Genomic DNA, 65,560 nt, shown 5'->3' with positions numbered 1-65,560 from the left:
TTTTTTTTTTTTTATTTTTTATTTTATAATATTTTTCCAAAGTTTTTTTTTTTTTTTTTTTTTTTAAATAACTATTTCTCATTACTTCAATGAATAAATATAATGGATATGTGATAGCAATTTATAATTGTTACTTTTTTATGATGAACTCATTACTAATAAAGTTTTATAACAATTATGCTATAATATATATATATATATAACATTCTCCAAAACCATCTTACAGAAAATATTACAATATTATCTGTGCATCGCACGAGTAACTTACTAGTTGTGCTAATAAGGAACTCTCTCTTCTTTAATATATAACTACTTGTTCTTGCTTTATTATTATGTCTTTTTTTGTCATCTTAAAAATAATGAATTTAGAAAAATAATTAATTTGTGGTGAAAATGACTTAAATTATAAACTTTTTCACTATTGGAATGGTTATATGATAAAATTAAGAAATTGACAGGAAAAAATCTTTAAAAAAAACGATGGAGAAAACTTGAAAAATATTAATTGATTATGCCATTTCCTGTTATTGAACCTGGACATGGATTTGGGTATGACTTATGAGTCCAATTAGGGGGCATCCATGGGTCGAGTGACGACGTCGATTTTAGAGTTAACTAGTCGCTAAGCCGTGCGATGCACAGAATAGTTTAACAAAATTAAATTATATAAAAACTATTTTAAAATTGTAGGAAAAATACAAAAAATAGAATGGAGATGATATGGCTGCTGATGTGGCTCAACGTGAGCGTAGCAACATTAAATGCTACGCTTCAGCTTTTAATATTGTATAGATTTGTTGAAACTTCCTCTAATATACAAATGCTAATAAGCAAATATATTAGAAAAGAGTACATGGTACTCATATTCTGCATGAGGAAAATAAAATTAAAAAAATAAAAGCTAAAGGGAAAAATATCAAGAGAATACAATTTAACTGAAGAGCAATAGAAGTAACTCATACTAAATATTAATTATCAAAAAATTCTTGTATGTAAATATCTTACATATTATAACAATGACAACAGTTTAAATCAACCACATATAAGTGGAAAGTCTTATGCCACTAAATTCGAAGCTCATAAACATGAACAATCTCCATCATCAGGTTTTATATGTATTGGGGCATTCAAGGCTTTGGCAATATCAATGCAACATTGTGAAGAACTCCCCGCACTTGAATTGTGCTCCATAAGCCTATTAAAAATTACCTCTCAATGCCGCTAGTTGTATTGCATCGGTTTGGGGATTTCAAGCTTAAACCTTCAAAAAAATAAGAAAGAATAACATCTATCCGAATATAAAACTAAGTCAAAACAAATATAATATAAGCCATGAAGTCAGGAAAAATAAAATTTTAGAACAAAATTTTCAAGCTCAAAAATAAATGTGATTGTCCTTTTTATCCAACTTAATTTTGTCATAAAATATCTCTCTTCAAAAAGGACAATATTTAATTTTTTCCACTATTCAAATTTGTGTAGTTTGACTAATTAAATATCCTAGTGCTATATCCGACTGAGAACCATAAATAAACCAAGAACTATAAAGAAAGGTAGAGGGAGGAAGGCTAATTTAAACGCAGAAAAATGAAGGCCCCTCGAAGAATTCAAACTCGTATCAATAGCAAGCATCACCTCCAACTTAAACATTACAGCCCTTATGTTTGGGATTTGGACAATTTATAGGATTGAAACAATCAAATATTTATCAATGTAGTTCTCTCAATTACAATGATTAAATTATCATGTATGAATGTGTTTATGGAGTGGTTTCACACCTTTGGCCCAAATGATATGCATTTGGCTGTAGTTTTTATTGAGGTCTTTGGGGTTTACTTTAGGTTCACAGTCATGAGGTCTCTCCTAAATTTTCAATAAAACCCAAAAACCAATGCACATTTGTGGGCTTTCAAGTGTGAAATCTTAGTTTCAGCTATAATACTTAAGCTTATAACTTATATATAAGTGCAGAATCATTACTTTTTTTTTTTGGTAGTTGCAGAATCATTACTTATCTTTTGCATAATTGGATGCCAAAATGCATGATGAAGTAAAAATTGTCAGTTCTTGTAAGTGCATCTAGATGGAGCTGAATCCTCATCGGTGTTCCTACAAATATGGAAAGATGGCTTCCTCAAAGTGGTCATCGATGTGGTGCCTGCCACGTCTCTGATGCCAAAGTCAGTACAAGGAAGCCTTTAGAATAACTATGAGTAATTTTAGGAGTGTTTATGTACCTTCTGTTGGTGCTGTGAGGTCTATATATATGTTTCCACAGCCCCTAGCCATTGTGGTTGTTATTGTGATTTTAATGCCTCTATTGGTAATGCCTCATGTTTAGTAATGTGGGCTTTGATGGGCTTCCAACGGTCTGTACAGCTAGTTTTGTAATTGTCTGAGTTATCATTGACTGCATTGAATAGCTTTCCTACCTTCATCAGTGACGTGGATTTATTGACGCTGATATTTGGTTATCTTGTCTATGAGAGATCGTCGATCCTGTCAGCTGCCCTCCAGGCTCTATAGTCATCCATGTAGTAACGATCACTAAGAGGCGAAAGGCTTTTTTTTTTTTTTTTGTCTCTTGGGATTTCCCTTCGTATTCAATGCATAGTGGTAGTGCTGGGTATGTTGTGGCCACATGGCATGGCTTGAGGGGTGAATTTAATGCTCCACTCCATGTAACTCTCAGTTTTCCTGCTGTTTTTCAGTTCTCTGTGCCTAGATTTTTAAACTTCTTTTCTTTTCATTTTCCCTTTCACTCTCTCCAACTCCCAATCATTGCTCTGAGCTTCTTCCTATCCAACTTTCCTCTATGATTTTCTCCAACCCGGTGCATTCAGTGGTTGAGTTCTCTGCATTTTCTTTCTGAGGTATGCCTTTCTTCCCTCCTCTATTTTTCTTTTACAACATAGACACAGATTATGACAAATTTTTATTTTTCCTTCTTTTTTCTGTGTTTCGGTTTTTGCGTTTCTAGGATTCATCTTTTTCTCTCAGTTTTCTAGTTTTCCATGGTTAGCAGCTCTAAGGTTAGGATAGCCTTTCCTTCAATTTCCTTCCTTTTTACGCGTTTGGGGGATTTTAGGTGCTTTCCCGCACCTTGAGAACTTTGTCTTTGAGGGTAGTAGTTTGAGTGTTGCATTGGTTGACTTGCTACCTTTGCTTCGTCAATCGATTGATTAGTTTGGTGAGGGAGTGAGGGATAATGTCTGAGGTGAGGTCAAGTGAGTTAGGGATTGGGTTATCGTCTAGTGACAAACCCATGGAAGGGGATACTGCCGTCTCTATCCCTTGAGAGGTTAGGGCTTTCCATGCTCTTGAGGAGGTGTGGTTTGGACGGCGATACACTTTCTAGGTTTAAGGACATATTTCAATTTTTGGATAGGATTTAGGGTTCGTCTACCCCGTGAGGAGGAAAGGGCTTGCCACTTCTTCCCTAGGAAGGTGTGCTTCTATAAGGCTGCCTTCCTGTGTAGGCTTAGATTCCCCATCCACCCTTTTATTATGGAGTTGTTAGGCCACTTTGGCATTGCTCTCGAGCAACTTATGTCTAATTCGTGGAGAATAGTGGTCAGCTGTATGGGGATATGGTTGGCTGCTACGGACAGAGACATGATTAGAGTGGATGAGCGTGTCTATCTGTACCATTTAAAGGTGTCGAAGGAGCTTAGGTATTATGAGCTAATGCCATGGGAGAGGAGGAATAGGATAGTCCGAGATCTGCCTTCGTCCATCAGATACTGGAAGTCCTGATTCTTTTTTTGTGTCCAGGGACGATTGAGAGACTCCCTCTGACAAAGTTTGGGGTGATCTCCCAAGGCTGCTTCGTCAGAGAAGTACCCCAAACATAAGTGCATCATTATTCCTTCTAGTCCATTAATTTTCATTGTGTTTATTTATCGTCACTAACTCCTTTGCCCATTGTCTTATGCAGTTAAGAGATGGCCCAAGCTTAAGAGCAGGTATACGGGACGCGTTGAGAAGGCAATTGAGTACGCGAGGACGATTGAGGACTTCGACGATCTAATGGATTCATGAACTCTTGCCTTCTATTGCCTTGGTTTAGAATCGTCTGCCTACGTCCTATGAAATATAGATATTGAGGAGAAAAAAGAGTAAGTGTTAGACTCATCCACGTTGATTCTGTTGCCCTCTCTTTCCTTTCTTTTTTTTTTTTTTTTTTTACAAGTGTTTTCCTCTTGTAGGAATCTCGACCAAATTTAACCAGGGAATGTAAGCCCGGATGAGGGCTAAGAAGAATGAGCCCCTATCCAATCTTAGGACCAGGGGTGTACGAGTGATGGAGAAGGGGACTCCCTTCACTATAGCAACTTTGTCTACTCCTGGCGACGAGTTCGTGAGGATTTCTTCCCCGGCCACCTCAGTTGAGGAGATTCCTCCTTAACAGAATAAAAGGCAGTGAACCGGGGATAAGCAGAAAGAAGAAGCTGACTCCGGACCTTCCAACGTCTGGGATGATGCGGGGGTTGCGCTGGCTCGGGCGCAAGATACCTTTACTGCAAAGGATATGAAAGTGTTCTCGAGGGTGTCTACCAATGAGGTTGTGGGTCATCACCTCCACAAGCTTGTCCAGGTGTTGTACTTGTGTGATTTTATCTTTTTCTTTTTCTTTCCTTTTGTGTCGTCCTTAATGTTGGGTTCACTCTTTAGGTGCTGAGGGAGAGTCTTCACATCACTTTTGAGTACCTTACTCTGGAAGCAAAGATTACTTTGGCTGTGTCCAAGGTGGAGGTTTGGAGGTAGAAAATTCCAAGCTGAAGAAGGATTTTTAGAGAGAGATTCTCTGTTTTTTTTTTTTTTAACCTAAATCGTTCATAGCTAAACCTGCAAATTTCATAAGATTTGTTTTTTTAGTTGCATTCTATTCATTGTGGTGGTTTCATCATCAAAGAATTGGTTAGGACTTATTAGATCCTATAAGCTAAAAGCAGACCTACTTACAGGGCTTAACTAGACTAGGCTTTCGCTCTAACGGCACCAATCAGTCCTTTATTTCTGAGGATTCTTCTGAGAGGGGCATTCCATTAGCTATGTCAAAGGCTATTTTATGGTCTCATGTTAGCACATTCACATAAGTGTCGGGAAGCAATAATAGCTCATTCACTATCTGCAAGAAATAACATGTCACAACTGCTGCATTTTAATTGACTTAATGTTTTTGTAAATTGGGATTGGACTCTCTTCAATAGCACATTGCTATTATATTATCATTTGGGATTCCAAAATATATGCACCAAGTGTTTGATAAAATGTGTGTAAGTATCCTCTCTTGGAGTTGGTCTATGTGGGTAACTTTTTTACTCTTTTTCTTTTATGTTTTTAGGTTGTAGTTGAATTGCAGTGGTAAATTCGAATTTTGATAGCTTAGTTACATACATACATACATACATATATATATTTATATATATATAGTTTAGTTATTATTCTCAACTTTATTTCCATCATCTACAAGGGTCTTTGGTTTGAATTTGTTTGTATTTGTTGTTGATTCATGCCCTATATGTAAATCAAAATAAAATAATCTTTTTGGTTGAATTTTTTTTTTCCTAAATTATGCCAAAATCACCTTCTCAATTTTTTTTGCTTTACTATTTTGTTGTGGATGTAACTAACAAATATTTTTGTTACATGCACACAAATTGTTTGATAAAATACATAAGTGTATTGTCCTTACCACAATTTGATTTTGTACAATGTCCTTTTTTCAGGTTTAATAAGTGGACATATACACTCAATGTTTACTCAAACTTGCCTATGCCTTGCATAAAAAAGGTATAATACTCCATTTTTTAATATTTTTTTTTCTTTTTATGCACCGTCTCTACAAGACTATGGTTTCTCCCAATGACTACTCTATTTTATGAAATTCGAATAAAAAACAGAAAAATAAATTACATAATCATAGAAAATAATTAAAGAAATGAAGTTGTTGAATAGCATATTGAACTCAAGCTCTCACTTGAAGGATGATATGATATTATTTTTCTTTTACTTTGATAGTAGTTTGCCCTTTCATCATATCTTGAATCTCTAGAATGATATATCTCTTTCTAATTTACAATAGAGTATAATATGCAAGGTTTAGAGAATGTATAACAACTTCTTTGTTGTAGCTTGTGAATTTATAGGAGAAAGATGGCTTTCGATTGGCCATGAACTGGAGGAATTATACTACTCACCAGTGGCATGGAATCTCTTACTTTGTTATGTTTATTCTGTTGATTCTTTTTGTAACAAAAAGGAATATCATTTCAAGCCAACTTTAGCTTACAATTTATATATATAACAATATAACCTTAGTGCACAAAGTTCAAGGCCCTAAAGGTATGAAGTTAGAGGTTGATTTTAACTTTGTACTTGGGTTGAACAAAGCACCCTAATTTCTCATATTGGTGTGATGTTTAAAGAGATTTGAACTTTTTATAGGAATTTGAACTTCTATAAATACTCCTATATTATTTAACATTCTTCAAGAAAACAAAAAAAGGAAACACAATATATCTGTAGATTTTATTTTTAGTAGTTTTTCCGTGCATTGCACTGGTTTGCGACTAGTTTCTTTTAAATACGTTCTCTCTACAAATAAAATTGAAATGGTGTTTTCTCATATATATGTATACTACAATTACTATTATTAAAGGGTTATGTTAATGGATTCCCTTAGGGCAATTGTTAATAAACCATAATAGAAAATTTTTGACATCACTCTCTTGGGAAATGTACAAAAAGTTGTCAACAACATTTATTATTTTATTATTCTTCTAATAAAATATTTATAAAAATAGCTACTTAACATTTTCGTACATTGTATGTTACTAAAACTTTTCCTCATCCAATTCTAGGAAAACTAATTGAAATAAACTAGTTCAATTTAGAATTAGTTAACCTTTTGGTTTAGCTTGCATTAGATCTAATCCAGTTCTATGGTCTGCTTTACATAATTACTTAGGAGCCTAATAAAATCATAATTTTGCTCACAAAATGAAGATCTTTTTTTAAAAAGAAAAATAAGAAGATAATGAAAGGCAAAACTTCAATTATACATGTTTTTTTTTTTTTTTTTTTTTTTTTTTTTTGGGTTTGAACATATTTTGCCTACTTGATAATAATTGCTCATTTTTATCAAACCAAAACAATAACAAGGTTCCTTTTGGTGGAAATGTAACATTTGTACTAGATTACATAAAAACTTTTTTCTCCTCTCCCTAGGAGACTTTCTTTCTCACCTAGTGTGAGGCATTTTTTCCCTACCCTACTGTCGGCCCAAGCATATTTTGCCTTGTCGACCCTTGGTGTAGGGTGTTACTCATCCTAGAATACTGTTTTCTCAAATAAACTTGCTTTTTTTCCCCACCAGCATGGACTCGAATTTCATAGAACGGCTTTAGAGGGTTAGTTTGACGGAGGAGGAAGAGGAGGTGATCATGGTTTGCTCGGAGCATCGTGCGAAGAATCTGGAGGACTGTTCCCTCAACTTGCTAGGAAGGTTTCACACAACAAAACCAATAAATTTCTCAGCCATTAAGAATCTGTTACACTCTACTTGGAAGATAGGAAATGATATGAAAATCACGGATGTTGGGGATAGGCTATTCCAATTCAAATTCAAAATGGAAAGCCAACTCAACTGGGTGATTAACAATGGACCTTGGAGTTTTGATAATCACATACTACTACTACTAATGTGGGAGAAGGGAATGATCGCTTTCTCATTAAAGTTTCAAACTGTTCCAATTTGGGTACAAGTGTAGGGGTTACCTTTCGACCTGATAACTGAGGAAGCAGGCAGAGATATCGAACTAGGGATTGGCAGAGTCATAGAGGTGGACACCAAAGCTATTGCATTTGATCAGGCATGGTTTCTTCGGGTCTAAGTCGAGATGCTGCTGGACAAACCAATTCGTCGAGGGGCTCCTGTGCTCAGTCTGAAAGGTGACAAGGTTTGGGTGGCCTTACAGTACGAACATCTACTAGGGTTATGTTTCCATTGTGGACAACTCATTCATAAAGCCAAATCTTGTACCGACTCAATTGTGAGGGCAAGGGAGGAGAGATTGTATAGAGAATGGTTGAGAGTAGGCTTCCAGAAGTCAAAAGATTAGTTAGGGAGGAAGCCACCTAGTCCAATACGGCGACAAGTGGTAGAGAGAGAGAGGAAAGGTCACAGACCAATGACGCTAAGATGGCAAATCCCCCCTTACCTGCGAATCCCGTATTAATGGCATTAATGGTGGAGAAATGGATACACATCAACAGATTATTTCGGGTAATAGAATTTCTTTTCCTTCAATATCTGAAACTGATGTGATTAATGAGGGAAACCCGGATATTATGGAGGGCATGCAACATTTAGAACTTAATGAGATGGAGTACAATCAGGAAGTAAATGCTGGAAAATTTATTAACGTGCCAATTGAATATACGCAAAATGTGGGAATTAGTTTGAAACCTACTGAAAGTGAAATACCAAGATGGCGGACTTTTGGTATTTCACTTTCTTGGTATTTCACTTTCAGTCCTAAAACATCGCATGGAGGACTTTTGAAGTGCATTGTTACATTGTGGGTGTATCAAATTTGGATTCAATGGAAATATTTTCACTTGGAGGAACAGCTGGCCTGGGAAAGAGTTTGTTCAGGAGCGGTTGGATTTGGCCTGTGCAACCATTGAATGGTGAGACATGTTTCCTCATAGCAAGGTATACTACCTTCAAGCCACATACTCTGGTCATGATCCTATTTTAATTACCACTCAGGCAGGTTCACAGGTTGGTAGACAAAATAGGAAGCCAATCCCTTTTAAGGAAAAGTGGGCATTACATCCAGATTGTGAAAATGTCATATGTGAGGCATGGAATGATGTGGTTCCTAGGGGTTGCCGAATGTACCAAATTTTTGATAAAATAAGGAGATGCCGTGGGCCTTGGTGGGGGTGGAGCAAAACTTTGGGCAATTCAAAGACCAAAATTGCAAAGAAGTATCAAGCACTGGAAGCTCTGACTTCTATAAATAAGGCCGAAAACTTGGAGGAAATACAGAAGGTGAGGGATGAAATAAATTCATTACTATTCCAGGATGTTTTGGAGACAAAGATCCAGGTCTATTTGGCTCCCTGCAGGGGATAAAAACACCAAATACTTCCATCAAAGAGCAAGCCAAAAGTGTCGGAAAAATCTTATCCATGGTTTTTTGGATGAGAATGGGAGGTGGTGCACATTTGAATCTGACAATGCTAGGGTGGCTGAATCCTACTTTCAGAACTTATTCACCACATCACATCCAAAAAATATGGAAACAGTGCTGGAATGGTGGACAAGGTGGTAACCCCAGCTATGAACCAATCACTTCTCCAACCCTACACACCAGAGGAGGTTAAAGGGCATTGTTTAGCATGCACCCTTCCAAATCTCCTAGACCTGATGGTATGTCCCCTTTCTTTTTCCAGAAATACTAGCATATAGTAGGAAATGATGTTACTAGTGCAGTTCTATCTGTGTTGCATTTTGGTCATCTCTTGCATAAGATGAAATATACTCACATCATTCTAATACCAAAGATAAATGAACCTAAATATGTCTCTGACTATTGGCCCATTAGTCTTGGGAATGTTATATCTAGAATTGTGTTTAAAGTTTTAGCCAATCGGTTGAAACTCATACTGCCATGTGTGATATCGGATTCACAAAGTGCTTTTGTTCCTAATCATTTGATTACTAACAATACAACTGTAGCTTTTAACAAGGGTGGTGGCACGTGAAGGTCAGGGTGGTAGGAAGTGATGTTACTAGTGCAGTTCTATTTGTGTTGCATTTTGGTCATCTCTTGCATAAGATGAACTATACTCACATCATCCTAATACCAAAGATAAATTAACCTAAATTTGTCTCTGACTATTGACCCATTAGTCTTGGGAATGTTATATCTAGAATTGTGTTTAAAGTTTTAGCCAATCGGTTGAAACTCATACTGCCATGTGTGATGTCAGATTCACAAAGTGCTTTTGTTCCTAATCGTTTGATTACTAAAAATACAATTGTAGCTTTTGACAGGGGCGGCGACACGTGAAGACCAGGACCACCCTGACTTGAAAAAAAAAGATATATATATATATATATATAATAATTTAAAATTTTATATTTGTCTACCCTTCAAAAAAATTTTGGGAACACCCTTAGTTTTTTTATGCAATAAAATTAAAATTTTCTCCATAATTTGTTTTACTTAACAATATATTAGGGCTTTCAAGCAAAAAGAAAAATCCAAAAAAAAAATTTTGAATTAAGATCTAAAAAACAAATTATAACATAGCAAGCTCGAATGCCCAATAGACCCCAAGAAAAAATCCCAAGATCAATCTCACTCACTACTCAGACAGAATTTTAAATCAACAAAAATAATAATAATAATTAAATTTTAATAAACTAAATACCGAATACGCCACCAAAAAAAAAAAAAAAAACAATACCTCACCACTTGCCCTCAGGGAAATTGAGATCCTAAATACCCAATACCCAATAAAGAAAAATTGAGATCCTAACCTTAAATAAATAAATAAATAAAGAAATAAAAATAAAAAAACCTTATCCTTAGCCTAGTATCTCAGGTTTTCAGCAAGTAGCGCCTCCATGGCTCCGCCTCAGACTCAGCAACAACAATTAGAGCAACTCGGCAACGACAAGACCTCACCCTTGGTCCTAAAGCACATCAGCTGATTGGCGACAGCAAGATTGGATCAGACTTCGAAGATTTCCTTAGACTTAAGTCCTCGACGTGCTACCGCCGCCCCTGCCCCTCAGGGTATTTTAGTTCTCTCTCTTTTTCTCTATCTCATCTCTGTTGTGCTCTGAGAGTGAAAGCAGAGCTCTCTTTCTCTCTCTCTCTCTCTCTCTCTCTCTCTCTCTGAACTGAAAAATGAGATTTTCTGTCTTTGGAATTGAATAGCTTTACCTAATGTCTAATTGCCTTTATTTGACATTTTGATTTTATCGGTTTGTGAGATTTTCATTTTGTGTATTATGAATTTTGTGTATTGTGAATGTTTTATATTCTTTAATGTTTTGTGTAATGTTGATTGGCTCTTGTCTGTTGAGTGGAGGGTGGATAGGGGTCATAGGGGCAGTAGGGTTAGATATTTGGATTTGGGAAGTGGACAGACAGAGGTAGTAAAGGCATTAAAAAATTGAACAAGACATTATAAAAGACAAACAAATTAAATTATTTTTGGTTGTGGTTTGAGTCAGATGGATAATGCACAGTGGGGTGTGTACTAGACTGCTAGTAGTCAATAAAGAAAAATAACGAAACAACTAAACAACAATAATTAATAATTTTATTAATGTTTCAAATGTGAACTTATAGTTTATTTTTTATTCTTTTACTAGAATTATGGACAAATATTTGATAAGAAAATCACGTATCTAAGATTCATCTTGTGCAAGATTCATTTCCTTTGCAAGATTCATCTTCATCTTCTAAGTGAATTTGTGTGGACTTTAACTTAGAAAATCTTCATTCAGATTCTGGACTACGAGAAAAGATATCATCTTATTATCCTAATAATCATGATGAAATAAGAAGATTTTATTTACAAAAATACCCTTGTCAACCTGTTCTCCATGATTACCCTTCAACAGATTTTTTGGAAAGCCCCATCGATTTAGATTCGATTGGTATGTAAATAGAAACTGGTTGGAATATATTATAAACAAGGATGTAGTATTTTGTTTATATTGCTACCTATTTGGGCAAGATGTTGGTAAGCAAGGAGGAGGAGAGACTTTTGTAACGAATGGATTCAAACTTTGAAATCAAAAAGAGAAGTTATCATCTCATGTTGGAGGAGTTAATAGTGCTCATAACCAAGCTGTCAAGAAGAGTGAAGATCTAATGAAGGAAAAGCAACACATTTAAAGTGTTTTGATTAAGAAATCAAATCAAGATAAAATTGAATATCGGGTTCAATTAAATGCAATAGTTGATTGTAAAAGATTCCTTTTATGCCGGGGGTTAGCTTTTTGTAGTCGCAATGAATCTCAAGGTTCAAGTGATAAAAGAAATTTCCTTGAGCTTTTACAATTTTTGGCGGATCATGAATCTAACAATGAAGTGTTGCAAAAAACTCCAAAAAATTGCAAGCTTACCCACTATGAAATTCAAAAAGACATTGTGAATGCAATTACACATGAAACATCCAAAGCCATCATCAAGGATCTTGACAATGGGTTCTTTTCAATATTAGTTGATGAGTCACGTGTTATCTCAATGAAAGAGAAAATGGCCCTCATTCTTCATTATGTGAATAAAAAAGGAATTATTATAGAGCGGTTCCTTGGTATTGTATATGTTGCAAGTACCACTGCTTTGTCACTAAAATATGTTGTTGAATGTTTACTTCGTGAACATAATTTGAGTTTATCAAAACTACGTAGGCAAAGTTATGACGGGGCTAGTAGTATGCAAGGTGATATCAATGGTCTCAAAACTTTAATTTTGAAAGAGAATAAGTCAGCTTCAATTTTGATATCAATGTCCATTGTTTTGCTCATCAACTTCAATTGACTCTTATTGCCGTTGCTAAAAATCACATTAACATTGCTGAATTTTTTTATGTGGTTAGTAATTTAGTAACTATTGTTGAAGGCTCTTGTAAGAGATGAGATGCTCTTCGAGATGCACAATTTGCCAAAATTAAAGAAGAATTAGAGAAGGGTGTATGTAGAAGTGGGCAAGGTTTGAATCAAGAGACAAATCTTAAAACATCTTGGTAATATACATTGGGGATCATATTAGGGGACTATTCTCAACTTGATTTTAATGTTATCTGCTGTTGTTGATGTATGTTAGGACATATGTGATTCATTGTTAGGAACCTATGTCAATATAGAATTGGCTAATTCTTTGACAAAACGCACTTTACTTGTAATTGGGTAGATCTAGGACGTGTTTAATACTTCAAGGAACAAGGTTTCAAGTTAAAGTGTTAAAACCATGCAAGTTTATCTAAGAAACAAGTGAAGAAGTGCTAGGTTTTAAATCTTGATAGTTAGTATCTATTGAGGTTTAAAAGTCTACCGAAGCTCGATGCTCAACAGCTTCTCAACAGATAAGCTATCTATCAAGGTTTATGAAATTCAGTTTTTCAGAGCTGATTTTACTCCAATTTGTGAATAGATGTTTAGGCTTTCTTTTCTCACAATCCTAAACATATATAAGGATTGTTTTAAGGATCATCACAGGTGATGCAACTCAATGCAAAGGTTTTTCATAAGCATATTGTGAACTAGAGACATATGCCCTAGTTCATCTTTTTCTATTCAAGAAGCTGCTGTGTTTGTACACTATAGGATTTTGTAACCAAGGAGTTTCGTGATCTTCATCGTGTTGATGAACTGAAGAACTTTACAGCCAAACATCTTTCTCAAGTTGGCAAGTAAGTCGTATACTGGGATCCATGCATCGAGTTGGTTAGTCACCTACTGGGAGCCATGCACTAAAAGGAGAGATTATCATTACAGAACAAGTCCAATTAGGTATTGGGGTAAAGGTTCAACTGTAAGTTAGTATAAGGTATTGGGATTCCTTTACTTGTAACCGCTTGTTGTGATAATAGTGAATTTTCAAGAGTGGTGACTTTAAAATCACCTGGTGGAGTTTTTTCCGTATAGGTTTTTCCCATTCGTAAACAAATTACCGTGTCAATTTATTTTCCATTGTATTTTTACTTAGTTGGTGATTTGTTTGTGCTACCACGCTTATTGCATGCAAATTGAATTAATTAATTAACTTGACTAATTAATTGGTTAATTCATCACAAGGGGTTAATACATTCTTGGCCTATCAAGTGGTATTAAAGCAGGCAGACTCTGATTAGGTTTTAATCTTTGCTGTGTGATCCATTGACCCCTAGTTGTAATGAATAGAGGACAGTATCTTATTATACCTCTTTTATTTGATAGCACTAACTATGCATACTTGAAAGTACGCATGAGAGCTTTCTTGCAATCATTAGATAAAAAGGTGTGGCAAGCTACGGAGATAGGCTAGACCAAGCCAAAAGAAGCACCGGCTGATTGGGATGATGCTAAGATCAAGGCGGCTAACTTCAATAGCAGAGCATTGAATGCTTTATTCAATGTGGTCATGAATGGGGAGTTCAAGATGATATCCTCTACTAAAACTGCAAAGGAAGCATGGACCATCCTCCAGACAACCTATGAGGGAACTAAGGCTGTCAAGGATTCAAAACTTTAGAGGCTTACCACGAGCTTTGAAGAGATTAAGATAGAGGAGGATGAGTCATTTGATGAGTTCTATGCCAAGCATAGTGAACTTAGCCTTTAATCTTGGGGAAATCATTCCCGAACCCAAGATTGTCAGAAAGGTGCCTAGTTCTCTACCCTAGAGATTTCATGCCGAGATCACCTCAATTGAGAAATCAAAGAATATTGACAAAATTCCTTTGATAGAGTTGGTTGGAATTCTATAGGCCTATGAGTTGGGTTTGACAAGGTAGGGAAATCTAGTAAGGGATAGAGCATGGCATTGAAGGCAAAGAGCAGTGACACAAATGAGTCTTCAAATAATGAAGATTCTAAGATGAAATCCTATATTACAAGGCAGTTTGAAAAATTTATGAAGAATACCAATGATAAAGGATTTGATAAAGACTGCAAGCAGTCTAGCTTGTCTCAATTCAAGAACTAGGACAATAGAAAGAAGGATGCTAGGGATGACAGTCAATACACTGTTCCCTCAGGACAAAATGCTTTGGATGTCAAGGCTTAAGACACATGAAACAAAAGTGCCCTACATATCTCAAAACCATTGGGAAGAGCAAGGCACTTGCTGTTACTTTGAACAACACTAAGCCTAAAGATGACTCCAACAATGAGGATGATGGAATCTTAAATGCCTTCACTGCCACTATAAATCCTACTGAAGGGATTGTTGAAAATGTGGATGAAGAAGAGGACTTGGTGGAGTCTAAATTTGAGGAGATGGATGAACAAGATGACATCCACATAGCCTATACAAAATTTGATGAAGCAAATCAAGAAGCTCAGTGAAGTGGAGCTTGAACGAGAAAAATTTTTCACAAAGTTTGATGAAGCCAATCAGACCATTGGAGTATTGAGATTTGAGAATAATTTCATGGCTGAGAAGACCAAGAATCTTAAGGTAGAATTATTCCAAGTCAAAACTCAGTTGGAAAGGACTTCAAGTGCAAAGCTTGATGAGATGCTTAGTCTTCAAAATCTGCTTTCGATCGAACCATTTTAGGGTATGATTTCTCTTTTCCTAGTATTACTTCTGTTAGTACTACTGTTTTTGTTCCTCCTAATAATAATGTTGAATCTAAAAACAATGATGTGCAAAATATGTTAGCTAGTGAGAACATAGACAAGGGTAAATCTATCTTAGGAGCACCCCCTAAGCAGGATAAGAAAGAGATCAAAAACCCTAAGGCTAAGAAGGGAAACACTCAAAAGCTTAAACAGAAGAAGTAGCATCTCTGTCATCACTGTGGAACAGCTGGACATACTCAACTTAATTGCTACAAGTGGTTAGCCACTCAACAAAGTAATAGTATGATCTCATCAGAAAACCAGAATCAGTTTCCATCCTCCTTTGCTCCTCTTGGAGATCTTCTCAAAGCCCTTATGTTCCTTTCGAACTTGAACAGTTTCAATTCTTCCCCCTTGCCGTCGGATCAAGGGTTTGCTAAATGGAAATGTTCTTCCAAGGTGTGGAAGGAAAAAGGCTCCAAGTGATTTAGTCATTTTTCTCTCTCTCCCCCTTCTTGTTTTTGTTTTTTCATTACTTGTGTGTTTTGCTTTTTTGTTTTAAGTCAGTCTAGTTTTATGCATTGCTTTGTCTAACATGTTTTTGTTTGTTTATTTTCAGTTTTGATTTATTTTGTTTTTCATAAAAATTTAAAAAAAAATTGAAAAATTAGAAAGATACAAAAACAATGTGTGTTTATGTACATTGGTACTTGTGTACCTTGGATGGTCATTGAAATGAAATTTTCTAAATTTTGTATCTTTTGTAGCTTAGATAAGCATCTCTATGCACAACTAAGCAAGTTAGCTTTGTGGCTCATGTTGGTGATAAGTAAGATTAAGTAATCTTTTGTACTTAACACTTGTATCACTCTTTTTGTAAGGAAGAACTAGAAAATCTTAAGAGAAAGGTATAAATAATCATTTCACCACTATTGCCCACCAATCATGAAATGACATTTGCATGAGTTATGATTAAGTACACCGTAGGATTTTGTAACCAAGAAGCTTCATGATCTTCATCGTGTTGATGAACTGAAGAACTTTGCAGCCAACATCTTTCTCATGTTGATGAGTAAGCCGTGTATTGGGATCCGTGCATCGAATTGGTTAGTCTCGTACTGTGAGCCGTGCATTAAATAGAGAGATTGTCACTACAGAACAAGTTCAATTAGGTATTGGGATAAGGGTTCAACTGTAAGTTGGTATAAAGTACTGAGATTCCTTTACTTGTAATCACTTATTATGATAATAGTGAATTCTTGGGAGTGGTGACTTTAAAATTACTCAGTGGGATTTTTGCTGTGTAGGTTTTCCCCATTTGTAAACAAATTACCGTGTCAATTTATTTTCCGATGCATTTTTACTTAGTTGGTGATTTATTTGTGCTACCACGCTTATTGCATGCAAATTGAATTAATTAATTAACTTAGCTAATTAATTGGTTAACTCATCACAAGAGGTTAATACATTCTTAGCCTATCAATGTACTTGAGATTATTAAAGAAGATTGTCTCTCCGACCAAAAAATTGAAGCTCGATCTATTATGAGGTCAATTTTATTTGTTGAATTTTTCTTTGCTCGTCACTTAATGAAAAACATTTTAGGGATCACAAATGAGTTGTCAATAGCATTGCAAAAAAAAAGATATAGTAAATGCTATGGATCTTGTTAAAGTATCTAAGCAACGATTGCAAGTGATGAGAGATAATGAATGGGAATCTTTATTGGTTGAAGTGTCTTCATTTTATACTGCACATGATATTCCTATCTTAAACATGGATAAAATATTTGTAGTTAGGGGGAGGCCATGACGCAACACCCAACAAAATACAAATTTATTTCATCATTATCGCTTTAAGCTATTCTACATAGTCATAGATTTGCAATTTCAAGAGCTTAACAACTGTTTTTCAAAGGCGAATACCAATTTGCTACTTTGTATGGCTTTATTGAATCCAAGTAATTCATTTGTGACTTTTAATAAGAAAAAGTTGATACGTCTAGCAAAGTTCTATCCATCTGATTTTTCTAAAAATTCATAGAAGAAAATTGTAAACTTTATGTATTTGCGTGTTTTTTTTATTGTTGTTGTTGTCGTCAATATATGAATTTCTCTTTTTATTAGATTGTGTAATTTATGCTTCTTAAGGAACACCTTGAAAAAAATTCCTAGGGTCGCCATTGGCTTTTGAGGTGTTGCATAGGATGCAAAATAAATGAAAAAAAAGGAAAAAAAAAGGGGCAAATGGCAATTAAACTGGATATCAGTAAGGCATATGACCGAGCAGAGTGGTATTTTCTTCGAAAAATCATGCTCAATTTGGGATTTGATGATAGATGGATTCACTTAGCCATGGAAACAATTCATACGGCAACATACTCAATCCTCATTAATGGGAAACTGACTTCCCATGGCATTAAACAAGGTGACTCCCTCTTCCCATACCTCTTCCTATTGTGTGCAGAAGACCTTTCTTCCTTTATCAAAAAGGCAATGGAGAGACAAAATTTTCATGGCATCCCATCATGTACAAATGAAGTGTGTATCTCTCATCTATTATTTGTAGATGACAGTTTTATCTTCTGCCAAACCACGATGAATGAAGGGAAGCAACTGTTAGAAATCCTTGAAATATATGAGGCGACTTCGGGGCAAGCAATTAATAGACAAAAAACAACCATCTTTTTTAGCTGGAACACAGGGCCATCAGTTAAAGAGGACATACAAGCACTTTTTGGAGCTAGAGCCATGGAGAATTGTGAAATTTATCTCGACTTGCCTATGGTTGGGGGAAAATCAAAGGTTAATACGTTTAAAGGCCTACAGGAGAAAATAACAAAGAGAGTGATGGGTTGGAAGGAAAAATTTATCTCAAAAGTAGGAAGGGAGATACTTATTAAAACGGTTACCCAAGCAATACCTACCTACACCTTGGCAATATTCAAGATCCCAAAAGCCTTTAATGTGACACGATAAACTCCACATTCACCAAATATTGGTGGGGCTAGACAAAAGATGAGAAGAAAATGCATTGGATCAATTGGAAGAAGTTATGCAATCCAAAAGGAAAAGGGGGGATGGGCTTTAGAAATGTTCAAGCCTTCAACCTAGCATTGTTGGCTAAGCAAGCTAGGAGATTTATTCACAATACCCACTCACTGTTTTGCAGGGTGTATAAATCAAGGTATTTTCCTGACTGTTCTTTTATGGATGCTGAATTGGATAGCAACCCTTCCTATATTTGGAGGAGCTTGTTGGCAGCTAGGGATTTTATCATTGAAGGCTCCAAGTGGAAAGTAGGTGATGGCAGGTTTATTGGAGTTGTCACACACAAATGGCTCTCCCACAAACCGATCTTCTTGGGGAACAGCAACCTGGCTTAATGGTGAAGGATTTAATTGATAGTAACACGATGCAGTAGGATAGAGAGAAAATATTTGATCTCTTTGCACACAGGACACGCATGAAAATTTTGTCCATTCCATTGCAGCAAAACACAGCAGCACGGGATGTCTTAATATGGAAGGAGAACAAGTCCCAATCCTTCTCGGTTAAATCTGCCTATCAGGTAGTGATGAGGATGAAGGAGCCGACTCTGATCGAACATTCCACAGCAACCACTGAGAAGCCACTATGGAGGAAGCTTTGGAAGATAAATGTGCCCCCAAAAGTCAGAATGTTCCTCTGGCGTGTGTGTTCCAACATTCTGCCAACCAGAGAAAACCTTCATAGACGAAGATTACAGGTGGACCCGCGGTGCGAAATATGCTGCCAACAACCCGAGACAGTAGGGCACCTGCTGTGGGAGTGTCCATTAGCAAGAAATGTGTGGGCACAATGTAGGGGTGGAATCCAAAAATGCCAAAATGATTTGTGTGATTTTTTCCACCTCTTTTGGCTGTTGGGGAAAAACTATCACGATCGGACTTGGAGAAGTGAGCAGTGACGTCCTGGGCAATCTGGATTGCCATAAATAAGTTTTACTTTGAAAAGACACAATCTCATCCCACCAACATATTGAAGGGAGCTATCGGATACTTGCAGGAATACCAACAGCTATCGGTTGCACAGCAGAAATCCCGAGGCTCTCGGATTGGCTGGGCTTCATACACAAGCATCGGATGTCTTGTAGTTGTCCTTCGTAATAGTTGTTTTGCTTCCCCTGTTTTATGTACGTTGAAACAGTACAATACTTTGGACATTGTATACTGTTTGATATTATTAATTAATAAAATTACTATCTTTTATCTCAAAAAACAAAAGAAAGTATTATTTAAATCTATATATTTTTTATACAACAAAAAAAAAAAAAAATTGACTAATTAAATTAACTTGAACTCATAATCAGTCGTGGTTATTGAACTAAGACAGCTAACACATTAACATTACTGAAATCAATGATTGATCCATCACTTATAAATTTAATGGTTGATCCATCACTTCCTTCCAATAGCAGAGCTAGGATTTGAGTTGGGGGAAGGCAAAATTTATATACAATACATGCACTTCATATATTATGCAAATATATAATATTTGAGACCAATTTGAAAAATTAAAAGCTATTCATTTAAATACGAAGTGATATTTAATGTAATTAAAAAAATCTACAAAAAAGAAAAGGGTTTATTCATAATATTGTATTTATCTATTGAGATATTGCTCACATGAGTGATCTATTTTTTTAATTTTTTTTAGAGCCAAAACTCAAGTTATGAATGAAACTACTAGTAGTTAGATATATATTGACTGCAATATATGTGAATTTCTATTATTTTGATTAATATGGACTCATAAAAGGTTCAAATTATAATATGATATGAACAAACTACAAAATTCAGTGTAAGGCATGCTAGTGGACTTTAGGTTCCTCAATGGTTTATTTACAAATTGTGCTCTGTTTCAAGACCAAAGAAACATAATGGCATTTAATAAATTCAAAAACAAAAAGTAAACAAGAGTATTTAATAATAAATAAGAGTATTTTTTGGGCGGGCCAAGGGGGCAACTACCCCCCTGGCTCCACCCCTGCTCCCTTCCAATAAATTAAGAGGGAGGTGCATGACAGCATGAGAACATTCCATTACTAGATTAATAAATGTAGTTTTGCCAAGTATTTCATAATTGCTAAATTGATAAGTTATAAATGGTAAATCAAAAAGTGATATATGTGGTAAACCTAAATAAGAACTAATAAAAACATGTCAAATAAACCGTTGTAAGAAACATCGTGTGTAACATTATTTTTACCACCCATACTCTCCCTGTGTGCTAGTTTTATGAAATACCTCTTACAAGCATATAGATCCTAAGCAAAAGGCGTGCTATGTAAGACGGGCACATAAGTTTTGCTTACTACATAAGACGGGCACATAAGATAACTTGCAAGAGGCAAGTCCTATAAGATAGGCACATGAGATCTTTTTTTCTCCACTCATCCGGCTCTTAATAAAATATAATAAAAATAAACAATATACAAATTGGAAAGAAACAAGAAAGACCCTTTTCATTTGCGTCAACGTTTGAACAGCATTAAACAAAAGTTCATATTTCATGTTGGAAAATGTTAGTCATGATAACTAAATGCACTATTCGTGTTCATAAAAATTGATCAAACACCTACCAATTCAACTATTGCCATTAATTTGTCACTAGCTAAGGCCATGTAGACTCAAGAGTAGCCACAGGCGGGAAGCAGTAAGAGCTAGTAAAAACTAGTTATTGACCGAGCCTTCACCAAACCAACCTTACCAACCTCAAATCCCACACCATAATCATCATCATCATCATCATCATTACAGTTAAACTCATCCTCACCGCACAAACTAGTATCCAGTACCTTCTCGGCTTTACTACTTATCTGTGCAGCTTGTCTTTGCTTACAAACATGCCTCATGTTTCTCACTCTTTCTTGATTCAAGTGATACTCACATTGAGCATAACCCTCAAGAGCCGATTGCCAACATTTCCATTTCTTCCCATTTGACCTGCCGCACCTCTCCTCATCATTTGCAATTGCACCAGTACTAGTACTCTTCTTACCCATTTCTTCCTTCTCTTGCTTCCTTGTAGCTTCATTTTTTAACATTAATCTAATGAAGCTTGCTCTTCTTTTCTTCAACGGGAATGCTTTCTCTTCCTCACTCCAGCTTCCTGTCACTGTCATTGTTCATCAAATCCATATCAGAGACTGAAATAACAGTGTCAATAACCATCGATGCTACATACACAATAATTTTTTTTTTTTTTTTTTTAAATATCATAACATCGGAGGTGAAAAAAGTTATGTAATTTTTTCTATAATAAACTCGCCAACATACATACACATATATACAAAAAACATTCATATTAATGTTATTAGCTATTTTTGATGAAATGAAAAACTTTATCAATAAATAAGATTTATACATAGGGGGACCTGCAATTGCATTGCATCCAGCCCCCTAAGAACTTTAACAAGACTAGGATCTAGGGCAGCAACCCAAATCAAAAGATCCAAACAAAAGAGAACTTTGTAAGAAATGATGAGGCAATATTGGCTTCTCTAGGCAATAGGCACACAACAGAAGTATGGGCAATTTGTATATATGGTTATGAACTTAATTATGGGAACATTTGTATGTACGAATATAGAACTGATATATGTATACGTACCAAAATAAGATAAGGACGAAGAAATGGAACTTGTAGGTGATGTCTCTGTCTGTGTCTCTGCAGCACTTTTCTGCTTGTACCATCTGACACTGCAGACGCGCACACACACACAGAAGCTAGGCGCATTAATTACTACAGCTGGAAACTCTAAAGAATATTGGTGCTACGTACAATAGAGGGCAACGGAAAATTTATAATAAAAACAAACGAGTGGCAAAAAGTTAGCATGAACAATATGAAGTATGAACTGCACAATGCACATCCTATTGAAACACAAAGAATTTTCCTTTGAGATTATTACCTTTGCTTAGTTGCACTAAACTTGTTGTCCTTGGAAGTGCTTTCTTCTTCTTCTCTGGCATGGGTAGGTGGTTCCTACAAGGCAAGCCCAAAACAACACTGTTTAAACATTGATAAAAACCTTAATAAGCTGCATACAAAGAACATAGTGGAGAGAAGAACAAACATTAGACCTCTTATGTACCTCGTTGGAATAACTATCTGAGCTACACTCGTTTTTTGCCTTTGAATAGTTGTTATGGTTTGGGCAATCCCAGCCGCTGATATTGCTGACTTTGACTGGCTGAAGATGCTCCAGTAGCCGTAGATCATGGCCAGTGATAGATGGCTGTAATGGAGGTTGACTCACCTGAGGAGTTGAAGATAAAACATCTGGCGGTGAAACTAGAGGAGGAGGAGGGAGCCACCGCTTTCTGATCCTCATTGATGAACGGCAGTGAGATTGCAAAGATAACTGAGAATTTTGAGATTTTGGGGAAGAAGAAGAAGACTAAAAGAGCAGCAATACTATAGGAGTAATAAAGCCTCAAAGGTTTAAATCCCAATAATCACAAAAAGAGAGGCTTTTAGTTTTGGACATTTGGGTTTTGATCCATATATTGTTTGCGTGCGTTGTTGTGGCACAGAGCAGTGTCTGAGAAAAGACAAAGACATTGTTGTGTGTGTAAGAGAATTTCATTCTTGGACTTGTCCGTCCACGCTCCGTGGCCATGTGGGGCCGTGCCGACGTACGTACGCGCAAACGACATGACTACCCCAATCGCTACGCAGATTATGCTACTTTTTGAGACTATTTATTTGTCAAAGTTTGAACAAATTTAACTTGCTTATTTTTATATGTATACTAGTTGAACAATCTCTTTTCTTTTCTTTTCTTTCTTTTTTTTTTTTTTTTTTTTTTCTTTGAGAAACACTAGTTGAACAATCCATTTGCCATATTTGCTTTGAAAAAAACGCAGTAGATTCTAAGTAAATAACAATCTTCCAACATTAATAGCAACCGTATTTGACTATAGAGAATAAGAAGGATTTGACCATAGATAACAATACTCTTGGGGGTTCTTATTTTCCCATAGCTAAAGCAGCATAATTTATGTGCTCCTTGTCTTCTTCTTCTTCTTCTTTTTTCTCTTTTTTTTTTTCTTTTTTTTTTTTTGGTGAAAAGGAAAGTTTTATAAACTAAGAAACTTGTTAGGTTCTAAGTATTTAAGAACTAATGTATTAGAACTCTAATTAGTATTGTTGGCAAACCATGATCAAAACAAGTTTTTAATCTTGTGTTAGAGTTGCTCAAAGTATGTGTTTTATGTAAAGTTAGAATCGAGCTGCAGCAGAATTCATTGTGCAATTTGGTTTGGCTCGATCGATCGAGAATTAGACTCGACCGATCGAAAGTCAGGCAAAATGTTTTTTCTGCAAAATTTCCAACTCAGCCCTAAGCCCATATGTCGTGTAAGGTTTTATGTTTTGCCCTGGGTATAAAAGGAAAACCCTAGCCACGTTTTAGAGGTTGCTCTATTTGCTGTATGTGTGAATCTCTTGTGAGATCTGAGAGGTGGTTGCCTTATACATGCTTAGGATTATCAAGAAGGAGATTTCATTGAGAGCTTGATGATCATTCAGTTGCTGCACTAAAGAGCTTAAAGATACACAAGCGGAAGTGCTTGTACTTGCTAGAGAATCCAAGAAAGAAGGAGTTCGTGGTCTCGGAGCTTGCACGTGGTTAGGATTATCAAGAAGGAGATTTCATTGAGAGCTTGATTATCATTCAGTTGCTACACTAAAGAGCTTAAAGATACACAAGCGGAAGTGCTTGTACTTGCTAGAGAATCCAAGAAAGAAGGAGTTCGTGGTCTCGGAGCTTGCACGTGGTCGTGTTAGTAAGTTTTCTACATGAGGTAGTAATAGGATGTTAGTGGTCTAAGTCGCTATTGTAAAAATTCGATTCTTTCATAGTGGATTCAGTTTTACCTTGAAGATAGTTAGGTTAAATCCTCCCTAGGTTTTTTTACTAGTTTGGTTTTCCTTGGTGATCATATCTTTGTGTTCTTTGTATTTCGCACTTTACATTGATATGATATATGATTGTTGAAAACTAAAAAATGTGTTGAAAACACAAGAGCTGTTTAAACCCCCCCCCCCCAAAATTAAAAGATTATGGCTCGATTGATTTTACACTAACTTAAAACTAAGTGCTGAACAAGAGAAAATGAAGCGTAATCAACTGATACTACTCTAGTGCATAAACAAGAATAACAAACAATAAAAGTAAAGCACAAGAGTAAGCGAAGAGAGAATGCAAACACAAGATAACACACCGATGTGTTATCGAAGAGGAAACCGAAGAACTCGGCGAAAAACCTCTCCGCCGCCCTCCAAGTGGTAATCAATCCACTAGACGATCAGTTGGGATACATGAGTTAGCAAGAGACCCTTCAAGCCTAATCTACCTGATGTACGTAAGCCCTCTAAGCTCCTACTCCAACAAGGCTTCTCGGAACCGTGTCTTGTCTAACTTTTCAGATCCCGCAATACGCCCGATTGCATCCACCAAGCCTTACCGGCTTCTTTTGGCAAATCCCTAAAGCTCCCCAAGCTCCAAAACACTTTCTACACTCTGAATAAGTGTGGGTTGTGTTTGGGTACAAATATACTCTCAAAGTATGACAATGAGAGAGGGATAGAGAAGAGGCTACAATAATTTCTTACTAAGGATGAGTAGCTTTCTCTCAAAAAGATGGGTGTGTGTGTTGTAGAAAACCTATCTAGGGTTTTTTTTCTCTGAATAGCCTCCTTTACATTTGTTAGTAATGAGGGTATATATAGTATGGGTGAAGGAAAAAAAAGTCACTCTTAAAAATCCTCCAGATAGAATGTTTCGCGACTACCTCGCGGGAAGGCCTTACCCGTGAGACACTCATGAAAACGATAGCCTGGCACGACTCTTCAACTTCCAATCATGTGCTTTTCACATGGCTCCTTTGCGGGTTAGCTTCTCGCGAGCTTCTTGCAAAATCCACTAGTCTTTAATTAAGCTTGAGTCTTCACCAACTTAATACTAAACCCAATGCAATAAAATCCCACAAATTACAAGGAACAAAATTAAAGCAATTACAACACATTTTGTCATGGAATAAAATCAACATAAAACATAGTTGTAAATCACAACTTTACAATTGTGCTAACCTAGATCTGGAATTTGGACTAAGTAATAACTTGGCTTGTTAACTAGGTTAATTTGATTGTGTTTTTAAGAGATCTAAAAACAAACAAAACTGAAATAGGAGCAATAGTCCGCTCATTCAAAACCCCATCATTTTCTGAACTTAACAACAGAGCAATGTCTATTGGGGGGAATCAAAAACAAGAAAATCACAAGGAAGCAGCGCACCCCTCCTAGCTAGTGCATCCACACATTTGTTAGCCTCTCTATAACAGTGTCGAATTTGAACCCTTGGAATTCTGGCCTGCAATCAGCAACAAGATTGTTATTTCCATTTAGGTTGTGGTTTGTATTCCTTATCAGATCAATAACAAGCATAGCATCCAATTCAATTATCATCGCGGGTAGATTCAGCTCTAAACATAATTGAATTCCATCTCTTAATGCCCACAATTCAACAGCAACACTAGTCGTGTTTCCAAGAGCTCTCGCATACCCCTTAATCCACTTGCCCTCTACATTCTTGATGATGCCTCCTCCACCCGTGAGCCTTGGGTTGCCCATTGAAGACCCATCCGAATTTAGTTTGAACCACTGAGCTGGGCGCGATGTCCATCTAACTTGAATAATAGTTTTCACCCTAACATTCTTCCCATTCACACCCAAGAAAGCAAATTCTACTGCTTTAGTCATCACTTCGTAGTTGTTCAACTTTGGGGGGTTATTACCTTTAAAGACAACCTTATTTTTGTGTAACCAAATACTCCAAACACCAAAAGGAAAAATAATATTCCAAAAAATTCCCATATGAGAGCAAGCATTAGATTTGCAATTGGTACACAGCCAGTCCACCAAGGTTGAGCCATATAAAGTATTTATTACAGAAGAAGGAATAAGGAACTCCCAAACTTGACGGGCCAATGGACAATCTCTTAGCATGTGGATGATTGATTCAGCTTCATTATTGCAAAGGGAGTAGAGGTGGGAGTTGTTCATTCCTTTGGATGCAAGAGTTTTTCTGACAGGAATACTTAGGTGGCAGCATTGCCAAAGGAAGCACTTGATTTTTGGAAGTGTAGGAATCTTCCAAACCCAACTACTAGTGTCAAAATTAAAGGTATGGCTACCATCTTCGATAAATGCAAGCTTATAGGCATCTTTCAAAACAAATTCTCCACTTGGGGACAAAAACCAAGAGATACGATCTGTGCTAGTAGTCATAAGCGGCATAGGATTTGCTTTAATATCCTACAATAGAATCGGAGGAAAAGCAAAGGAGATGCACCCCAAGTCCTATCGCCCTTGTTTAAAGACATCTTTAAGCTGGAGATTTTCTTCCTCTCTATTAAAAGGGCCAACAATAAGCTCTCGCAGTGTCCCTTTATTGAGCCACTTGTCATACCAAAATGATAAATTGCTCTCTTGACCTGCAATCCACTTGGTGCCTTTCTTAAAAAGAGATTCCCCTTCCTTAATACCTTTCCACACAGTGGAGCAACCTTTAATTCTTCCCATATAGATCTGGTTCCCCACACTTCTCCTACGATTGATGTATTTATGACTCAACACCCGAGCCCACAGGGATTCTTTTTCACAGTGCATATGCCAATTCAGTTTTGCAAGCAAGGTAGTATTCTTTTCCTTGGCTGCCTGCAAACCAAGACCCCCGTCTTTCTTAGACTTCATCACCTTCTTCCGGCTCATCATATGGATTTTTTTTTTTAGTAGACCCCCATAAGAAATCCCGATTAAGCTTGTCCACACACTTGATAATTTTTGGGGGAAGGATTGAACACTGCATGGTATAACTAGGGATGGCCACAGTAACAACTTGTGTGAGCACAAGCCTTCATACAAAGGAAAGCAAATGGGATTTCCAACTAGCGAGCTAACTTTGGACCCATTCAATGACAAATCCAAAATCATGAGGATCTGAGGTATGCTTGATGGGAAATGCTAAATACTTCCCTAGAGTTGGTGTAGATCAGTACCCAAGTGTGTTGCATAATTCCTCACGAGCTTCTCTAGAGATATTCGGGGAACAGAAAACACGGGATTTTTCATCACTCACCTTCTGCCCAGAAAGCACACAGAATGTCCCAATGGCATCTTTGATGGCAATACAGTTTTTCTGATCAGCCTTAGCGAAAAGGACCAAATCATCAGTAAAGAATGGATGTAAGAATGCTATACCCCCCGATGCAACTCTAACAGGGTCCCAAAGCTTGGCTTCACACTTTTGAGTAATTAAAGCTCCTAGAACTTCCATACACAAAATAAAAAGGTATGGGGATAAGGGATCCCCTTGGTGAATTCCCTTAGAAGGATGAAAATAATCAAGACCTCCATCGTTAACTAGCACAGAAATGGAGGAAATGGACACACAACTCATAATTAGAGAGGTCAGATGATTAGGAAAGTTGAACAACTTCAACATATCTCGAATAAAGCTCCATTCAAGGTGATCATATTCCTTTTCTAAATTAATTTTTATAGCCATCAACCCTATCCTTCCTTTCCTCCTTGACATGGAATGCACTATCTCCTGGACTATTATTGCATTGTCCACCCTTTTTCTACCAGGCACAAATGCAATTTGAAGGGAAAAGACCAGTGAAGGCAGCAGGTGTCTTATACTGCCAACAATAATTTTTGTGACAAACTTGTAGACTGTATTGCAAAGACTAATAGGCCGGTAATTATTTAAAGACTCAAGACTTTTGCACTTAGGGATCAGCGTAATAAGATTTTTATTTAAATACTCCGGCATAACCCTAGTGGAGAATATAGATTTTACCACTGTTTTGACTAAATTCCCAACAATGAGCCAGAAACGTTGGAAGAATCCCACATAAAGCCCTTCCGGACCAGGTGTCTTATAAGGCTTAAGGGCCTTAAGAGCATCAAATATCTCATCATCTGTCACTGGAACTTCTAATCTACCTTTATCCTCATTACCCAATCTGCATTTCCAGCAAGGAGGTATCCAATCCTCAAAAGGCACACTAACTTGTGACGAGGAGAATAGGTCAATAAAACCCTGTCTTATGAACAGTAATTATAGAGTCTCCATTCAGCCAATTTCCCAATCGATCCTTAATGCAGGTAATCTTATTTCTTCTTCTATGGACAAGGGCCGACATGAGGAAAAAAGCCGTTTTTCTATCTCCTTCAATAATCCAGGTGATACGCGACTTCATACTCCAAAATTCTTCTTCAAGGTGAAGGACCTCCGAATATTCAACCCTTAAACCCCTCTCCAGGTCAATTAGAGAGCTACTAGGCCTATCCACAAGCACAAACTGAACACCCCTAAGCCTAGCACCAAGTCTTCGTTTCCTGTGGAAGATGTTACCAAATTGATTCTTATTCCACTCCTTCGCCTTAGCCGCAAAATTAGTCACTGCAGCAGCCAAGCTATTAGAAGCACTCCAAGTCACCCTTTCCACACTAGGAAATGAAGGATCAAACAACCAAATTGGCTTAAATCTAAATGGTCGAGAAAATTGCACTCCAGCTTCATGTTTCAACTTAAGAATAATGGTACTATGGTCTGAGTGAGCCCTCTCCAGGTGAGTCACACACGCTTCCGAATAGATGTTGTTCCACTTAGTATTCACAAACACTCTATTAATTCTCTCCTGAACCTACTGAGAGAGAGGGCGAAGGTTAGACCAGGTGAATCTTGGTCCAAAGAAGCCAAGATCAATCATTCTACAATTATTTAAGCACTCCTGAAACTTCATAGCTCTGCTCAGATTCACTCGTCTACCCTTAAATTTATCCTCACCATCTAGCACTTCATTAAAATCACCAGCCATAACCGAAGGCATGGAGTGAAGACTAGCAACTGTGATAAGATTTTCCCACAACAGCTTCCTTTCAGCAAATCTGGGGCTAGCATAGATAGCTAAGAGAAGCCAGGAAGTACCCAGTGACAAATCCTTGACAATGGCATGAATTTCTTGTTCGGTGGATGATAACTCAGACACTTTAGCCTAGCCTGAATCCCAGAGAACCTACAAACCTCCAGTCAGACCGATATTATTAGCATGGATGGCTCCATCAAACGGTAATCGATCAGTGATGTCCTTAGCCCTAGTGCCACTAACCTTGGTTTCAGTTATAATCATAATAGCAGGAGACAAATTTTGAACTAAATCATGAACAGAATTATTAAAGGGGGGGTTAAGAGCACCCTGACAATTCCAACTAACAATGTTCATTTATAATAAAATAAATAGGTAGTAAATAAAATCAAGAAAGGTGTGAATCACTTCCCTCATCACAACACATTTCATTGTCATTGTGGTCATTCCTACTATCAACCTGCATTTGGTCTTCATTGTCATTAGTAGGATGAGTAGCATTTTCTACATTGTTCTGCCTGGCTTCCAGTTTGGCTCTCAAAGCTAGATCAATTCTTTTCAACGAAGCCCTCGAGATGTTCATAGCAGTGTCTGATTGTACACCTGCCACTTCCCCACTTCGGGCTTGATCCTGATTTGTAATGTCTCGCAACGAACCTTTTGTTGGGGAAGATGTCAACTCTACCTCATCAAGATGAGTGGCGGTATCTCCGATTTCTACTCCACTGGATTTGTTAGGATACTTAGAGCCCCCAGTAGTGAAAGCTTGAAATTCTAGCGATGCTTGATTGAAGGGTCTCCATTCCATCATCGACATCTTGGTGGACTTACTGCTAGACCGAACAAAGCTTTGGAGTCCGGTCTCTTTTTCAGAGAAGCTCATTAGACCGCCTCTAGCCCCAGCAAGAATCTGAGCTTTTTGCTTATTTTTCTACCCTCGATTATGACCGTTGCTTGGCACATGGTGTTGTGTCAGTCTAGATTGATCCTCAACATTGAGTAGGGTAGTGCGATCTACAAAAGGACCCTTAGTAGCTAGATGGGTCACATGATTTTGATTGCCATCACTTTTCTCAACCTCTGAATGAACAAATTTTGGACGGGTTGGGCTCATTGTCTGATCAGGGCCAGATTTCGATGGGCCTTGATGTCCATAAAAGGAAGAAGGAACCATTCTATTCCTCCTCTATTGTTCCTTTTCTTCTCCCTTTTATCTGTGTTTGAGAGGCTTCCATCATCAAGTTGTGTTCATGGTTGAAGAAGAGAAAGCACCCACCGCCGTTGATGTTGAAATCGCGAGAAAATTGCTCCTACCGTTGCAAGACCCGTGGTATTACTCTTCTCCCTTGTTTCCCATTGTTCCGATTAACATCGGTGCATCTGATGCTCCTTCTCAATGGAATATAAAGCGTGAAGCCCCCAATCCCGAAACTGCATAGGTACCTACAACATCTGGGGTTATGGATTTGCGCCTCCAGCAGAAGGAGCTTTTGCCTTCACCAGTGCAATTTTGTTGTCCTAGCGGATTGATCAATGGTTGGTCTGATTGGCTCAATAAGGAAATTGAGAATGATGGATTTTGTCAAGCTCTTTGCAATGCCAACATTTTTGAAGCGGTATTGATGTCTCGAGGGTGGCATGTATTTAGGGACATTATTGCACTGTAGTACTTGATTCGCCGCTAGAGCTCGAAAACCCACACTTTCTTTTTCTCTTGGGGGGAAACCACTGTCACCCTTGAAGATGTAGAGAGATTATTCTTACTGCTAAGCATGGGGAGGTTGAATCCAATGGATTTGGAGTTGGATAGCAAAGAGGCTAAAATCAAAGAAAGACTTTATAAGGCATTTGAGGGTCATGTGGCATCACCCACAGGTCAAAGGGCCAGGTTTTCTTCATGGATTCTCGCATTTAAGAAGCTTGGTAGTCGTGCGATTGGGAAGGCTACATTCTTAGCAATGTGGTTGAGTAAATGCATCTTTAGCTGCAACCCTGCTCAGGTCATCAAACCCTTCACTTTTCTTCTTGCCATAAAGCTTTCCTAAGGTATGTCCTTACCGTTAGGTGCTTTATTTTTAGGCTGCCTTTACTCAGAATTAGACCAACTTCATTATAATGAACTAGCTGGTTCTTTGTACCACATTGTTGATTCTGGGGTAAACATAGTGATGTTGCAAGCTTTTGCTTGGGAGTGTTCAAGAAGTTACCTTAACGTAGGAAAAAGTGTAAGTGACATCCGTGACACTAAAAGGGTGATTTCGATTGGAATTCTTGATGGTGAAGACAGATTTTTCGGGTTTGAGCATGGCTTTCCTTTATTGATGAAGTGGATGGCTTTAAAGGTATGGGGTTTGCTGGTAATTGATTCGTTAGATACTGCCTCTTATTTTATTTGGAGGCCTTATGCTTATCATGCCGGCGGATTCTTTTCTCCTTCCCCATTTTTGTGTACTAGGCTTGATTCTCAAATGTTTACTTAGGGGATGGTAGCAAGGTTTTGAATTTTCTGCTCATTACTTCCCCATTGTCGATCCCTTGCCTCAATAGTTCAGGTTTTATCCTCATGAAATACAATCCTCATAGAGTGTCACACCAATTCGGGCTCGACCAATATGTGCCTATAATTAATGATATAGAGTATGATATTTGAGAGGCAATGAGGCCTTTACTTCATGGTTCGGCCATGGAATATTGGTGTGAGAGGGAGGTAGATGTGTTGATCCCATGAAGGTGAAGGGAAGGTCATGTTACCCGAAATATGTGTACCTACTAGCAGAAAGTAATGAACAACTTTGTTGACTTTTTTACTAACTGAAAGCACGAAAGGGTGACGATTGGCCCTCTATGGAATGATATTCCTCCTAATTGATGCTTGGTTTCAAATACCCGGGCTATTTGTTCATGGGCAGCCAAGCAGAAAATAAGTTTTGCCGAATGGCATGCTAACCTTGATGGATGGGTCGTCTATGGTGAAGACATTCCAGAAGAATGGAGCAAGTAGAATAAGATAGTGGAAGCCCCTGAACCCGAAATAGAGGAGCGTAAGTCACCACGTAAAAGGGTTCGAAATGAAACTCCTCTGGCTGGAAGTGTTTCTAGAAGGAAAAGGTCTAAGATAGAGCATGTTGTTGGCAGTAGTAAGAAAGATAAATCCAAGTCTCCAGTGATTGTGCTGTATGATTCTCCGGTTAGGGATACAAGTCTTGCCTTCACAACTCCAGCGGTAGAGGCTTTTGGGCCTCCATTAGTGTCGACTATCGAGATTGTTCCTTTCTTGGGCCCTGATTTTAAGGCAAGGACATATTGGAGAAAAACCACTGCTCATAGGGTGAAAGTTGTTAAACCTGATGTTGAGAGCTTCTCTGGAAAGGTAAATTCTTAACCTTCAAACTCCTCTTCTTCTCTTCCCTTTTTATTATTATTATTATTATTATTATTATTATTATTATTATTATTATTATTATTATAATAATAATAATAATACTGAGATTTTTTTTGCTGTCAGTTGCCCCATCAGTCTAATGACAGTGAGAGAACCTAATCTGAAGATCGTGGAGGTGACTTTATGGACATCACCACAGGTTCCGGTAACCTTCTGCTACTCGCCTCCTTATCATCCTATGTTTCTGCTGCTGCTGATGGCATTTCTATCACAGGTAATGTTGCTGATTCCTCAATGGCACACATGGAAACTGTGGAAGTTGGTGAGATTAGGGTTGTTGTCAACCCTTTGCCAGCACCTAGTGGTGATGTTGATGCTAGTGTAGTTGAAAGAGATACCGGTGTACCTCCGTTGGTTCTTGAGGAAGTTGCTAAAGGTGGTGCAACTAGAGGGGGTGTCACTGATCCCTTGCTGCCACTTGAAGGAATTACTTGTGGTGATGCAACTAGAGAAAGCATTATAAGTGAACCTACCATGCCCACATCTGACCTTGATCCTCCTAAGAGCAAAAAAACTACAGGTACGACTTCTGCTACCCATGCTTCAATAATATTTAAAGATTTACATTTGGCTTGCCTTATAAAGAAAAACTTCCCTTTTGTTTCTTTGACAAATAGATTAACTCCGCCAATCTTGTTTGACAGTTGTTGAAGGAAAGCCATCAAGTGTTGCGTTTCAGGGGGTTAATGTTCAAGATTTAATGGAGATGTTCAATCAAGAAAGGGAGAATGAAAATCTGCCAAGGACTTCTATACACTTTCGGGAACCATAGTGAAATTTTAGCAGTTTGATGTTCCCGTTGAGGGTCTGCCATTGTTGGAGAAAATATTGTCCAAGCATCTAGATTTTATGTCTGGGTGCACATATGGTAATGCAGTGAGGAAGGAGATGTTCCAATCCTTTGTTGCGGTTTTGCTTGATATAGAATGCACACCCCTCAAGAGTTTCAACTTGCATAAAGTACTTGAGCGGAAGGATGTACTTAGTGAGTTACAATCCATGAAGTTTGATGTCGGGTTCATTCTTGATTGGCTCAAAACTACTGCTACCTCATGCATCATTCATGATGGTGAGATGAAGTTGGCTGAGCTTGCGATGAAGATTGCAGATACAGATAAAGAAATTGTAGCGAAGTCAACAGAACTATCCATTTTGACAAGTCAAAAGAATTCCATCATGCTGTCCTTACTCACCAGCGGTGGCTCCTCCTCCATGGAAACCCTTGGCAGCTTATTGGATTAGGCTACTCATATTTTAGTATATTTTTTTAGTGGGCAACTCTATTGGGATGTAATATGTATCTAATGTGTTACTACATGTTTTGAGACTCTCTAGTTATAAAGACTTCTTTCCTCTTTTTTTTTTTTTTTTTTGTAATAGGAGGAAAAAGCTCTTCCAACGGTAGGTGCTATTACTATTCATGTATGCGAAATTATTCAACTATAGAAAAACTTATTTAGTTGTGATGATTTGTTCAGTTATAAGTGTTGTTGTCATTTGTGCAAAAGGTCATTCAATTGTAGGTACCAATATCACATGTGAAAGAAGGACTAGTTAATTATAGACATTGTTTTGTAAAAGGTTCGTGCCTGAAAGAAATTTTCTGCATAAAAGGGGTTGTCCATTGTCACTTTTTTATGTGTTCACATGTTTTTCCTAACTGTTCACGTGAAGATATTGTACTATTCATAGCAGAGGACACCTCCAGCCGTAGCTGCTGTGCCCCTTTTTTTTTTCTACAAGAATGATTTTTTTGAGCCAAAAGGGAAGGAAAAAAAATGTTTTGTGATAAAATAGTGTTTATTCATCTACATATATGTATACACAAGTATACTAACATACGTGTACACATTATTACCCTTTTCTTTTAGCCATTCACGTGTAAATATTGTACTTTTCATGGCAAAGGACACCTCCAGTCGTAGCTACTGTGTTCCTTTTTCTTTTTCTTTTTTTGCAAAAACCACTTTTGAGCCAAAGGCAAAGAAAAAAATGTTTTGTGATTTTGAAAGAAAACAAATAGTGCCCATTCTTCTGTGCATGTATATAAACATACATATGTGCATTGTTATTTTTTTCTTTTTGACTGTTCATGTGTAAATATTGTACTATTCATAGCAAAGGACACCTCCAGCCATAGCTACTGTGTTCTTTTTTTTCTTTTTCTTTTTTTTTTGAGAAAAAAAAAACATTTGTTTCTTTTTTTTTTTTTCTTTTCAAGAGAACAACTATGTTTTTTTAATTAAAAAAAAAAACTCAATACTTTTCAAAAACATGCATGATTATGGCAAAGGGGATGCTTACTTCTTTATTTAGTAGTAGTTGTGATCTTACAAAGGAGTGGCAAAAGACCACACAGTACAAGCATGGTAGATTAAGTATAGTACAACTTAAGCCATTTGCCATTAATAGGTTCCGCGAGGACTTCACCATCCACTGTAGCTAGACAATAGTAACCACTATCGTCGGCTTCCCTTACAAGGTATGGACCCTTCCAACTTGGGAAAGATTTAGAGGGGGCAAAGAGGTTCCTTCTCACATGATCTGCTGCCTTCAAAACCATTTGCCCATTAACAAAATTTCTAGCCTTCATGATCTTGTTATAGGCATTGGCCATTTGCTGTTGGTACCGCTGGATACGGCTAAGGGCCAAATTCCTTGCTTCCTCTAAGGTTTCAAAGTCGGGAACCTTACATTCTGCATAGGTGGCTACACTCAATTCAATTTCTTGACCATGAATCACCCTAGGGGTAGGAACTAATAGCTCCACTGGTGATATAGCCTCAATGCCATATACAAGAGAAAATGGAGAAAAACTAGTAGTAGTCTTTGTTGAACTTCGGTAGGCCCATAAGGTTTCCAACAAATGTTCACTCCATCCTCCCTCATATTTGTGGACCATCTTGCTGAGAATTCTCAACAATACTTGATTGGTTGCCTCTATTTGGCCATTACCTTGGGGATAGTAAGGAGTAAACCTTCTATGCTTGATGTGGTGATGGTCAAGTAGTTTATGAACATCTTTGTTGACAAAGGGAGTACCATTATCGCTGATGATCTTATGGGAAATGCCAAATCTACAAATTATGTGCTCACAGATGAAATTTGCAACCGCTAGACAGTTAGCTTTCTTCAACAGAATTGTCTCAACCCATTTTGTGAAGTACTCCATAGCTACTAATATCCAAATATAGCCATGGGATGGTGGATTGATTGGCCCTATCAAGTCTAGCCCCCAAGTGTGAAATGGCCATGGCGTTGTCATGTTTTGGAGACTAGTGGGGTAAGTATGGATGAAGTTCCCATGGACTTGACAAGCGTCACAAGTCTTCACATGCTTGGCCGTGTCTTGCTTCATGGTTGGCCTAAAATATCCAAGGTTAAGCAATTGCTGGAGAAGTCGCTTCTTGCCTTGATGGTCCCCACATTCACCCATTTGAACTTCTTGAATGACAAATTGTGCTTCGAAGGTCCCCAAGCATCTTAAGGGCTCCCCATTGAACCCTTTTCCAAAAAGGACACCTCCTTCCACAAAGTAGCGAGTCGCCATCCTTTTTAAACGATATGCCTCATCCCGATTGTCGGGCAAAATGCCTTCTATGAGATATTCAAGAAATGGGATTCGCCAATCGTTGGAGGTGAACATAGAATATGATTCTTCATGGCTGGGGATGTGCTGACATTTTTCACACTGACTTTGGATGTTAGCAGCCTGTTTGTCCATGTCTAGCCAGTAATACCCTGACCATTGGAGACACCTATAGAGACTTACTATACCATTGGAGCTACAGGATTTCTCATGGACTTCTCTTAGTCGCTTGCTAGACTCACTCAGACTTAAGCACCTTGCCAAGACTCCTCCCGAAAATTTTCTATATAACTCCCCAGCCACCAAAGTGTAATCCTTGAAACATTTCAATTGCTCTTTGCTAGATGGAGATAATAACGCTTCTTTGATGGGTGACCGCCAATTTGCTTGGTTTAGTGGTGGACCAAAAATCTCCTTTTTCAATACCTTATGACTGGAATAGGTTTCTTTATGATTGTAACTTTATTGGTTGTACCTTCAAAACTAATCCTAGCCCCCAAGGTGGCTACAACATCAATAAAATGGTTGTCGAACCTTTGAGAGTGTTAGATATCAAAGTCTTCAAATGAATCTTCCAACATTTGGGCCATTGTTCTATATGGTGCCAATGATGGTTCTTTGAGTGCAAACTCTCCCTTAGCTTGATAAACAACTAGGTTCGAATCTCCAATCACCCTAAGGCATTTGATTCCCATTTCACATGCTACTACCAAACCTGTGAGGTATGCTTCATACTCAGCCATGTTGTTGGTACAAGAAAATTCAAGTTTGAAAGACATGGCTACTGCTTCCCCTGTTTCTTTGATTAGAACTACTCCAGCTCCTCCTTCAACAACAGTAGAGGACCCATCAAATCTAAGAATCCACCTAGCTCCAGCTACTTCAATGATTGAAACCTCTGGTAAATCTCCAGGGACTTCATCAGTAATATCCAACTTTCTTCTCCTGGGAACCACGCTAGTAAGTCAGCTATAGCTTGCCCTTTTATAGCTATAGGGGCGATATGGATGATTTCAAATTCACACAATTGCAAGAGCCATTGTGCTAGCCTTTCAGAAAGAATGGGATGCCGCAAGAGTGAGCGTATAGGATGGGATTTCGTCATGGGAAAATTGTATGAGCAAAAAAAACAATGTCACAGTCGTTGTGCAACATATATGAGAGAGACACAAGCCTTTTCAGCTCTTGAATATCGAGTCTCAGCATCCTTCAACATCCAACTGACATAGTAAATTTACTGATCAAGCCCCTTTTGACCTTCTTGGGCTATTAATGCTCCTACTACCTCACTGTTGATGGCCAAATAAAGCTTAAGGGTTTTTCTTGATGTGGGTGCACATATGGTTGGCAGCTTGGCCATGAGTTGTTGCAATTGAGAGAAAGCTTGACGGCATCTCTGATTCCAACGGTAAGGCTTTCCCTTCTTCAGCAAGGGGGTGAACGCAGCGATAAGAGCGGCTAGACCGAGAATGAACCTCTAGATGTATGAAAGCTTACTAAGGAAGCTTTTAAGCTCCTTGACTGTAGTAAGGGGCTTCATGGTAGCTATAGTTTGTGCCTTACTAGGATCAACATCTATCCCTCATTGGTGAACAAGGAAACCCAAAAACTTTCCAGTGAAAACACCAAAAGCACATTTAAGGGGGCTTCATCTTTCAAAGACTCTCCTTAAGACATAAAAATGGTTCTCTCTTGCTTTTAACTTCACCACAATGTCATCCACATAGTCTTTAATTTCTCTGTGCATTTTATCATGAAAGATTGCGGTCATGGCCCTTTGTTAAGTGGCATCGGCGTTCTTGAGGCCAAAGGGCATAACGGTATAGTATAAATTCCCAATGGGGGTTCGGAAGGCAGTCTTGGCTGCATCCTTAGGTGACATCTTAATTTGGTTGTAGCCGCTAAAGCCATCCATAAATGAGAACATAGCATGTCTGGCAGCCAAGTCAATTAGCATGTCCATGTTTAGAAGTGGAAATTCATCTTTTAGGCATGCTTTATTGAGATTTCAAAAATCAACACAGCATCTTATTTGCCCATTCTTTTTCTTGATAGGCACTATGTTTGACAGCCACTTCGGGTGCTCAGTGGGCCTAATGAAACTAGCTGTAAGGAGTTTCTGCACTTCCTTGATGATTTGAGCTTCAATATCTGGATGGAAGGTTCGCATACGCTGTATTACCGGCTTCACACCTGGTTCAACATTAAGAGCATATGCCACTAAATTAGGGTCCAAGCCAGGAATTTCATTGTATTCCTAAGCGAAGACATTAGCGTATTCCTTTAAAAGTGCAATGAGTTGGGTTTTCTCTAGTTGTGATAGATTTGCATTAATTGAGGTTGTTTGTGGAACATTAGGGTCGTTACTAAGATCGACAACTTCTAGCTCCATATCAGCTGGTAAGGACAGATTGGGTGTCGATAATAACTCTTCACACGATTCAGCAATGCTATCAAAAGAATGCTCCGTTGGAGTTGCTGCTGTTAAGAGAATGCTCCGCTGGAGCTACTGTTTCTTGAGTGCAACAGCAAGTGGGTGTTGTATTGGCTTCATTTAGTCCGAGACCTTTCTGTTTGAGACAACTAGGCCCCGCATACTATCATAATCGATAACCAAGACGCCCATCCGGTAGTTGGACTTGCACATACCTTAGTTGTGACCCACTGCTAGATGCTTCCTTATGCTCTCTCTTCTTTTTCTTTTGATTAAGGATCCCCCTCAGATCCACCTCAGGTTCTTCCTCAATAACCTCTCAATCAGGCGAAGGGGTCCCAATAGGCTTTGACGTGGCATCTTCCCCACACGGAGTGAATTCATCATAAAAATTTGCTTCAAAATAATGGGCTTTAGGCAAGTCAAATGGAGTATGGTTGGCTGGGATGCATATGGGCTAGCCGTTTGTTAGGACATATGTGATTCACTTGTTCAGAACATATGTCACTATTTTATATAATTGGCTAATCTTTTAACAAAACGCACTTTACTTATATTTAAGTAGATCTATGATGTATTTAATACTTCAAGGAACAAGAGTTCAAGTTTAGTATTGAAGCCATGCAAATCTGTCCAAGAAACAAGTGAAGAAGTGATGATTTTTTTAGCTCGACAGCTGCTCGACACCTCTCGATAGCTAGGCTATCTATCGAGCTCTTCAGTTAATTGTTATCTCAATCTCTACACCTCTTGATAGCTGGTGGATCGATTGAGCAATTTTCTATCCCCTCGATAGCTCCTCGATAGCTCTTGATAGCTCACAACAGATAAGCTCGACACCTCCTCTATCGATCAAGAATTACTAAGCTTTACGAAATTCAAATTTCCAGATCTGATTTTTAGCCCATGCTTATGTATTTGTGTAGGGTTTCTTTTCTCACAACCCTAGACCTATATAAAACTTATTTTAGAGGCCGTCACATAAGAGAATACAAGGACAATGAATGCAAAAGGTGATCAATGCCTTATTCTCTCTAAAAGAAGCTATTGTGTTTTTGTGCCTTAGGGTTTTGTAACCAAGTGCTTCTTGATCTTCATTGTTGATGAAGTGAAGAACTTTACAGCCAACAATCTTCTTCAAGTTAGTGTGTTAGTCACGTACTCGGAGCCATGCATCTTTGTTTAGTCACGTACTAGGATCCATGCATCAAAAAGGGTAGCGTTCATATATTGAAGAGTTCAGAGGTTCTGAAGCAGTAGAAGGTTTCTGCTGTAAGTTTATCTACGGGGATTGTAAAGTCTAGGGTAAAATGTTTTGTACTAGATCTGAAACTTCTCTTTACTATAGTGGATTGCTTTTTGAGAAGGGTTCCCCCCCAGGTTGTTTACTTTGAAACTAGTTTGTTTCATTGGTTTTCCTGGGTCATCATATCTTGTCTTATTTATTTTTCCGCTGCACATGATTTTGAAATGATATTAAAGTTTGTTTGTTTTAAAAAGTTTTATTCATAATAAATCTAATTAACTACTTGGATTTAAAAATTGTTAATTCTATCAACTGGAGTCTAAATTTCCCAACAAGTGGTATCAGAGTGGGTACACTCTGATTGGATTATTTTCCTAAGTGTGATCCTCGACCCCCGTTGTCATGGATCGTGGACAATCTCTTTTGATTCCTCCTTTATTTGATGGAAATAATTATACGTACAGGAAAGTTCGTATGAAAGTCTTTTTGTAGGCTCCAGGTGAACAGGTATGGCAAGCTGTTGAAGTTGGCTAGATTAAGCCTAAAGAAGCACTAGTGGATTGAGATGAAGAAACAATCAAAACGGCAAATTTCAACAGTAGGACCTTGAATGCTTTGTTTTGTGGAGTGACCAATGACAAATTCAAGAAAATATCATCCACAGAAGTTGCCAAGGAAGCATGGACCATTCTTGAGACCACCTATGAAGGTACCAAGGCAGTAAAGACTGTGAAGCTTCAAAGACTCACTAGTAGTTTTGAAGAAATAAGGATGGAGGAGGATGAGACATTTGATGAGTTCTATGCTAAACTCAAGGATATTGTGAATTCTGCTTTCAACCTTGGAGAATTTATAGCCGAATCCAAAATTGTTAGGAAAATCCTTAAATCCTTACCTGAAAGATTCCATGCCAAGATCACTGCCATTGAAGAAGCAAAGGACATTGATCAAATTCCTTTGACTGAGCTTGTAGGGAACCTTCAAACCTATGAGATGGGATTAGGTTTAATGGAAAAAGGTGAAAAGAGTAGAAACTTGGCTCTTAAGGGTATAGAGGAAGAGATTAAGGACTCTAAAGATGAAGATGAAAGTGAAGATGGGGATGAGGATCTAACCTTCATAATTGATGAGATTATCAAGCTTCTTCAATTTAGGAAAAATGATAAAGGCAAACCTCCTAAGAAATCTAAATCCTCTAGGAAGGGTAAGAATGAGAAACCCCTCATCCAATACTATGAGTGCAAAGGTTTTGGTCATATGAGAATAGAGTGCCCAAACTATCTCATAAAGGAAAAAACCAAGAAGTCAAAAGATAAAGGTTGGTTGCTACTTGGAGTGATACTGAGAATGACTCTTCTGATGAGTATATGGATGAATGTGGTCATTTTATGGTCTTTGCTGCCTCAACCGATAAGGTGATTGTGGAAAGTGCTAGTAACAATAAGGATTCTTCTGATGATGAAGTACCCAAGAAGATGACCCTTCAGGAAGCTTTTGATAAGCTATGCACTGAATTTATAAAATCTTAAAAGACTTCTCATCTTTGTAGAAAAAAGCTTAATGAGGTAAAAACTAAAAAAGCTGATCTGTTAGTCAAGCTAGATGAGACAACAAAGTTAGTTGAGACTCTTATTGTGGAGAACAACTTATTAGAAGAGAATGTCAAGAATCTTGAGGTTGAGCTTAGTCAAGCTAGAACTCAAATAGAGAGGATGTCTAGTGCAAAGCTTGATAAGGTATTGAGTGCTCAAAAGTCTAGTTCTAATAAGACTAGCTTAGGATATGTTGTTTCCTCCGACTCTTCCTCTTCCACGGCTTCTGGATCAAAGACTGTCTTTATGCTCCAATCTAAGAAAGGTGATAAAGGTATGAAATCTAAAATTGATTTAGCTAATTCTAAATCCTTTGTTAGACCTCATGTTTGTCACCATTGTGGTATTTCTGGACACATTTGTTCTAATTGCTTTAAGTTGTATCCTCAAAAGCAAGTGTCCAAACGGTCACATGTTTCCTCTCAAGAACCTACATCTTTGTTTGGAAAGTTATTAAAAAGTCTTGAGCTTTTTAACTCAATTTCCGGAGAATTTTAATTCTTCTATATCCTTTAGTAGATATACTAGGATACGTGACTTTTCATCTTCAAGGCCAATGACTCGTGCTGTATGGGTGAGAAAGGAATCTAAGACTTAATTGTCTTTTCTATTTGTCTTCTGATTTAATTCTTTCTATGTAAAGTATGACTCTTTTTTTTTTATTTCTTATCTGCTTTCGGAATCATGCTTTCATGCATCTGCACCTTTTTATCATGCCTTCATACATATGCATCTTTCTTTCCCCTTTCATGTTGTTTGTTTGTTTTTGTTTGGTTGTTTAGTTTTTATTTTGTTTTGTTTTCAAAATAAAAAAAAAATGGAAAAATCAGAAAAATACAAAAACAATGTGTTACATTGGTACTTGTGTACCTTGGATGGCCATTGCAACAAAGTTTTCTAAACTTTGTATCTTTTTTAGCTTAGATAAGCATCTCTATACACAACTAAACTAGTGAGCTTTGTGGCTCTTTTTTGTGATGAGTAAGATCAAGTTATCTCTTGTACTTAACACTCGTATCACTCTTTTTGATGGGAAGGATTAGAAAATCCTAAAAGAAAGGCATAAATAACCATCTCACCATTGTTGTCCGCCAATTATGAAATGATATCTGTATGTTGTACTTAACACTCGTATCACTCTTTTTGATGGGAAGGATTAGAAAATCTTAAAAGAAAGACATAAATAACCATCTCACCATTATTGCCCGCCAATTATGAAATGAAGTTTGTATGTTTCGGCATAGTAAAAGTGCAATGTCAATGACATTTATGTGCTTTGGCGTAGCAAAATTGGAATGTCAAAAGTTTAACATAATTGGGTATTTCTTTTCTATCTCTTATATATGCCCATGCATGATTTGCTCAAAAGAAAAATATGCAAAGAAAAATAAAAAGCAAAACGAATAAAAATGCTTTCAAATATGATTGCAAGCGTGTATTCTAGGAGATGTAGGAGTTATAGGATGTACCTTGAAGGTGATAGTCCCTATCAAACAGTTATGATTGTGTGTGAGTTAAAGTGATTTTATCATATCTCAAATCGTCATAACTAGTTGACACTTGTGCAATCTTGCGATGTTTTTCACACACAACACGCAATATTCTTTGCTACTCTTGATACATGTGTAGGTACAATGTGATTTGGCCATCACAAGGTTTACATGTGTTCATGTATGCTCACTAAACTATTTTGACTTGTTTTTAAAATATAAATTTGGTTAGACTTGTTTAGTGTGTGTGTGTGTATGTGTTTTGAGATCTATGTGCTTAACATTTTTCTTATTGAGAGATTTGTTTTTCACATGTTTTACATCTTTCTATTATCTTGTCATCCATAGCATCTTATTTCATTACATTCATGCATTTATGTGGATTTCTTGTGCCCCCTTGACCATCCTTTATCATCTTTTTCTTGGGTGAAGCTTTCTAGCTTCTTGTACCCTTTGTTGATCATGACAAAAAGGAGGAGAAATTGTGGAGTATATGTGGTTTCTTTTTAAGATTCTACATGTTAGGGGGAGAAATACATGTCCTTATAAGGGAGAGTTGTGTTTCATCTTGTTAGAGGGAGTGTTTACCTCCTTGTTGTTGCAGGAGCTTTTTTTAGCTTCTTCTTCTTGTACACCGGTCTTATGACCATGTTTACATACATTGTGCTTATCTTTGATATATATATATATGTGTGTATGTGTGTGTGTGTGTGTGTGTGTGTGTGTGTGATGATGTATATCTTCTTCACCTACCTCTACATGTGTTGTTTCTTTTCTATCTCCATACACATGTTTGTTATTAATTTTATGCAATCTATTATTTCTGTTTCACACTAAGATGCCTTGGTGAGTTTTGTTTAAAGTATTTCAGAAATACAGGTTGTCAAATTCTTCTTGCCATAAACTCTCTTCTTGCAAAAATTTTCAAGAGTTTGTGTTAGAATAGATTTTATTGTATTCAACAAGTGAGTATGAGTTGAGTGATTTATGACTTCTCTCATATGTTCATTTGTTTGTTGTGGTTTTGTCACAAATTGCCAAAGGAGGAGATTGTTAGGATATATGTGATTGACTTGTTAGGAACATATGTCACTATTTTATGTAATTGGCTAATCCTTTGACAAAACGCATTTTACTTATATTTTGGTAGATATAGGATGTATTTAATACTACAAAGAACAAAAGTTCAAGTCTAGTATTGAAGCCATACAAATCTGTCCAAGAAACAAGTGAAAAAGTGCTGATTTTTTAAGCTCGACAGCTACTCGACACCTCTCGATAGCTAGGCTATCTATCGAACTCTTCAGTTGATTGTTATCGCAATCTTTACACCTCTCAATAGCTGGTGGATCAATCGAGCAATTTTCTATTCCCTCGATAGCTCTCGATAGCTCGTGACAGATAGGCTCGACACCTCCTCGATCAATCGAGAATTATTGAGCTTTACGAAATTCAGATTTCTAGATCTAATTTTCGGCCCATGCTTATGTATTTATGTAAGGTTTCTTTTCTCATAACCCTAGACCTATATAAAACTTATTTTAGAGGCCGTCACATAAGAGAATACAAGGAGAATGAATGCAAAAGGTGATTGATGCCTTATTCTTTCTAAAAGAAGCTATTGCGTCTTTGTGCCTTAGGGTTTTGTAACCAAGTGCTTCTTGATCTTCATTGTTGATGAAGTGAAGAATTTTGCAGCCAATAATCTTCTTCAAGTTAGTATATTAGTCACGTACTGGGAGCTGTGCATCTTTGGTTAGTCACGTACTGGGATCCGTGCATCAAAAAGTGTGGCGTTCATATATTAAAGAGTTCAAAGGTTCTGAAGCAGTAGAAGGTTTCTGCTGTAAGTTCATCTACAGGGATTGTAGAGTCTAGGGACAAAGGTTTTGTACTAGATCTGAAACTTCTCTTTACTGTAGTGGATTGCTTTTCGGGAAGGTTTTCCCCTAGGTTTTTACTGTAAAACTAGTTTGTTTCATTGGTTTTCCTAGGTTATCATATCTTATCTTATTTATTTTTCCGATGCACATGATTTTGACACGATATTGATGTTTTTTTTTTTAACAAATTTTATTCATAATAAATCTATTAACAACTTGAATTTAAAACTTGTTAATTCTATCAATTGGGGTCTAAATTTCCCAACACCGTTGAACCTCCTTTTAACACATTGGTGATATATGGATGGGACCAACTTGTGTCTATGGAGTCAAGGCCGCCCAAGCAAGGCATGGTATGATACGGCTAAATCAATCACATGAAACCTTGTAAGTGCCACAATAGGTCCCACTCTAAGGACAAGTTGGATGCTCCCTATGGTATACTCTTGCATCCCAGTGAAACCAGCCACTTTTATGGGAGTGCCAGTGACTCAATTAAGAGAGATTTCAGCTGCTTTGAGTGTACTAGTTGGGATGAGATTCAAGGATGCACCAATATCAACTAATGCCCTCTGTATGTGGACATCATTGATTTGATCAATGACATATAAGGGTCTACTATAATTAGGGTGTTGCACTTCCATGTCTTCGTCAGTAAAGGTGATGGCATTAGTAGTTTCTAAGAAAGCTCTGCTGGCATGAGCTTCAGTGGTAAGGCAATATGTACCGGAGTCAGAGGCAATTAATACTAGTTCTTTGGTTGCTACCTTCCTTGCTTGTTCATTGAATTCAAGCTAGTTGAACAGGGCACAAAAGGTTGGGCTCCTTTGAAGTACTGAGACGGCTGCGGGTGGTAGTTCCCCGCTGTTACTTATGTCAGCCTCGATATTCCCTACATGAATCACCACTGCCGTTGTAGCCTTCCCTCTATTATGTTGTGGCAGTGGGTTCCATTGGACCTCTTACTCTTGGGTTAAAATCAAGGGTCTCATCTGCGATTTTTTTATGAAACATCCTCCAAAGAGCCCTACAATCTCTGGTCTTATGATGCACATACTGATGATAGTGACAATAATAAGGGCTTTGCTTATCTTCCTTAGTAGGCTCTCGGCTTGGCTTGATGACTCTAAGAACTCTATCTGCCACCCACTTCTCAACTATCACCTTGATTTCTTCATCAGTACATGGAATGGGAGGTAGCTCCTATTGTTTTGCATCATCATCCCTCTTGCGTTTTATCCCTACTGCCGATTCTCCGTTAAAGATGGCAAGAGCTTGAGGAGGGCTTCTTTTTTCTGCTCTAGGCTTGTCAGTGACAGATGGCTTAACTGATAGGGCTGTCTTGCGAGCTTTTTGGAGTAGTTAGGAAAATTGATAAATGTCAAGGTTCTCCAAGTGTGCTCAGCATTCCGGGACATGTTGTTGATGCAAATCTCTACTCTTGTTCTTTATACTGTCCATAACAATCAAGGGCAGTATCTCTAAATCGCTAGATAAAATTAAGGAGCCCTTCAGAAGGTTTTTGTTTTGAATTGTGAAGAGTGATAATGGTGACCTTCTCCTTGCCATGGAAATACTTAGTGCAAAAACTTTCCACCATATCTTCCAACATAGGAATGGAATTAGGTTGAAGAGTAGAATACCATATGTAAGCACGATCAGTGAGGGATTTTGAGAACTCCCTTAGACAAAGCTCCCTGTCTCCTGCAAATGGTCCCATGGAATCAATAAATTTGCTGACATGCTCCACTACATTCCTTTTCCTCCTATCATAAAAGGCAAAGTTAGGTGTTTCATACTTCTCTGGATATGGTTTGCTAAGTAGCTCTGCTGGATATGGGGGTTTACAAATGTAATTCATAGGCTCCTTTCGTTGCCTGCCTTTTTCTCTCTCTATCAGAGAAGTGAGATCAAATAGAGTGACAAACTGGCGTGCAGGATTGTTTTGTTCACCAGATTGATGATTTCCAATTGCTAAGCCCCTTTCTTGCTGTGTGCGAGGGTCTATTCTACACGTGGCAATTGGACACCTTAACCTTGAGCCTTCCTTAGGTTTCTGACAGATTCAACTAGCTCAAACTGAGCTTACTGCATCCCTTGTAGCATTTCAAGAACAAAAGTGAATGGATGATCAACATTCTCCTGGTTAACTTCAGGCTGCTCGAATTGGTCATCTTGTGCAATTGGACCTTGGTGGCTTTGTGTTGCTGCAAGAACATTATCTTGACTTGCTTCTTGTCGGCTATTGCGCAACCTTGGAGGCATGATAGACTTTTGCTTATTGATTGGCTCCCCAGTAGAGTCGCCAAAATGTTGAGGGGGAAATTGATGTCTCTGTATAAAATGTTGGGAAGCCAAGCCGAAACTCGACTATGGGCTCTTGAGATGGTACCCAAAGGCTTTCGGTGTGATGACAAGCCTATCCAAGCAAGAAACAAAGGCTACACTTGACAAAATAGCAACAAAAGCCTAATGAAAATACTTTACAATACTTAATTAATATGTTAGTAGTCCTGTTCTGATAGTACAAGGGAAATAAATTCTCTAGTGGTAAGGGTGAAATTACACTTAAGTCCAGAAAGATAAATTCTCCAACAGCAAGGGTGAAATTACACAGTCCAATAGTCAATGATTAAATAAATTTAGGAAAGTGTTAACTCCTGGGGGGTCCTTGTATGTCTCAGTCAGGGGAATTTATTATACTTTCGGCCATCATTACATCAATGTGAGGGAAGAGTTCGATTGTTACAAACACATTATATCCTTTAACAGTAAAACAAAAAGTAAAAATTCAAGGTTCCATGGGAAGAAGAAAAGGAATAATTGGCATGGTGTGAAGGGAGAGAGGAATCCTAGCTCAGTGCAACAAGTATAAAACTAAGATTTTGGTGAGTGTATGTTTATAAGGTATGAATGAGGTAATGTGAGTTGTTTTGAGTGAGTTGGATAGGATTAATACTGAGGTTAAGCCTTTAGTGAGTAGTGGGTTGTTTGTGTCTAATTGGGAGACATTTATGAGCTACGATTGCATAAAGGGGGGAAAAGAATATCTGAGGTTAGGTGAGTGTGGTCTAAGGGGAATGAGTGGTGAGCTTAAGGAGAGCTAAACCACAAGCAAAAATGGCCAACAAATCAAGAGTTTCAGAGGGAGTAGTTGTGTGTTTGTGGGCTGAGGTGCTTATATTTTTATAATAGAGTTTTAGAGAAGCATTAATTAACAAGAATCCAAAAAATGTAAGACTAATTAGAAGCAGGGAATCAAGGTTAATCTTCCTAGGATTTGGCCAGAAGTAGGAGATTTACTTTAGAGGCTACCTTACTTCTTTGGGTAATATATGACATATAATGGGATTTTAGAGTGTTTTGCATTAAATGCCAAGATTTCTGGGACTGAGTTTGACCAAATGGATTAAGCCATATGTCAAGAGCGAATTATAATGCTGCAACTGAGATTTGAACCCCAAGAAGTAGGATTCAACACCCCAAGCCAGGTGTCAAACTCTAAGTCCACTTCAAGGGGTTCCGCTGAAGATCCCTTTATGCCTTCCAAACCATATGCTCCCAATTTTTTCTCCTTTAGGATTCATGGGCTTGGCACATGAATCATATCTTAAACATTTTTGACATTTATAGCGTCAATTTGTTGAGGTTTGGATAACTTGGTTTCAGCTCCCTTTCCACTGGAGGTACAGTCTTGAGGAAGATGATGGAGTTCCATCACCCTTTAGACTTCAGCTGACATCACAACCTTCGGGCACTATTCACTTCAGGTAAAGGGTGACAGAAAGCTGATGGGACAGCCCCTGGTTCATCCTCAAAGACTTGGTTCTCTTGTAAGGGCCTCCAACTGTACTTTGGTCAGGGATGAACAAGGGCTAGTTATCCACTTTCAATTCTCTGCCTCTTGTTGGGGTCTTTTATATTGGGCTTGCTCACATGGGCTGGCTCCTTTGGGCTAGGTTGTGTGCATCCTACAAAGTGGACATCAACAACACATGTTGCCATGGGTTTTCATTCCTCATGGACTTTCATTAGTAAATATTTTTGGGTTTTTTTATAGATACTTGCAATGGGCATTTGGGCAATTAGTTGTAATGTTTGAAACAATAGGACAATTTTCAAAATACCTTTGTAAGTGACATTTACTATGATGAATTCCATATCGTAAATCAATGGCAACTCCAAGAATTTTTCCCAGGGTGTTCCTATAAGTTCCCAAGAATTTTTCCCAGGGTAGCAAAAGAATAAACAATAAACTATAAGCTCATTTGAAATATTAATAAAATTATTAATTATTGTTGTTTAGTTGTTTCATTAATTTGTTTGTCTTTTATAAATTATAATTTTTTATATTGTTATTTCATTAATTATAAAATTATTAATTGTTGTTTAGCCTAACATAATTTGTTTGTCTTTTATAATGTATTGATTAATTAAATTATTAATTATTGTTTATAAGTTGCTTTCCCCAATTAATTATTGGTTAATTAAATTATTGTTTATTAGTTGCACTAGCACACATCTCATATGCATTTACTTCCCCCAATTCAAATATCCCACTCAACGGACAAGCCTTATGCTTGATACCCCCAATCACAAGAGCCAGCTGCCAATTAGAAAATTTCACAATCACAAATCACAATACACATTACACTAAAAGACAATTAATATCATACCAACACCAATGGATAAGATAAAGCTAAATTCAAAAAGTCAAAAACCAAGCAAAATATTAATAAAATTAAAGTTTCAGCTAATCACAGATAAAAGTTAGTCTTAAAGAACAAAGAGAGAGAGACTCTCATTCATTTCATTTCAGTGATTTCACATAAAAAGAGAGACAGTGAGAGTCAAAGAGAAAAAGAGAGAAAAGTTAGAAAAATGAAATTACTCACAGTTTCTCCGACTCACTTTCATAGCGCCCCCATAGCTATTTCATACAAGCTCCTCAAACCCTAAGCTCTAACACTAGAAACCCAAAAGATGCCTCCAAAGCTCGATCCCTCAAAGATGGTGGACGTGTACATCTGAGTCACCGAAGGTGAGGTCGGAGTGAAGAGTTCACTCGCTCTGAAGATTGGTCCACTGGGTCTCTCCCTAAACAAGATTGAAGAAGACATAGCCAAGGAAACCGCCAAGGACTGGAAGGGCCTCTGCATAACGGTCAAGCTAACGGTCCAAAATCGTCAGGCCAAGGTGTCTGTGGTGCCCTCCGCCGCCGCGCTGGTCATCAAGGAGCTGAAGGAGCCAGAGCGCAACCGAAAGAAGACGAAGAACATTAAGCACAACGGTAACATCTCACTCGACGATGTCATCGAGATCGCTAAGGTGATGAAGGCTAAGTCTATGGCGAAGGATCTTAGTGGGACTGTGAATGAGATTCTGGGAGCTTAGGGTTTGCTTTAGCCTTTAGTGATTTCTGATTTAGTGATTTAAGGTTTCTGATTTAGTGATTTGCCCTGTATTAGGGTTTTTTTTTTTTTTTTAATTTTAGGATGTTCCTAATTTTTATTGAGGGTGTTCCTAATTCTTTTTTTTAAGGGTAAACAAATAAAAAATATTTAATTATTATATATAAATTTTTTTTTTTAGGTCAGGATGTTCCTGGGAGCACCCTAACCATAACATGGCGCCGCCACTGTCGTAAATAATGTTCATGGTTTCTAATAATCGCATCATAATTTAAATGATAAGCTTGTGAGATCGAATATTTACCATGAGTGTTGAAGGTATATATCATGGATGTTGTGATGCAGATGATGACCATGTATTTCATGGGTTTATAATATGAGAACATATTCTTCAAGATAACTCCCTATGAGCTTTTATAAGACAATTTCCATGGTTTTTGCCATAGTGATATTTAAGCAATAATTATACCATGATATTTTTTCTTTGCCAAGCGTTAATAATCTTGGGCTTTTTGATAAAATAGTACTAACGTAAATTGGGCTTTTGATATTGCCAACGAAAACTGGGCTTTTAATATTGCCAGTGGGAACTGGGCTTTTCAATGAATAATTTTTCATGGGTTTGAATCATGGGCTTTTATAATGGGGTTGAATTCCATTGGAAAAATAGTATTGCCATGAATTTAAATCATGGGTTTTTTCGAATATTTGCTAAGTATAAAATTCTTGGGCTTTAGAAATGATTAGATTTTATCTCATTCAATAAATAATTCGGGTTTTTACAAGAAAATATTAGGTCCCATTGTGTTTTGCATTTGTAACTCAATTTTGTGATAGAAAGGAGAAAGGTTGTGGGCTAGCATAGTGATAGTCAAAAAATATTTAGGCATGCCCAATAATTTGTTTGTGACATTTGAAAAGAAATAAATAGGTGTTATTTAAATAATATTAGGTGTAAAGAAATGTACCCCAACACTTTTACAATCAGAGCATTAGACCAATGGGCTCGGATGCTAGCCTTTCTTTCTCTTGACAAGTTCACTGCAACAATACCCACCTCTAGATCTGATGTTTCGTCATCTGACTCTGCTTCGGTCTCCATATCATTTTCAAATGCAAAAGCCTGTTCAAATGCTCTCGATATCTCCCCCAATAGTTTCTCCTTGTAGGAAAATCCCCCTCCCCTCCCATCTGTTCTCGGTGAAGTGAGGTGACTAGTCATGCCCTAAGAATGATTCTCCTTAACCTTTTTAGTGCTCCTTTCTGGTTCCTCATCTTCCTCTCTAGACCTTACTGCTGCTTCTTGAGCCATCCTAAAAAAAATATGTGCTCCTTGTCTTAATAACTAAGAAATCTAAAATAGTATGATTTATGTGCTCCTTGCATTCTTATTGACTAAGCAATTTTTGGTATAAAATATGAAAAATGCTAAACTCACAAATTATTTTACAGATTGTTGATTTGGTAGATGGTTATTGGTAAGTAAAGAGATGATGTTAGTGGTGGACCCAAAGGAGAACTAGTAAGAATTTACCAAATAAAAATTTTGTAAAAATATTGTAAAATAGTTTGCGTTTGTAGTATTGCCATACACCTGCACTTGATTGGTCTTCCTCACTAACCTGAATTTAGTTAATGGAGTTGAATTTATGACTTTTGTCTTCACGAATAATAGAGAAGGCTAATACTGTATTTTAAGGCATGTTTGTTTCAACAAAATTTAATTTTTGGAAAATATTTTTCGTGTTTGTAGGTGTTTGGGGCAACTAAAAACGTTGGTTAATTGGAAATTTTTTTCTTGTTAATCGTAGAATAAAGGCACTTCTAGCGAAAAATGTTTTATGATGATGCCGAAAATATCACTAGTGAGTCACACAGTTCTCGCACACTCGAAACAGCACCTGCATAACACAAAAGCTGAAGACCTTAAGAGGAGTACCGGTGTGGTACCAGCCAATTACCCTCCAAAGGTCAAGTTAGAACTTCTCACAACTCTAAAGTGCTAGAACGGGGTCAATTATGCGTACCTTGGTTTGTGAAGGTATTGGGGTTTTTATAGTAGTAGAGGGTTTACCTCTCTTCCTTGGGCTAGAAGTCTTTTCCTTATAGGAATCCTCATGAGCGTATATTGCGGAATCCTTTCCTTGTAGGAGACTAACACTAAGCGTGGGATACAAGACATTTCCTTACATACTCATGCATGGTGATCAAGTCAAGAATACATTGGAGCCATCAGCTTTAGGATCGTCAGCTTTGCCTACTCCCTCGTTAGGGTCGTTAGCTTCGCCTACTGCCTCGTCAAGGTCGTCAGCTTCGCCTGCGACTTCGTTAGGGTCGTCAGCTTTTCCTACGACCTCGTTAAGGTCGTCAGCTTCGCCTGCACCCTTCAGCTTTATTAGCGTCGGCTACCCATCTTCATTGCCTAAGGTCAACTCGTCGGCTATGCGGTGAGCTTCGTCGACTCCCTAACATTGTCACTTACTAATGGATCCCGACGGAGGTTTGCTTACTCTCTTCAGCTTGTTCTTATCAGCTTCCTCTTATACTTACTGTCTTCAGCTTACCGTTTTCAGCTTACTCTCTTCAACTTACTCTTCAGCTTACTGCCTTCAGTTTATTGTCTTCAGTTTATTGTCTTCAGCTTACCCTTTAACTTACTACCTTCAGCTTACTGTCTTCAACTTACCGTCTTCAGCTTACTACCTTCAGCTTATTGTCTTCAGCTTACTACCTTCAGCTTATTACCTTCAGCTTACTACCTTCAGCTTATTGTCTTCAACTTATTGTCTTCAGCTTACCCTTTAACTTACTACTTTCAGCTTACTGTCTTCAGCTTACTACCTTCAGCTTATTGTCTTTAGCTTACTACCTTCAGCTTACTACCTTCAGCTTATTGCCTTCAGCTTTCTACCTTCAGCTTATTGCCTTCAGCTTTCTACCTTCAGCTTATTGTCTTCAGCTTACTACCTTCAGCTTAGAGATTGACGGCTTCATCTTGTGTGATGTCTTCAATATGCATAATAGAGCTGACGGGTCTTTGGAGATCAACAACTTTTATTTTTCCAATTAAAAATTCCCCTTATCATTTTACATTTTCATTTGCAGTCCTTTTATTTTCGCCTCACTCAAAATTCATCAACCAAACCTCCACCCTAGCTCCACCCAACCACCACCCTCCACTAATATCCCTAGACTTCAGTCACCAACCACTACCACCGGCCATTGGTCGTTGACCACAATTTTTCTTTAAATCTAAAATTCTCTTCTTCTGCTTCTTTGTATATGTACTTGGGGGATGAGAAAATATGAGAAAGTAGTAAAAAAATATGTTTTTCATTTTATTTTCAGAAACGCAAGTGAACAATTGAAAATATTTTCATTTTTCATGAAAACACTTTATGGTAGAAAAATATTCAGTCAAAACAAAGCCTTGGTATGACACAGCACTTGACAAGCCTACAAAAGAAGGGAAAACACTTTGTCCAACTCACAAAACTTGGGTAAATCATGGTATTGGCCTTGGAATAAAGAAAAATTGTGATTAGTGTAAGGATAGAAAAAAAAAGTCACTCCTGTTTAGTGCACTTAATGTTTAAGTATCTACTAAATTTGTTTGAAGGTTTATGCGAATATAAGAACTAAGAAGCACCTGAATTCAAAATGTAATTTTCTATCTCTCTCTAAGTCTCCTCAATTTGATGTCCTAAAATGTTCAGGTCCTCCTCCATTTTATAGATTTTTAAGAGTCATTAAAAAATCTACTGAATAAGAGAACAACCTGGTATATTTGAGGGACTTATGTACTTTCTTTAGACAGAAAACACTCAAAAGGAGTAGGTTGTTATTGATTTTCCCGATTTGATGAATTTGAGAATTAGGAAATCAGCATTAAATGTTGATTGAATCCATTATTGGGATCAAAAATGTATGTCAAGCATGTGCGTTAATTTAACAGACTTTTAGTTCTTCCTTGACTGTCTGGTTTTTGCATATTGCATTTAACCTGAGCTATATGGTTTCTCAACAGTGGCCCTTGATGAGCCAGTCTTTTGCCCTCAAATTCACATCTCCAAATTATCCCTTTGTTGGGTTTCTTCTTCTCAAATGTGGGCTTGGTCCGCATAGCAAGTCCTTTGTTGTATCAGTAGGCCTTATATTCTTGATCTGCCCATTTTTTCTAACTTAGCTTTACCAAATTTAAAGACCAAATGGCGGATCTTTGGGCTCAACCTTGTGGGCCCAATTCTAACCAGCCTTGCATTTGATTTTACCAACTACGCGGGCTTCTTCCACGGGTTCGTCTGTCTGAGTTGCTGGAAATATTGAGTTGGTGACCTCTGGGCTTATATTAATTTGTTACTCCGAAATCTCCCTTAACAGAAAGCATACGAGAGAGAACTATGTTGATTTTTTAAACCTTAGCAATGTTAAGTTCTATGCATATTTTGTAATTTTTTTTTTTAATTGTTTTACTTAAAAATGCACATAGAACTTGATTTTAATGATGTCAAGTTCCTTCTGTAACTCAATTTTATTAAAATTAAATTCCAAAAGATGGGCATTTTGCTAAATACTTTGAAAATAGGAGAATTTTGTTACATGGTTTTAAAATTAAGGGTATTTACCCATTTTGCCCAAGAAATTGTTGTATCTAAAATCAGAAAGTGTGAAATTGTTTAACAAGAACTTACAATGATAAACAATGGAGAAGCAAAAATGGAAATTAAGGCTAGTTAATTGTGAATTGCAATCTCTTCTTTTGAGATCAAATTCAGGCTGGTTACTTATTTGGCTTTTGATTATATTATAGAGCCCATGCTAATTATATGGAATCCTATATATGGTTATCATGGCAGGTTGCTGGTGATTAATTGGTAATTGCTCCATTTGTTTGTATAAAAGGATGTGCTCTCACTCTAAATAGAAATGAACCCTTTTACTGATCAGTGTTTATACAAGAATGAATCAATATACAAGCTCTGACTCTATATTTATACACAAAGACTAAAGCAAGTAAATGAAACTGACAAAATAACTAACTCCCCAAAAGGGGGAAAATCTGTTACAACCATATTGCAGCTCAGATACACGTGTCCAATCATCCTCCAATATTCTTGCAGATGTGGCAACGTTTACTGCATTGAGCATAGCATTTGATCATAGTGAGGCATTGCTTCAATCATGGCCGTTGCTACTGTTTGATCAATGCCTTGACTATGTTGAAGTTCCAAGCTAATTTGATTAGCTAAATGGACTTCTTCCTGATGCATGGATACATTCTGTTGTGATGTTTTAACACTCCCCCTCAAGAGCAAAGCTCTTGCTTCTTGATTATGCTTTTTATACTCTGGATATTGTATCCTTTGAGCAAAAATATTGATGACTCCCAGCCTTGCTAATAACCTTGAGAATTGTTCAACCCCAAGTGCTTTTGTGAATATATCTGCCAGCTGATTCCTTGAAGAGACATAAAACATTTTAATGGTGCCATCCAATACTTTGTTCCTGACTATATGACAGTCTGCCTCTATGTGCTTTGATCTCTCATGAAATACTGGATTTGCAGAGATATGTATAGCTGCCTGGTTATCACAGTATAGCAGCACTGGTCTCTCATGTGGAATGTGCAAGTCTCTTAACAAGTAAAGCAACCAAGTGACTTCACATGTGGTGGTGGCCATGGATCTGTACTCTGCTTCAGCAGAGGACCTGGACACTATGTCTTGCTTTTTAGATCTCCACGAAATCAAAGAGTCTCCCAAGAAGACACAATAACCAGTTAAGGATTTCCTTGTATCAGGGCAGCCTGCCCAATCAGCATCACAAAAGGCCTTTAGCTGCAGGTCTGATTCAACAGGGAAGAACACCCCTTGCCCTGGTGTACCTTTGATATATTGAAGGATTCTGGTGGCTGCCTTCATGTGTGGAATTCGAGGTTGAGCTAAATACTGACTGAGTCTATGAACTGCATAGGCTATATCAGGCCTACTCAAAGTCAAGTACATCAATTTCCCTATTAATCTCCTGTACTGCCCTGCATCCTTTAATAACTCCCCATCTGCCTTAGACAGCTTCAATTGTTGTTCCATTGGTGACTTGACAGGTTTACAACCAAGCATTCCTGCTTCTTTCAAAACCTCAAGAGCATATTTTCGTTGGTTAATGCTAATGCCTTTAACACTTCTTGCAATTTCCAAACCCAAAAAATACTTGAGTGAACCAAGATCTTTGATTCCAAACTTCTGATCTAGCAAGGATTTGAGCTTGGCAACACAGGCTGAATCATTTCCTGTAATTATCATATCGTCTACATATACCAACAATGCAGTAAAGGAGGAACCATCAGCATGGACAAACAAAGAGTGATCTGCCTGAGACTGCTTGAAGCCAAGCTGCATAATGGTGGCAGAAAGTTTTGCATTCCATTGCCTTGAGGCTTGTTTAAGTCCATATAAGGACTTCACCAGTTTGCATACCAAAGGAGTAGCAGAAGTAGAATTAGGAAACTCCCCCTTACTGTGAAAACCAGGAGGCAAATCCATGTATACCTCCTCATCAAGATCACCATGGAGAAAGGCATTGTTTATGTCTAGTTGGTGCAAAGGCCACCCTTTGGCTGAAGCAAGAGCAATCAAAACCCTCACTGACACAGTCTTGGCAACAGGACTGAAAGTTTCCAAGAAGTCAAGCCCTTCTCTTTGAGTGTATCCTTTAGCAACCAACCTTGCTTTGTATCTTTCTACAGAGCCATCAGGATTGAGCTTCACTCTATAGACCCATTTGCATCCAATGGGTCTTTTACCTGGTGGCAAAGGAGTAATCACCCAAGTATGAGTCTGCTCTAATGCTTGAATTTCCTTATCCATGGCCTCCCTCCAAAGAGGATCAGTAACAGCCTGATGAAAGTACTGAGGTGCCTGATGACCATGACTGACTGCCATAAGATAGGATTGATAGGTTGGATCCAAATGACAGTAAGTAAGGCAATCTTTAATGTCATAAGGAGTTCCTGAGGCATGAGAAACAACTGAAGGTGATGCAGCAGCTGAATTACAAGCATAGTCCTGTAAGTATACTGGAGTTTTGTGAGCTCTGGTGGATTTTCTGGTAGGTGGGGGATCTGCATTATGGTTAGTAGGAATGGAAACAGCAATATCAATGGAATCAGAGGTAACCAAAGGCACACATGGAGGAGTAGGACTGGATGAAGAAGTTGAAGAATAATGAGAAGGTGAAACTAAAGAAGTACAAGGGAAAGAAGGCTCAATAGGAGCATCTGGTATGCTGACAGGAGTGACAAAAGGATCAATGACAGGAATAGAAGCATCAACCTCAGTAACAAAAGGATCAGAAAACTCTTGTACAGCAGTAGCAAAAGGATAAATGTTTTCATGAAAATATACATCTCTTGAAACAAAAATAGTTTTGGTAGATAGATTCATGACTTTATAACCTTTAACCCCAATAGGATAACCCAAAAAGACACATTTGGATGCTCTTGGATCAAATTTTGTTCTATTTCGAGAAAGGGTGGAAGCATAACATAGACATCCAAAGACCCTTAAGTGAGAGTAAGTTGGGGCTTGACCAAAAAGGACCTCAAAAGGAGTTTTCTGAGCTAAAACTGAAGTTGGGGTTCTGTTTATCAAGTAAGTAGCAGTAAGAATGCAATGCCCCCACAAGTACAAAGGTAAATTTGATTGAAATCTAAGTGCTCTTGCAACATTTAAGAGGTGTTGATGTTTCCTCTCAACTATTGCATTTTGTTGAGGGGTTTCAACACAACTCAATTGATGCAAGATGCCCTTTTGAGAGAAGAAGGTAGACATGGTGAATTCAGTCCCATTGTCTGTCCTGATGCATTTAACCTTTCTTGAGAATTGAGTCTCTACCATGATGCAAAATTGTTCTAAGATGACTTGGGTTTGTGATTTATGTTTAAGGAGATAAACCCAAGTACATCTTGAATAGTCATCTACAATGGTTAAAAAAAATTTGCAGCCATCAATGGTAGAGGTTGAAAATGGTCCCCATAAGTCACAGTGAATTAAATCAAAGCAATGACTAGAAGTATGAGAACTAGAAGTAAAAGGCAATCTCTTTTGCTTAGCTAAAGGGCAGATATCACATTCAAAAGTTTTATTTTCATTGAAGAGGGGTACATCATTATGTTTTAACAATGCCAATTTAGCATTTGACAAATGTCCTAATCTGAAATGCCAAATATGTGGCTGGACATTGACATTATTGACAGCATGAACATCATTTTCAGAATGAAAAACAGAAGGGAAAACAGATGAGGTTGAGATGCTCTTTTCCAGCAGATATAATCCTTTGCATTCCTTACCCAGACCAATTGTGCTCCAATGAGCCAGGTCCTGGATGAAACAAAGAGTTCCAAAGAACATAAGGCAGCAAGAAATAGATTTAGCTAGTTTGCTGACAGAAAGAAGATTGAAAGTGAATGAAGGAACACACAAAACATTGTGAAGAACAAGTTTTGTTGAGATTTCAACAGTTCCTATATGTGTAACCAAAGCTGACTCTCCATTAGGAAGACTAACAAAGGTATTCAAAACAGCAGTAATGGAAGTGAAACAAGATATAGAATGCACCATGTGATCTGTGGCTCCCGTATCAATTACCCAATCAGATTCATTAAAGGCAGTTCTATTGGCTTTTCTAGCAGAAAAAATTGAGTGCTGAAAGGAAGGATTGAAGAAATGATTGGAATGATTACCTGACATGAGTGTAGGATTGAAAGCAGGATAGGTATTGACCTGTGACTGAGAAGAAGATCCTACCAATCCAGAGCCTTCACCAGAGATTCCTCCTACACCAGTAGCCATACAAGAAATGCCTGCATTTGCTGCATGATGTGCATCACCAAGAGCTGTTCCAGTGGTTCCTGAGTTGATGAAAGCCAATAATTTCTCACATTGTGCCTTGGAAATAGGACATTGATTTCCTGCAACCATAGCACCATCTCCAGAATTGAAAGATGCTTGATTTGCATTGGCTATTGGCTTGCCTTTGGATTTGTAACCAGGCGGATAACCATGCAATTTGTAGCATTTTTCAATGGTGTGTCCTGCCATATTGCAGTGAGTACAGAAAGGTCTTTCCTTTTTCCCATTTCCTTTGAAGTTCCCCTTGGTATTAGCATACATTGCCATTGTATCATTCTGTGAAGAACCAGAACCTCCATGGCCAATTTTGTGAGATTCCTCTTGCAAAATCAATGAATAAACCTTACTCATTGAAGGAAAAGGATCCATCATAAGGATTTGACTTCGCACAGTGTCAAAAACCTCATTTAGTCCCATCAGAAATCTCATCACATAAGCCTTATTGTGAGAATTGATTAGAGTCTTCATAGCTCCACAAGAACACTCTGGCATTGGTTCATAGTTCAGCAATTGATCCCATAATCGCTTGAATTTACTATAAAATTCAGTCACAGACATCTGATTCTGGCGAATTTGGGAAATCTCAGTTTGTAGGTTGTAAACCTTAGGTCCATTTCCTTGTGAATACACATTCTGGAGTTCAATCCACATCTCCCTTGCTGTTTCACAGTACATTATATTGCTCGAGACATCCACATGCATGGAGTTAATCATCCATGAAAGCACCATGGTGTTGCAGCTCTCCCAATCATCATACAGAGGCGAATCAAGATCAGGTTGTGTTATTTTTCCATTCACAAAACCTATCTTCTTCTTCGCAGTGAGGGCAAGTACCATAGCTCTTGACCAAGATTGATAATTTTTCAATCCTAACAGAGGCTGTGTAACAAGAACATTCCCTGGATTCTCACTGGAATTATAGAAATATGGATTAGGAGTAACAGAGGCTGAATTTGAATTCGTATGTGTGGATTGATTGTTGACAGGCTCAGGGGATGTGTGAGTTGATTGGTTGTTTGCTTCAGTGGACGCCATTGCAGGACCTTGAAGCTCTGATACCATATAAAAGGATGTGCTCTCACTCTAAATAGAAATGAACCCTTTTACTGATCAGTGTTTATACAAGAATGAATCAATATACAAGCTCTGACTCTATATTTATACACAAAGACTAAAGCAAGTAAATGAAACTGACAAAATAACTAACTCCCCAAAAGGGGGAAAATCTGTTACAACCATATTGCAGCTCAGATACACGTGTCCAATCATCCTCCAATATTCTTGCAGATGTGGCAACGTTTACTGCATTGAGCATAGCATTTGATCATAGTGAGGCATTGCTTCAATCATGGCCGTTGCTACTGTTTGATCAATGCCTTGACTATGTTGAAGTTCCAAGCTAATTTGATTAGCTAAATGGACTTCTTCCTGATGCATGGATACATTCTGTTGTGATGTTTTAACAGTTTGCACAGATAATCAACTAGCAGATATCATATCTTCTAAAGAGTTGTCCTATTAAACATGTAATGCTGTTCATTCATCTTTCTGCGGCCTCTTAAGTAACTCAACTTGGTCGTTGGTGTTTATAACTTTATATGTTTGTAGAATGTAGTTTGAGTACGAACTTTTACTGCAAGCATTGCTAGTTTCAACCTGGAGCAAAAAACACTGTGAACCTTTTGGCTATATGTTTTGCCCCTACCTACGATCTCGGTGTCCATTTTTTTATTATTTATTTTTGCATTCTTTTTGGGTCCAAAATAATATTTTTGAACTTCGTGATTCAGCATTGTCACAGTAGAGCACTAAATTGAGCACTTCAGAAATGGGAGACATGGAAATTCATTCTTATGTTTGCGTGTGTTTGCATGAGTTGTTCACCACTCTAGTTTTCCTTCTAAAACCATCATTGCAATTTTCCATTTTACTCAATCCACTTTTTTATGTGTTAGTGTACTTTATCATTGCACTATTTTCAAAGCTTCATTTGGACTATGCTGGGTTCTGGGATGTTCTCAAAAAGATAACATTCTCATTTCCTTCATTAGTGGAGGGGCAAAGCTTGCCGTTTACTTGTTTGACTAATAATAAAGGTCAAAGCGCTTGCACCGGCCAGGAAACATGTTCCAATCACTTGAGTGATTTGCTCACACATCACTAACAATTCCTAAATTCTTTATCTTTTATAATATGTTGGGATCTGTAGCAAAATATATTCTTAATAATAAAACAAAGTTTTGTTTTACCAAATCAAGTGTGTTGAAGTAATCATATGAGTAGAATTAGAAAGTACATTGGGTCCTCTTTTCTTTTTCCTTTTTTTGAGACTGATCAATTGTAGCATTGGGTGATAGGATTTTGTACATGAGCTGCTTGGTAAAATCTGAGTGGTCTCTGGTCTGGACCATAGCTGCTTAAATTTGGATTCTTCAATTACACTAATGTTAATCACCATTTACATTATTTTTTTTTTGTGGTCACCAAAAAGGCAAAAAGTGAAAAATCAAGAGAAGTGTGCTCGATCAAATTGATGACTAGATTGGCCATGGAGCGTGAAATAGACAAGGCTAAAATGCTAATTTCCTGAAGCAAAGAGTGGTGATAGTAGTTTCTGATCTTCGTCATAATTGAAGAAACTCATAGACAAGTTTGATAGCAAAGACAGAAAATGATACCATATTGTCCCATGTTTCTAGCTATCACTAAGGCATGCTTTGTCTCTATCATTTATAATATGGCTATGGTTGGCAATTATAAGCTGAAACCAGTTTGATCCGTTTAAAGATATAGGGATGCCTCATGAATCATGATCATGGGACTTCTTTATCGAATAAGAAGGTTGAGCTTGTGTCCCTTAATAATTACAATAGAACTAGTGGATAGACTAAAACTTTTGTGATTAGGTATCACATGGGCAATGCGTGGGATGCTTTTACAACGTAGAGTCCAAGACGTGTACGTTGTTACTTTGTTACTCCAGTCCAGAGATCGATGTCACTCACATTCTTCTCCCTTACGTTTGGATCCCAAGCAAAGGTGAATTGAAGTCCAGCTTATAATCATTTAGCAAAAAGAAAGAATTCCAGCTAGAATCCACTGTATGGAATCATATATTGTTTGTTTTATTGGGAAAAAACAGTTTCGTGCCCCTATGATACAATAAAAGTGTGTTGAAGCAATATCCTTAACACATGTGATTTCTCCTTCATGTTTCTTTTAATTAGTATGTGATTTTCATTGTACCGACCATGCTCGTATGAAATAAAATAAGCTTTTTCACAGATTTGGATTGAAGTTATGATGGTATCCAATTTTTGATGTAACCATAATTCAAGACTTTATTATTAGAAGAGTTAATTGTAACCCACTAAAATAAATTAAGTTATAGTTTACTTTAAGCCACAATAATGGCCAACCATCATTGTTTTTGGAATCCTTGTAAAGTTATTTATGAGGACGAAATTATTGGGGTGTCCTAACTTGTCTTTCTGCTTTGCATAGTGGTAATCAACAAGACAATACTTTTCTGGGGCTAAGGGAAAGGGGGGTCGGTTCTTTAGTTAAAACGCCTATCTTTGGAGCTAAGGCTAAGGGCATACATTTTATACATAATATATGGTTATCCATTATCCTAGTTACTAACATAATTAATAAATAAAATACCAACACGCTGGTGGCCTAGTGACAAGGGCTTGGGCTAACATGCCTCTAGGCATGGGTTCAAACCCACCTGCAGACTGTTTATCTAACTCATCAAAGTTTGTGATGTGGAGTCTTAACTTGAGAGTGGTTATGTTTCTACTATAGTTACACCCTGGTAGATAGGGAAGCAACATTGGTCATCCTCGTCTAACCAATTTTTTGTATATATATATATATATATATAAACATAATTAATAATGTATGAGGTTGTATATTCATATTTCATTTAGTTCCAATTTTTTTTTAATGTATTAAAATTAGTGCTGTAATAAGGTGAATATGGGGCCTTATTATAAAGGGATAAACATTAGGCCTATTTTAAGCATTGGCCCAAACGGAGGAAACAAATCTAGCATTGACTAGCCCATTCTAATAATAAACAAAGATCCTTGGATCATTGGTCAAAACCAATGACCTTCCAGGCTCAATGTCGAGATTGTGTTCGAGGCAAGTCCGAGCTACCTCGGAAGGTACACTTTTCCGAGATAGCTTCTTAAAATTTCCTTCATATGTCTTGTAATTAGCATATGATTTTCATTGTACTGACCATGCTCTTATGAAATAAATTGAGCTTTTTGATAGATTGGATTGAAGTTATGATGGTATCCAATTTTTAATGTAAACATAATTCAAGACTTTATTAGATGAGTTAATTGTAACCCACTAAAATAAATTAAGTTATAGTTACTTTTAAGTCACAATAGTCGACAAGCCATCATTTTTTTTGTAATCCTTGTAAAGTTATTTATGAGAACAAAATCATTGGGGTGTCCTAACTTGTCTTTCTGCTTTGCAAAGTGGTAATCAACAAAACAATCCTTTTCTGGGGCTAAGGGAAAGGGGGTCGGTTCTTTAGTTAAAACACATGCTTTGGAGCTAAGGCTAAGGGCATACCTTTATATATAATGGTTTATCCATTATCCTAATTACGAACTAATTAATAAATAAAATACCAACACATTGGTGGCCTAGTGGAAAGGGCTTGGGCCAACATTTTTAGGCATGGTTTCAAGTCCATCTGCAAACTGTTCACCTAGCTCATCAATAATTGTGGTGTAGGGTCTTAGTTTGAGAGTGGTTATTGTGCTACTATGGTCACATCTAAGTAGGAAACCAACATTAGTCACCTCTATCTACCCAACTTTTGTACACCAAAAAAAGAAAAAACATATGTTTAACCAATTTTTGTATATATATATATATATATATAAACATAATTAATAATATATGAGGCTGCATATTCATATTTCGTCTGGTTCCCATTTTTTTTTTAATGTATTAAAATTGGTAGAGAGATAAATTAAAACGTGTATTACAAATTTAAATAAAAGATAAAGAATAAAAAAAAAGGAATGTATACACTAGATTATTTCTTTTAATATATTCATATTTAGTAATATATTTATACTATCTTAGTATAATTTTGTAAGTTGTTGTCAAAACCCAACTAATATATCATATTAATTAAGTAGTCTAACGTACTAACTATTATATATACTCATTTTTTGTTGTGTCTTAAAAAAAAATTTTAAAAAAAATTACATACCATTTATTTTTAGTATAAAATCAATAATTTAATTTAGGATCAAATTTTATTTTACGCTATTTAATTTTAGGCAATTGTCATTTTGCTCCATTTCAATTTTATCAATTTAGTTTCTATGTTTGAGATTGTTTTCAACATTTCTCTTCAGTGGTAGAATTATTTAGTGTACCTAATATACACATTTCTCTTACGTAAAGGCGAGCCTCACATGTGGGTCTTGCACATGGAGTACTCCTATTAGCCAAAGAAGCGATAACCATTGAAAAGGATGACAAATGATATGTATAACCTACCACTAAAATGAATTATAGATGATATCAGTGACGGACCTACATGTGCCCCACCCCATAGATTTGAAAAATCACATACTAGCATGTGTATTACACAAAAGTTTATAATTTTTTCCCTGAAATGTATATCTTGGCCCCCCTCCCGCAAAATACTTTTCAAATTGATCCATGAAATCAAAACAAAAAGCTTACCTGACCATTACTGCATTCTATTTGCCCAAGAAAACAAAAACCTTGTGACAATCCTTTGGACAATTCACAAAACCGGATAACAAAATAACCTTTAAATAAGGTTAGGCTTAGGTCCAATACATCAGTGTACTGGACCCAGTCAGATGGTGACATGCTATCATCTCAACGAGTTTAGTACTACTGACCACTGGACCTAAACCAAATCCCTTTAGACAAACCAACAAAACTATTCACAAATTCAAATAACAAGAAAAACATTTAGACAAATCAAAAATACCAACAAACAAATCACAAATCCAGTCTAAACATAAAAAAAATAAATACTAACACCACCACAAATCTCAAATCTTGACAAACAAATCTTTGATCTGATCTTTTCTTCTCTTTGATATCCTCCTTTCTCTATCTCTTTACGTTGAGGTGTGACTTGTGAGGCTAGGCAACTGCTCTGCCTTTCTTAATTTTAAGTAATAAAGGTGGAAGCTTTTATTTCAAAAACTATTAGTAAGAATGATCATAAGTAGCCACGATATCATCAG

General features: G+C 37.3%; 3 protein-coding genes and 1 long non-coding RNA gene across 6 annotated transcripts; 1 reads left to right on the top strand and 3 right to left on the bottom strand.

The window, feature by feature from the left end:
• The first annotated feature begins 4,821 nt into the window (after window positions 1–4,821).
• Window positions 4,822–11,076, top strand: LOC112028315 (uncharacterized). Of its 2 annotated transcripts, XR_010628818.1 has the most exons (3): window positions 5,610–5,796; window positions 7,382–9,445; window positions 10,063–11,076. It is a non-coding gene; the product is annotated as an uncharacterized LOC112028315 (long non-coding RNA). The 2 variants fall into 2 exon arrangements; XR_010628814.1 differs by having other exon boundaries at window positions 4,822–5,796; window positions 7,382–11,076.
• A 9,717-nt stretch (window positions 11,077–20,793) lies between these two features.
• Window positions 20,794–22,890, bottom strand: LOC112028378 (uncharacterized). Of its 2 annotated transcripts, none has more exons than XM_065775865.1 (4): window positions 22,445–22,890; window positions 22,262–22,335; window positions 21,961–22,049; window positions 20,794–21,459 (listed from the first exon to the last, which is right to left on the bottom strand). In XM_065775865.1, the coding sequence occupies exons 1-4, from the start codon at window positions 22,682–22,684 to the stop codon at window positions 21,011–21,013; spliced, it is 852 nt and encodes a 283-aa protein (XP_065631937.1). In that variant the 5' UTR covers window positions 22,685–22,890; the 3' UTR covers window positions 20,794–21,010. The 2 variants fall into 2 exon arrangements, with proteins under 2 accessions (XP_065631937.1, XP_023916834.2); XM_024061066.2 differs by having other exon boundaries at window positions 20,794–21,465; window positions 22,445–22,888.
• Window positions 22,891–27,407: 4,517 nt separating this feature from the next.
• On the bottom strand, window positions 27,408–30,109 carry LOC112028379 (uncharacterized). The gene is made up of 5 exons (XM_065776915.1): window positions 29,753–30,109; window positions 29,451–29,622; window positions 29,188–29,333; window positions 28,463–29,070; window positions 27,408–28,386 (listed from the first exon to the last, which is right to left on the bottom strand). The coding sequence occupies exons 1-5, from the start codon at window positions 30,107–30,109 to the stop codon at window positions 27,408–27,410; spliced, it is 2,262 nt and encodes a 753-aa protein (XP_065632987.1).
• Window positions 30,110–59,313: 29,204 nt separating this feature from the next.
• LOC136068320 (uncharacterized) lies at window positions 59,314–60,323 on the bottom strand. The gene is made up of 2 exons (XM_065775456.1): window positions 59,548–60,323; window positions 59,314–59,347 (listed from the first exon to the last, which is right to left on the bottom strand). Exons 1-2 carry the CDS (start codon window positions 60,321–60,323, stop codon window positions 59,314–59,316), a joined length of 810 nt encoding a protein of 269 aa, XP_065631528.1.
• Between the last annotated feature and the right edge of the window lie 5,237 nt (window positions 60,324–65,560).

This window comes from Quercus suber, unplaced genomic scaffold, assembly GCF_002906115.3.
Source record: "Quercus suber isolate HL8 unplaced genomic scaffold, Cork oak 2.0 scaffold_1, whole genome shotgun sequence".
Classification (NCBI taxonomy): domain Eukaryota; kingdom Viridiplantae; phylum Streptophyta; class Magnoliopsida; order Fagales; family Fagaceae; genus Quercus; species Quercus suber.
Note: the sequence above shows the minus strand (reverse complement) of the source record. Positions and strands in the feature narration are given on the sequence as shown.

Bases quoted from the DNA above. Each gene is read 5' to 3' on its own strand.
- LOC112028379 (XM_065776915.1), bottom strand. From the start codon at position 30,109: ATGTCGATGATGGAATGGAGACCCTTCAATCAAGCATCGCTAGAATTT. The intron at 29,623-29,752 runs GTTGATAGTAGG...TGGAATTGTCAG, and splicing joins ACAATGAAGACCAAATGCAG to GGTGCTCTTAACCCCCCCTT. The intron at 28,387-28,462 runs GTTTTATTGACC...CTGGAAATGCAG, and splicing joins ATTACTGTTCATAAGACAGG to ATTGGGTAATGAGGATAAAG.
- LOC136068320 (XM_065775456.1), bottom strand. From the start codon at position 60,323: ATGGCGTCCACTGAAGCAAACAACCAATCAACTCACACATCCCCTGAG. The intron at 59,348-59,547 runs GTATGCTAATAC...CTATGGTTGCAG, and splicing joins CAGAATGATACAATGGCAAT to GAAATCAATGTCCTATTTCC.
- LOC112028378 (XM_024061066.2), bottom strand. From the start codon at position 22,684: ATGAGGATCAGAAAGCGGTGGCTCCCTCCTCCTCCTCTAGTTTCACCG. The intron at 22,336-22,444 runs GTACATAAGAGG...CTTGCCTTGTAG, and splicing joins CAGATAGTTATTCCAACGAG to GAACCACCTACCCATGCCAG. The intron at 22,050-22,261 runs GTAATAATCTCA...GCGCGTCTGCAG, and splicing joins TTTAGTGCAACTAAGCAAAG to TGTCAGATGGTACAAGCAGA.